The 65,213-nt window shown below is 37.2% G+C and overlaps 1 protein-coding gene and 1 pseudogene across 1 annotated transcript; one reads left to right on the top strand and one right to left on the bottom strand.

Annotated features, from left to right (window-relative positions):
• Nucleotides 1-20,428: 20,428 nt before the first annotated feature.
• On the bottom strand, nucleotides 20,429-20,800 carry LOC116888288 (uncharacterized protein C9orf85 homolog). The gene has a single exon (XM_032889564.1). The coding sequence runs from the start codon at nucleotides 20,798-20,800 to the stop codon at nucleotides 20,429-20,431; it is 372 nt and encodes a 123-aa protein (XP_032745455.1).
• Nucleotides 20,801-22,503: 1,703 nt separating this feature from the next.
• LOC116889089 lies at nucleotides 22,504-23,749 on the top strand (annotated as a pseudogene).
• Nucleotides 23,750-65,213: the final 41,464 nt, after the last annotated feature.

Genomic DNA, 65,213 nt, shown 5'->3' with positions numbered 1-65,213 from the left:
GCCACGCACGCGCCACGCACGTGCCATGCACGCTTGTAAGCAGGCACCCCGCGCCCATGTGTCCACGCGCCCACGCGCCCACGTTTGCATGCACGAATAGAGAATAGCCTTAGTTTCTGTTAAGTGCCAATAAGACAGGTCTGAGAAAAACAACCAGCTAAGAAGTTTTCTGCTGTTTCCTTCTTTTCCTCCTTCTCTACTTTCCCTCTTCTTCTTTCATAGTAAAACCATGATTTATTTGTTTTTATTTTAGACCACTTTTAAAAACTATAATTACATCATTTTGCCATTCCTTTTCCACCCTCTAACTGCTTCCATGTACCCTACCTTATGTCTCTCAAATTTGTGGTTTCTTTCACTGTTGTTATGCACATACATTTTATACTATGTATGATGTCTGTTATATAAATATTAATATATAGTACAAATTTTATATAATAATATATATGACATTTTGTGGCTATAAGCTTCATGCCACTGCAATTTATACAAAAACTCAATTCTTTATCGCTATGGTTGCTGAATGGGAAAAACTAGGAAGCAATACTCAGCATTACTGACAGATAGCTTTGGCATCTGTGGGAAAGTGCTCAGTAATTATTGTCCTCTAGGTGACAGCAAGGCACTCACCCTTTCACACCTTCAAGGAAGCCTTCAGGCATTTGGATGAGGCTTCAGCAGGCTAACTCTATGGGAGCAAGCATACTTTTGCTTTCACTTTGGCTCTACCTATTCCTCCCAGCTTTTTCTCAGCTAGGTGCCAGTGGATTCCAACTAGTCACTGAGGACTTGGTGCCTAGACTGCCTCTTGTGTCCCCTGCTGTGGCATTACCTACTGTCCCCTGCCAATCTGGCAATGGACTGGCCTACTGATTCCAGGACCCTACCAAAGCCTCTTTAAAAATCTGTTCACATGGAGAAGTTTCTTTTAACAATACATTTTAGAAAATCTACAAAGAACTAAAATGCCTATTTAAAAGTATTTTGTGTTTGGCTTTTGTTTTTAACCTTGAAAAAAAAGAATACAATAAAATATACACTTTATCTCTTTTTCCATACAATCACATTCCAAATTGTCTTGGTATATTTTCTTTTCACTTTCTGAGTAGGAAAGAGATGAGGGAAGCTAAGGTTGGCCATTTGTTTGATATTCTTCAGTTTCTTCTTACTATATTCTTACATAACTGTCTTGTTGGAAAAACTTAATAATTTATTTACAGAATCATCCACTCAGTTTGTGTTGGATTGTCTAGTTATCTTAGCTTTTTAGCATGGCACTTATCAGATTCCTCTAAACTGCTTATTAGAGTTAAACCCTGGATCTCATTATCATGATTTCAATAAGGTTGTGCATTTCCTGTTAAATCATATAAAGAGGAATTTTGTGTCCATGTTTCTCTTTTAGTGATGTGGATATTGATCACTTTTGTTCAGAATGTATAAATCTAGGCTTCCTAAAATAAACCTCCCTCATCCAACATTCACCTAATAAGTTTAACGTTTTTCAGTTGATTAATGTTGCCTGGGTCCATTTTTTTCACCAGAACTTTTCTGTATGTGATTTATTTTTTATTATTGAAAACTTATTATTTTAATATATTTTTGTTTCATTCTTTATATATGTTATATCCCATCGCAGTTTCCCCTACTTCCACTCATTCTAGTCCCCACAACCCCCCTTCCCATTCCCACCTCCACCCCATTCATTCCTATTTCGCGGGGTAGGTAGTCAGAGTCCCAGGAATATCAACTGAAAACATATAACCAAAGTTACATAGACTGGAAGTGGACTGGCATTGGGTTGAAGGAGGCAACCCAGTAGGATAGCAAGTCCCAAGAGTATTCAATGGGCTGAGACATCTTCCCATACACTTTTTAGGAGTCCTACAACCCTCACAACATATTTCCTGAGACCTAGTACAGATCTAGCAGTATCTGTGTGATTGCCACCTCAGTCTCATGGAGTTTCAGGTGTTGGTGATTTTTTTTTTTTGTTTTTTTCGACAGACTGGGAATCGTAGGGCCTGCGCCCTAGGGTAAAGTCACCACCGAGCTTAAACTCCCCAGCCCCGTGATTTTTTTTTATCAGAGCAACCTAGGTAAATCCTCTAGATTTATCTTCTTTGGTAGGTAATGACCTGATGTTTAGCACAAAATTTTTATTCCATATTAAACTCAATCTGACAAAATGTGGAGGCTTTTTAATCCCTGTTATCACAGCCAGTATAAAGAGTATTTTTACCAAATTAATACTTTTATATAATTAATAATAACAAATAAATATTGCCCAGTTCAATTTTATAAATATTTATTAAATATATCATCTACATTTATTACCAAGCTGAGTAAGTAGCATACGATTCTTCATTTTGAGGTTTTTGTTTTAATTCTGTTTTATGTACCTTCTACTAGCTAAATTCATGAACCTTAAACTCTATGGTTAAAAAATAGCTGTAAGTAGCTACTTTGGGAATAACAGCTAGACCACCAGGCCACTAGGCGGCGTACGACTACCGTAAGGGTATAGATAGGCCCTCACGAGTTCAAAGTTCACACTCTATTGTTAGTTCTCTGAGGTGAAAAGCTGGGCGCCCGATTCTTAGAATGGCTATTAATTTTAGTGATCCGACCTGTGGTTTTTACCACAGGGAAGTTGTAGCTTTTTTAAATGAACAAATAGTTAAAAATGGGCCTAGTAAGTGCTTCAATAGGATTCACTTGTGTAAGTCCTGGAGCGCTGTGGAACGGGAGCTGCTGACCATCGTGACTGACTCAGCGATGCCCAGAAGCCTGAAGAAATCTTGTGCCTGGAGTGCCCTGGCTCTGGGACTGGGCTTGGCTGAGAAGCAGGGGCAGGAGTACAGAGAAAAGGTAAAGATAATGCAGGATCAGCTGGATGAGCAGAGGCTGTTCATTAACGCCTTGTTAGGGATGGTACAAAAACAGAGGGATAAATATCAAGATGAAAAAGGCGTGGGGGAGTTCGGCCTCCCACAGGATCTCTCAGACCTTAGTAGAGTAGAAGGGGAGCGACCTTATCTCACAAGTACGCCTTTTAGTGTGGTAAGAACTCAGTATCAAAGTCAGGAAGGAATGACAGACGAGGCCCAGGGAACTGGGCCATATCCATTAGGCGGTGTTATGCCCCATGGAGATGTGGGATATGACTGGGCTGTGAGAGAGACACTGAGGGTGTCAGGCCAAAGTGCTTCAACTCCTGCTGCCACAGTTCCCTTTGATGAGGAAAGTGGGTTTCTGTAAGATCAAGTAGGAAACCAGGATTCTTATCTAAATCCAGAGGCCATCTCAGACTCTCCCCTGGCATCTCTTAGTTTGCCCTCTAGCACAGTCCAACCTCGGTTTGTTTCCCATGTGGCAACAGCAGAAGTTGAACAGGCTCCTGTAGTTCCTTCCCTGAGCTCTTCAAGAGCTAGCTGGAGAGGTAAGCAATTCAGGAAGATCCTTCCCTGGTTCAGATCTAGATTGATTCCTCCAGTACAGGAAGCTGGCAACAAATCGCAGAGCAGGGATTAGTACTGTGATGAGGTAATGTGATGAACTTTCTTGGCGAAATGTATATTTCAAGATGTAAGCAATTCCAGGAAACAAGGGTAATTGAAGGTTTTTTACACAATTGGAATTATGTGTGATTTAACGAATTTACACTCAGTTTCCTTTTAGCCGCTAAAGGGAATGAGAACATTTCTTGATTATTAGACAATGCATAAAGAGAACAAAGCAAAATAGAATAAAATATGAATAAAAGCCACCTTTTAACCTTGCCACTGAGAAATTTTGGCTTAATTGCTGTTTACTTTAAACATGACTATGGCTACAGATAGAAATTCGGGTGAATACTATTCTTGTGAAAATTGTTTTAAGTTGTTTAAAATTTAAAATGTTCATTCGCTGGTTCAAGAAAATCCAGAGAATACAGAAAAAATGCAGAGACTCAAATTCACAGAAATGTCACCAATCCGAAACAGGTTTTTGCTATCTATTTTGCTAGACTTCTTATTCTTGGTGAACCTAGACATACACATACATGAATGCAGAAACATGTCACTGTTACCTCTAGAGTGAAACTAAATTGTCTATATATCCTAGGAATCTGGTCTTTAAAGTTATTTTTGGAAAATTTCTAGAGATGCATTCATACGTAGAAAATGGAAACTCAATCACTCAGAAGCTGTTTCAGTATTTTAATGCATATATTTCCTGTTAATATGTGTTGATATGTTATTATTGAAATTCGTTCTTTTCTTATTTCTGTAGTGAAAGATTGGAAGGTAAGTAATAGCAAAGAAGCAAAAAGAAGAAAAAAATCCATGTATAATTTAATTCAAAACTATATTAATCCACATCTGTATTTTTTATAAAATGTATACTTACAATATAGGCCCAAGTTATTCACAATCTTTCTTTGATATCTTGTAATGATTTGGTTATTTTTCTGTTATTTAATTTACTTATTTCCTTTTGTGATTTAGGCTGTTAAACTCAAGGCCTAATTCATGCTAAGTATTCTACAATTGAACTGTATTACTTAGCCCTGAGGAGTTTTTTGTTTTGTTTTGTTTTATTTTTAGAGGATTTATTTTGGTTTTGTTGTTTTCCCAAACTCCTGGTTTTATTCACCATTGCTGTTACTTATTTCTCACGTAGTTTTAAATGTGCCCATTTGTCTCCCATCCTGTGTCCTTCTCTGAAGATTTGCATTATTATTGTTAGTTATTTTATACGTTCTTCATTTTCATGGCATTCACACTGTGTATGACTGTGTGTGGTGTTTAAAGGTGAGAATTTGCCATAAAGTGTGCTTTATCCTTTTGGTTCTGAGCCTAGCCTTTAATGACTGATCCATCTCCCTCCAGTCCAAGTGTGCCTTTTTTTAACCCATAAAATTGTGTTTTTATGAGTGTGTGTTAGTGTATTCACTTTTTCTCCATGCTTGGCCATATATTTGCCATTCAAAAACAAAATAGTACTAATTTGGGGAAGGCTTACTTGGTAAAAAACTTTATAAACTATGGTGTGAGTTACATTTTTGAAACTGGACTATGCTGTGATTGTGGTATCTGTTCAGTTGGCAAAGAATGTAAAATATGGAGAGCAGGCATAGTATGTTCTAATCCAAGTAAAGATTTGGGAATTTGCATTAGAAGTTTTTGTTAATACATGTCTGAATTTTTTTTTTATTTTAGCAGGGAAATATTTTTCTGATATGCAAATAAGTCCAATTATATGGCTTTTGTGGAGCATGTAATATAAGGCAAAGGAGTAAAAAGTAGAATTTATGATAATCTATGTTTCTAACACACCAAAAATTTTAAGATATGAAGCTGGGAATATGGCTCTGTGGCAGTGCACATGCTTAGCATGTGTAAAGCCCTGAGTTTCACCTCCATCACAAAGGACAGCTTGTGAAAACTTAGAATTTATAGCAGTTAACCCATAAGAATTTATTGCATAGAAAGTTTAAAGTTTGTTGGTAAAATTTCCTGTCCATTTTTGATACATATTTGTATTATGTTTTCTGATGTTTTGTGCTGCTTTGAGAGATTTCTGAAGTAATAGTGAGGCTGGCAGCAGAGCTGGTCTGTATATATCTAAGAGCCACTGAGAAATTAATGTTCACTGCTCAGTACCACCCAGGGGCAAAGTAATCAATAACAGTAGTAAAAGAGTTATGATACAAAAATACCTGCATGCAAGGGCTCAAATAAAATAATATGAGACTATTTCAGCCTATGAAAATGCAAATTATGTCCATTTGAAAAAGCCTTAGAAACCAGTGTTTTCATATTTTGCTTTCAATCCTTATCTATTAATCGATGGTCTGCCTGTGGTATTCTATGACCTGTTTTCAGATTTTTCATTATTTCTCTGGAGATAATATTTCCTGATATGGTCCAGAAAATTTGAATTTTAAATAAACAGTGGATTCTCCCTTCCCCTTTGTGTTATGCATACATTCTAAATTTCGTATTATTTTAATTTTTTATATTGGAAAACTAGAGAAGTAATAATTCTGATTTTCCTTTCTAAATCCAAATAAGAGTAGATAATTTCGTAACCAAAAACATTTGAATCTTGGTTTTTTATTACAAATTTTAATTATATGTACATGTGTGTGTTTATATATGAGTTTATGCATGTGGCTGCAGTGCCTACAGAAGCCAGAAGATGAAGCCATATCCCACGAAGCTAGAGTTACATGCATTCATGAGCCTCCTGAATTGGTTACTGGCAACTCTGTTCCTGTGGAAGCAAAGCAAGTACATTTAACTGCTGAGCCGTCTCTCAAGCCCCTCTGTTTATTTGTCCAATATGACTGTTTCCATATGTCTGAATACTTACAGTTGATTTTGATTCTGTTATTATCATCTATCGTATGCAATTTTGAAATGTAGAATACCCATTGTTTGTTGTTGTTTTGAGATGTGTGTCTCCTGGATATCCTGAAACTCACTGGCTTCAAATTCATAGAGATCCACCTGCCCCTGCCTCCTGAGTACTGAGATTAAAGGGATGTCCCATCACATAATTTTTAACCCTAGTACTTCAAAAGGAAATTCAAAGCTCTTTTGCTCTTGTCCAAGAAAATTGCTGTTTGCTCTCACCAATATTTCTCCATTTCTCCCACCCTTAGTTTGGGGTAAGCACCACCATATTCCATGTCTGTGTAATTGGCTATTTCAGGTTACATATATAAATGTGATTACACAGTATTAGACTTCCTGGGCTGGGCACATTTTAAACTTTTACAATTTAAAACAAGATTCAGGATAGTTGGGTGAGGAACCAAAATGAAGAATAAAATGGAAACTTCTAAACAAGTATCAACAGTGAAATCTGAGTGCCTAAATTGGGTATTGACAATATATGGTATAGTGCGCAATATTATGGTTGATAAAGTAGAATTTGGAAAAGTTGAGTTTTTGCCCTGGAAGTTTCTTAGCTGTGTTGCTGCAATAGCCTAAGTGGTCTCTATAGTCAACTTGACCCAAAAGCAGTTGTGTTATGAAAATCTGTTCTCTCTTCCTGGCGCCCAGATGTTGGCTTCTTAAACTACTCTCCCATGAATAGGAACCAGGGCTCCTTGGAGGGTAGCTGGTGCCAAGTCTTGGGGCTGGAGAAGGTAAGATGAGCCTGGAACATCTTGCCATTTACAGAGTGTGCCGACTGATGCTACACAGGACAAAAGGGCTTTAAGAAGACTGTCTTAGAGCAAAAGCAACAAACTAAGTATTTGAGAAATGAGACTCATACTCACTGGGCAAAGAGTGGAATCCTGGCATAATAAGAAGCAATGCTTATGACCAATGGCCTGTAGTGAAATCTACTAAATTGTACCCGTGATGATACAAAGCATGCCACAAGGCACATGAAATGCACACTAGAATTTTCAGTGTTTATTAAAATACTATATATTGTCTGACCCAATTTATGTAGTTTCTACACTCCACTTTTCTGCCATCAATGGAGTTGACACAGATAGATAACGGAACTTCAGGACTGACCAATATAAAAGAAGAATTTAGGTTAAATTGGGACTGAGAAAAATGGGAGGGAAGGCATGGGTGGGGTTTTGGTAAGATGTTAAATAAAGATGTACTACAACCTGTGAGAGAAATACTCCAGGGAAGAAGCAATGTAATGACCTGAAATTCCACGTGCTGTCGGATTAGTGCTTGGAGTAGCGTTCAAGTGCATTGTCTGTTGTGCCACAGAGAGAAAGATGTTACAAATTTGTGGCTCTAACAGAATTTTACAGTCATAAAATGTACAAAAGAACAAAGAAAGCATTGTTTCCATGTTATGTCTATATATTGAACATGCAATGCTCAAGGATTACTACTATTCTTTTTTGTGATGTCCATGTAATGGTGTTCAAAGTTAACATAAATAAACCAGTTGTGAGCTATAACATCATGTATCGTTTGCTATAACGTGTATGAAAGAAAGTTAAGAGAAAGCAAGATAGGGATCAAGATATCTCTATATTATTTCTCTTAAATGTTAAACACTACTCTGCTTCAAAAAAATGCTTCCTGATTTGGTCTGTGGTGGATAATAATTCAAAATGTCTATCATAACACATTTAAATTGGAAATAACTTTATTTTGGGTAAATGCAGACTGATTCTTAGATTATAGATTCATTGAAAGGCCCTTTTAATCATGCAAAATCATAATATTTATCTCTAGGTTTGAACCTATATTTCTGGTGTTAAGATAGGTTCCTGGTTATTAAAACATTAGATGACCTGGACATGGTAGTTCATTATTTTAATCCCAGCACTCTGGCGCAGAGGCAGGTGGATCTCTGTTAGTTTGAATTCATCCTGGTCTACATAGTAAGTTCTAGGACAGAAATGGCTACATAGCAATTCTGTCTCAAATAAACAGTAAAAAAGTAGATGGCAGATAAGCAAATGAATGAATAAATAAACATTAGACAATCCAACAGTCCTTTTGGTGCTAATATGTTGTCCTAACTAACCTCTGGTCAACTGCCACCATCTTTAAGGTTTTGGGTCTGCACAAGATCTGAGTTAGTCCTGTTGACTGTTTACTTTTCATAGAGCAAGAGGTATCCTGAGTCATGGGGCCTCAGCTGGTATCCAGCCACCCCTCCTTCAGCCTTATGCAATTCTTCCATAATTACTCATTGTGGTTTTGGGGAGTGGGGGTAGAGGATATAGATGGGAAAGGACTAGAAGGATGCTTCATCCATTGACTGTCAGAAAGTATCATCCTGCCAGGTAAGACTTGCCAGTGTGGCTTTTTGGGGGAAGAACACACACATTCCTGTACATAACCTTTCACCTATGCTCTGAAGGAAGCCAAATGAATTAATCAGTTCTCCAGAGTGAACTTTATTGAAATTTTACCTGAGGTTGTTTTGGAACCCTGCAGGAGGGTAGACACCCCCCCTCAAAGAATTTAAGCAGCAGAACATTCATTTTTCAATTTTTTAAAAATTTTACGGGGAGGGGGAAGGTTTGGTGTGGTGTGAGAGGATGTGCATGAGCCATGGAGCTCAGAAAATAATTTTTAGTGCTCAATTTTCTTATTCTACTTTGGGTTCTGAGACTCAAACTTAGGTTTTCAGGCTTGGCACCAAATGCCATTACCCTCATCAGAAAAGGTTCTTTTTATAATAGGTATATGACAGGCCTAGAGCTTTTCCAGGCTCACAGAGTTAAGAGACTGGAATGCTTAGCCCTAAATCAAACATCTATTTCACACCCCCATTCTCCTAAGGCTCAGGTATCATCATGGAAGCGGGGAAGAAAGAATGTAAAAGCCAGAAGTGGTAAGTGACTGCAATGAATCTGTTTTCTGGATGTAATAGCAAGCCTGCACATGTGAAGTAATAGTGGTTATACCATGCAAACAGCTGCCCTAACTCAAGTCAGGCAAAATCCCAGTGTAGTGGGGGGAGGGAGGCATGGAGCCCAACCCCTCTAAAATACTATTGGCAGCCGATAGATTCTGGGAGTGAGAGACTCAGGGTTTTGTTTTTAAATTTGTTTTTAAAGAGTGCAACACATAGTAGGTCCACTGTGTTCCAAAGGATTGCCACACACCCAAGAATATTTGGACAACACAGCAGACTCTACGGGTATTAAAATGAAAGAAAAAAAGTAACTTTGATGGGTATGGAGGTGGGAATGTATGTGGGAGGATTTGGGGGAGGAGGGATAACTATAATCAAAAGAGATTTTGAAAAATCCTCCAGGAATAAAATATTATTTTTCAAAGAAGTCTCATCCTCACCCTGTCTCTGACTAGTCCTTCCCCCACTGCAACCTGAAAGCCTTACAGTTAAACACATGTATTTATAGTTTCTTCCATTGTTCTTACTGAAAATACACTCACAGTTGTTTACCTTCTGTGTGATGTAAACTACTTTATTTTCATTGGTAATTGGGATACTTCCATATGACTAAGGCCATTTTTTATCATTATCCTGCAAAATATTTAAGCATTACCATTGGATTGGTTCAAAAAATTGTTTCCAGAATTTGATGATTTCACCACATAATCCTGTACATAAAACATTTCTTATCTGTACAGGTGCTTATTTAGGATAAATTCACTGAAATTGGATTCCTGGGTCAAAAGGTCAAAACATCATAATTTTGGTGGTTGCTACTAAATTCCCAATAAGGCATGGTATCCATTTGCATTTTCAAAAGTAGTGCAGTATGAGAGTACTTGTTTTTCCCAGCCTGGAAAATGCTGACAGTAGTCTGTCAGTGTTCTGAATGGAAGTCTAGATTGCAGCCTTACAGCAGCTGTCATGACCATGCTGAAGAGCTGAGGGCCACAAATTCTAACCAGATATTTTTCCTCCTGGGTCTGAGCTGAATGAGAAAATTTTAAAAATAAGATGGGGGAGATTGTTTTCACATAAAGCAAGGCAGTCTCCTAACAGGGTGGAAGCAATAGGATAAGTATGTGCCTTATCTGAAGCGTCATATATTTCTTGGGGGAAAAATGGAAATCCATTAGACTCTAAGTGTTCCATTTCCTGGTGAGCTAAGTGCTTGTTCATTTTGTGGTTTTTGTAGTGGCCTGTGATTTTAGCTTTTCAACATTTTCTTAACACTTTGGTGAGCTAGATCAGATAATTTAACTGAGCACAGTTAGAAATGGGAAATAGAATGGAATTGATCTTTCAGACTAACTGGTACCAAAAAACATGCAGTTGGTGATGTATCCATGTGTACACATCATTAGTGAATATGATATTCTTTTTATTGTGGCACAAGGTATGATTAAGAGGAGTGTGGTGGTTTGAATATGTTTGGCCCAGGGAGTGGCACTATTTGGAGGTGTGGCCTTGGAGTAGGTGTGTCACTGTGGGCTTGGGCTTTAAAACTCACCCTAGCTGCCTGGAAGTCAGTTTTCTCATAACAGGCTCAGATGAAGATGTAGAACTTTCAGTTCTTGGATGCTTGCAGGGATGTTGCCATGTTCCTGCCTTGATGATAATGTACTGAACCTTTAAACCTATAAGCCAGCCCCAATTAAATGTTGTCCTTATAAAAGTTGCCTTGGTCATGATGTCTGTTCATAGCAGTAAAACAAACTGTGACAAAAGTCACATTCGTTCTTCTCTCTTCCTATCTTTCTTTTCCAGATCCGGATCCACTCTTTTCCAGAGTCCCCTATACTCTGCCACCACATTTCAGTCACTTACTGGTGGTGGTGGTGGTGCTGGTGGTGCTGGTGGTGCTGGTGGTGTTGCTGCTGCTGCTGCTGCTGGTGCTGCTGCTTCTTCTTCTTCTTCTTCTTCTTCTTCTTCTTCTTCTTCTTCTTCTTCTTCTTCTTCTTCTTCTTCTTCCTCTTCCTCTTCCTCTTCCTCTTCCTCTTCCTCTTCCTCTTCTTCCTCTTTCTTCCTCTTCCTCTTCCTCTTCCTCTTCTTCCTCTTCCCCCTCTTCCTCCTCCTTTTCCTCCCCCCCCTCCTACTACTTCTGCTTACCATGGCCCCTTTACATCCTCCAGAGTTTTAACAACTTTTCAGATTTTACTGTTATCTTTGAAAATGGGTTTACTTTTCTTCCCCCATTTGACTTTTCTCCTAAACATGAAATTAATTTATTTAATTTAGTTGTTACTATATTTTGACCTTTTGAAATTAAAATATAGTTATATCATTTCCCCTTCCCTCTGTTCCTTCCAGCCTTTCCTATGTACTGCAGCTCTTGCTCTCAAAAATTCATGGCCTCTGGCTTCTGTTTCTTTATATTATATATATATATATATATATATATATATATATATATATATATCTAAATATATAATACAGTATTCACAATCCATATAATATTACTTGTATATATATGATTTTAGTTCTGACCTCTTTATATTGGATAATCAGTTGGAGGTCTGTTCCTTCTGGAGGATTATTTTCTTCCACTCTCAGGGGAATCTATACCAGTGAAGCCTTAACAACATGGTCCCCTAAACTAGATATAAAGATACAAGGATTTAAGTGCTTTATTTTATGTGGGTTCTTCCCATAAGTATGTCTGTGTTCCATGTGTGTACTTGCTGCCCTTGGAGATCAGAAGAAGGTACCAGATTCACTGGAACTGAAGTTACAGAAGATTTTGAGCCATGAAGTGGGTGCTGGTAATCAACCCTGGGTTCTCTACAAGAGCAGCAAATGATCTTAATCATGGAACTATGTTTTCACCCTACCTCTATTCCAGTTTCATGTGTCAGGTTTGATATATAAAGATATACCACACAGTAAATCCAGAAATCCATTTAATCTCCTTTTTAAGATTTTTATTAATTGAAATTTGGAAGTCATTTTTTTATTTTTTTTTCTGTTTCAGACAATTTTTATTAATTTATTAATTCACTTTAAATCCTGATCACAGTCCACTTCCTTCTCTCTCCAGTTCCAACCTCTAAACCCTCTCCTCATTACCCTCTCTCCTTCTCCTTGGAAAAAGGCCCCTTTGGGTACCAGCCCAACTTAGGACACCAGGTCAAAGCAAGACTAAGGGCATCCTATCTCACTGAAGCTAGACAAGGCAGTTTAGTTAGGAAAAGGGGATCCAATGGCAGATAGAGTCAGAGATAGCCTACGCTCCAATTGTTAGGGGACTCACATGAAGACCAAGCTGCACTTCTGCTACAAATATAGAAGTCCTAGGTCTAGCCCCTGCATGCTATTTGTTTGGTGGGTTAGTCTCTGGGAGCCTCCAAGGGTCAAGGTTAGTTGACTCTGTTTTGGTCTTCTTGTGACCGTAGCTGAGATTCCTAGCAGTGGTGGGATATGAAAATTGAAATAGTCACTTCCTGCAGCCAGGTGAGATTTCCAGTGGAGGAAGGGGAACATCAACCACCCATGAAACCTTCGACCCGCAATTCATTCTGCCTACAAGATGTGGAGGGAAAAAAGTGGAGCAGAGACTGAGGGAACAGCCAAGTAATTACTGGCCCAACTTGAGATCCATCCCATTCGACAAAAGCAACTCCTGACACTATTAATGATACTTTGATATGGTTGTAAACAGGAGCCTAGCATAACTGTCTCCCAAGAGCCTTCATCCATCAGCTGATGGAAAAAGATATGGAAACCAGCAGCCAAACATTAGGTAAAGCTCCTGGAGTATTGAAGAGTTGAAGATAGGATTAAGAAAGCTATTTCAGACTGTGTCTAATCAATTTCCAAGTCTTAATCATATATGTCTTATGAATTTCCTTGCTTGTTTCTCCTGCTTATACCCCAATTTGGAGCCATTTAAAAAATCCTTAGCTAGATGTAGAAAAATAGCATCCCCGGTAGAGTACAATCTAGTCTCTACTGCCACCCACAGTTATCCTCCATCAGATCATCACCCCAGCTAAAGAGCAGTAATAGATTTATAGAAAGGTCACCCATTTTGACATCTTTGGGTATCTATGCCACTCTTTTCCTGAAATATTCTTATTCATGTATACTCTACTCATTTTGTAATATTAAACTCAAACATATACTTGCTGTCAAACCCTGTCCACATACAGAATTGCTTTCTCCCAACTTAAGCCCACATATTTTCCCTTTCAAAATAGAATGCGATTTTTTTTTTTTTGGTGCTTTTCTGTAGTTGTTCTCCCAACTTCCAGCTATTTAAACCATCTGTAAGCATTTGTTTTCACCATTTTTTTGTTGATTGGAATTTATGCAATTTCATTACAGAGAAAGGGTTATGCTTTGTATTTGTTTTAACATCCTTATTATTGTTATTTTGCAATTTTATTTTCATTCATGAGATTTCTAACGTTGATTTTTAAAATTAATTTTATTTATTTACATTCCTGTCATTGTCCCTTCCCAGCCCTGCCCACAATTCATCACCCCATTCCCCTTCCCCCTCCCCTCTGAGAGAGTGTTCCCAGTCTCCCCCTCAGAGTCATGCTTTTAATAATTTTCACTTACGTGTTATTATGAGATGGAGAGCTCTGTTTCTTTAGAAGATTTTAGGTGAGGAAATCCCACAGATCTGTAGCACACAGTCCTTGTATATAGTTTTCTACTCCACAGACCCACCTCCTCACTCTGGTTGTTCCTCTATCACTTTCCTTTCTCACATGGGGTCCAGCTTTTCAAAGGACTTGTGTTACTGAATTAGGTCCACTGAGGTTATCCAAGATAATTCCTACATTTTACATTTCACACCTTGATTACATCTCCCCAGTTCACATTTTTCATAAAACATAAAAGATTCACAGATCACTGATATTAGGCTATCTGTAGTAGGTTATAGTTGTGTTTAGCATAGAAGAGGAGAGAGTGATCAATAAACAACATGATAAAACATTAGGTTCGATAGTTTATTGACTTATTATATACCCTGGGGTGGGGCACGTCTTATTTGGAAAAAAATAAAACAAGAAGAATGGTGGTATAATCCCCTAGGTCAAAATGTATCAGATTGAGCATATATGATGGATTAAGACTATAACATTATTTAACCATTTGGGCTTGATTTTTCAGAATGTAACAATGCCATTGCGAGTGTTAGAACCTAGCATTTTCCTATATTGCAACAAATTAGGAGTATATAATGCTATGGGATTATAAATTAGTCAAAAAGTTGTGCTTGAGTTTCAGAAAGTAACAATGACTTGATGTGTGTTAAAAGGTGGGATTTCTCCTTCTATATTTTCCCGGTTACTGAGTATATTAAATTGAACACAGATTACTTTTGTAGTATTCTGTATATAAAAGCAACACACAAGAAGTAAATATCACTTGCTGAAATTGAGGAGGACATTTCTTTGTGGAAAACACTAATTCATGTGCACCCAGTGTTCAAAACTTTTTGAAGAGGCATAAATATATAGGAATAGGTGAGCAAAACTTTATTTAAAATCTATCTTGTTGTTAACATATCTTCTCTTTTTTGTAATAACAGGTGCCACTTTCTTCAGTGCAATTTCAGTGCAGCCCTAAGTTGTAAAGAACCATTGGTATTTTCTTAAGGTTACCCCCTCTTTCAAGTTTTTTGTTTTGTTTTGTTGTTTGTCTTTTACTGTTTCTCTTGCTGTGATAGACAACATGACCAAAAGCAACTTGGAAAGGGTGTATTCAGCTTACACTTCCATATTGCTGTTCAGCACAAAGGGAAGTGAGGATGGAAACTCAAGCAGGGCAGGAACCTGGAGGCAGGAGCTGTTGCGGAGGCCTTGGAGGAGTGCTGCTTACTGGCTTGCTCCACATGGTTTGCTTGACCTGCTTTCTTACACTACTCAGAAACACCTGGCCAGGGGCAACACAATCCATAGTAGGCTAGACTCTACCTGGCCACCACTAACCAAGAAAATTTACCAAAGACTTGCCTGCAGGCCCATCTTCTGGAGGCATTTTCTAAATTAAGAGTCCTATGTATCAAGTTAATAGAAATCTAGCCAGCAAAGAAGTAGGGTAAAATGATTGCCACTGTTTCTCTGTCCTGGTTACCACTCTCCAGACTACTTGTTAGATAAAACTTCTGAAAATAAAAACTAGATAAATTAAGCAGGCAATTTTGTCTGCTTGATAAAAATATTTTATTTATTAAAACAGGAAATGGGTAGAAAGTAGGATAACCTGAAATTGCTCAGCAAATATACAAGACATGTTGCTTGGCTTTGCTTTCTGAAAGAATGGATTCTACCAGTTAATTGTGGATCTATATTCATATCAAAGGGTGAACTTCATATTTCAATAACTATGGGCTTTAATCTCAACAAATGATCCCTTCTAGACTTAGAAGTTTTTATGCTTTCTTGTACTAAGAAAAGGATGGGTAAATAAAAGTTCAATCACTTATTTCTAGTCTAATCAGATTCTCTATTACTTTTGACAGTACAAAAGCCATAGCTAATCGGCAGTTATACAAGTTTTATGTTGAAACTTAGCAATCTTTAAATCTGTTATCTGACTAGGAAAATCCACCCATCAGAGAGAAAAACACAGATTTGAAAATGAAATAGAGATGGAAGCTAATACGTTTCTAGCATTCAAGTTTTAGTTCCTGGGAGACTGGTTTTCTTCATTTATATGAAATTTAATTGAATACACATAAATTTCTTTTTTTACTATCTGCATGTAATGTGCATTCATATTGCATATGACTATGTGTGAATGGGGGTGGCAAGGCTGATGGCAAGAGTCTCTCTCAATTACTCTCCATGTAAGTTCAGGATATCTTAATTGAACCTAGAGCTTGGTGACACACCTTGGCTAGCTAGCCAACTTGTGTAATAGGATTGCCTGTTTTTGTCTTCTAAACTGGGATTACAGTCAGGCTGCCACATTTTTCTGGCACTGGGTTTAGACACACAAACTTGGATCCTCACACTTGCTCAGTAAACTCTTTATCCACTGAGTCATTTCCCTAACACCAAGTTTTCTTTATAAAAGATATTTTGGCACCAAAACTTCATTAGACTATTATAAAGCTTACATTGAGCTAGGATGCAGCTTGATATTGGATATATGTTTAGCACCCATAAGGCCTTGATTCGGTCCTCAACATTAAAACATTCACATTAATTAAGGTTATATGGTAATATAATAGATATGTTTAATATCATATATGAAATTCCAGTTGACCATGAAAATCAGTCATTGAATATTCCAGAGATGGGGAAAGTGAGATTCAACAAAGCTCACCACTTCATCCAGTATTTTATATGCAGCAATATATTAAATCCAAAACACAAGAGGAGGTTATCTGACTCTGGGTCCTCCTATGGATTCGATGCTTTTTGTCTGGGGTCTGGGTTTATTACTTTCCTCTCCACTCTCTGATTGTATTGCTCTTATATTTGTAACTTATAATGTAACGTTTTAGTAACCTGTTAGAAAAAAAATGTTCTTGCTCCCATAACCTGTGTTGCTGACATGAAGGTTGAAAGGTACAATGAGATAAAAAATTTGTTGCTCTGTGGCAAGAGCATGTTGAAGAGTTTACCAAATGGCACACCCATTTCTAAGGGTTCTCACTATCTGCAAAGTTAGCAACTTCTGTTACATTTCATCAATTGAATGTAGACTTTAATAATATTGTGACTTCATTACTTTAGTTTCTGATCCAATAAGAGGTTAGGTTTGTCCTGAGAAGGATCCCATCCATTTGGCTCTGAAGAGAAAATTCGGGAGCTTTGCTGGCCCAGTACTGATTCCTTTCATATAGAGAGCTTAATTTTCTTTTACTTTTTTCATTAATTAATTTATTTATTCACTTTACATCTCAGTCTCCCCTCACATAATCCCTCCAACTGTCCACCCCTTCTCCTCTGTGAGGGTATAGGTTCCCCTTGGGTACTAACCCACCATGACACTTCAAGTCACCACAGGACTAGGCATATCCTCTCCCACTGAGGTTGGACAAGGCAGCCTAGTTGGGGGAACAGGATCCACAGGCAAGCAATAAAGGCATGGGCAGCCCCACTCCAGTTGTTGAGGGACCTGCATGAAGGCCAAGCTTCACATCTTACATATGTGCAGGGAAGCCTAGGTCCAGCCCATGTTCGACTAGTGGTTCAGTCTCTGAGAGCCTCAAAGGGTGCAGGTTAGTTGACACTGTTGGTCTTCTTATGGGGTCCCTGTTGCCTCCTGATCCCTCAATCTTTCCCCTAAAATTCCACAAGATTCTCTTAGCTCCCTCCAATGTTTGGATGTGCGTCTCTACTCTCTGTCAGCTGCTGGGTGGAGCCTCTGAGAGGGCAGTTATGCTAGGCTCCTGTCTACAAGCATAACAGAGTATCATTAACAGTGTCAGGAATTGGTTCGTGCCCAAAGGATGGGTCCTAATTTGGGTCAGTCATTGGCTGACCATTCCTTCGGTCTCTGCTCCTCCACCTTTGTCCTTGCACTGCTCATAGGCAGGAAATATTTTTGGGTCAATGGGTTTGTGGGTGTGTTAATGTCTTCATTCCTCTACTGGGGGTCCTTCTTGACAGAAGAAAGGTAGAATTAAATGGCTCTGATCCTAAGTAAAGGACTAACCAGTTAGACCTCAACTCAGTTTTCCATTTGTTAACTCCGTTGACTCTAGTTCTCATGATCTGCTTACTGCATTATCTCATAGTTAATAGCATCAGTATCTGTAACTTTTCTTTTTCATTTATCTCTCACATATGTTCAATCAATCACTCAAGCCAGCTGACTTTAAAGTGTGTAGCTTTGATCTATCAGCTTTTCCTCATGACCTCTACCATCTGCTATCACCTTAGAACAAAAATGTCATATTATCTTTCTTAGATTTATGTTCCTGTCTTTCTAACTCCTCTTATACCAACTTCTTCCTCCTTCAGGCACATTTATCTCACAGCAGTCAGACATGTACTTAAAAGGTGCTTTCTACTATGTTAGTCTCTTTAAATCCTTAAGTGATCTTTTTTACATAGAGGTAGTATAAAGTTATTCTAGCATAATATATGACATTTCTCTGTGTTCTAATTCTGTACTTCACATCACGTCACAGCCATCTAGATATTTTTAGATCTTTTTATTTTAATCTCTCATATAATTTTGACTTTTATCTGTAAGCCTTCATCTGCAGCATCTTTACCTACGTGACTGTGATGTTGCTCCAAATAGCACTGAAGACACCACAAAGAATCCCTGCATAGCTGATGGTCTGAAATAAAGCTCAGTGGTGGAAAACTTGCTTAGCATGTTAAGGACCTTGAATTTGAACCTCACTAATACAAGGAACAAAATTATAATTTTAGTAGAAATATAAGAATATGTCTTCTTGAAACAATTTATTAAATTCTATCTTCATAAGTATTTCATATTGATTTTTAAGTTTATTTGCCCTAAAACATTCTTTTTAAATTTTTATTGTTATTTATTGATGTATAGTGTGTATCTGTAAGTAGTGAGGCCTTCCATTTTCCTCTATTTTTAGAGTATTTTCTTAGCTATTCTGATATTAATTGTTCTCTATGAGTTTTAGATTTAGTCTAGATCCATAAACATTTCAAAGATAATTTTATCAGAATTATCTTTTATCTGTAAATTATTTTGAATAGCACTGTCATGCTTTTGTTGCAACCCTGGATTTTAATTTCATAACTATAATGCATATTTCAATTCCACTCTTCTTTTGTACTATTTAATAATATATATAATTACATCTTTAAAGACTGTGTATAACCTTTTAGCTTTGCATGAAATGTGTAATCTTTTCTAACTACTCTAAATTAACAGTTATTCACAGTATTGTTTGATGAGATTTGGTGGGTGGCAACCGTATTAAATGTTTGCTAAGTCAGTCTAACAACCTACAAAGCTTATTATTGGGTCTAATTAATTTTGAAAATTTTAAAATCTTTGTGGAAACTGTGTGTATCTGTGTGAGTCTAAGTGCCAGCAGAGGCCATAGGAACATAGGTTCTTTGTAAGAGTGGCAAGTGCTTTTAGCTACTGAGCCAGTCTCCAGCTCTGCCCTAAGAGATAATGTTTTTCCCCCCAAACCACAGTTTCCCATTTATTTCAGTGGCTCAGAAAACATATACACACACTTGAACGTGTACATATCTATCATATATGCATTAGTAGAAAGTAAGGCACAAAGAAAACATAGTTAAACTTTAAAATTGGGAATCTAGTTAAAGAGTGTGGAAAAGTTCATTGTATCACCAGGATACTTTCTGTAGCTTTGGGGTTTTAAACACACGGGCATGCCTTTCAGTAATCACATGAAGCTAACATACAGTGATTACAAGCAAAAACACTGGCAATAAAGTTATAATTCAGGATGATAGAACTCAAGGAAGGAAAAGCTTATGTTGGAGAACTTCGTAGGAGCTTCTAATAATACAAGTAGTTCCAGTAGGAACGCTGGATGTTCCTTTCTAGATAGTAACTATATAGTCTACACATTTTTTTTCTAAATATATATTTCCAAACTAGGAAAAGGTTAAAAAAAGGGATGAAGTGTATAAGAAATATTTTGAAGGAAAATTATTACATAAGATTGTGTGTGTGTGTGTGTGTGTGTGTGTGTGTGTGTGTGTGTGTGTGTGTGTGTGTATAAACTGTTTTGCTTTGTAAGATGTAAGGGGGCTTTTGCTCAAAAAGTCATACACCCGAGGTCAGGCTACGGAAATGTACTCTGAGCTAGTCATCTTTGTTTCCATGAGATAGTTCTGATATAATCACCAATTCTCAACACTGAATAATTTGACATTAGGTAAATATGTTTTTCTAAATAATTTCTATAAGTTTTATACAACATGCCATGGTGTGCCCACACATATTCTGTATATGCAGCTTAAGCATTATTGTGAAAACCTGTAAGATTCTGATACTCTAATATTATCAATAACCAACGCTGCTCCTGAGCCAGTTCTGCCTATTGGAACAGCCTTTTCTGACTCCCTTTGCACCTAACTGGGTGCTGTCAGGTCTGAGTGTCCTAATCCTTGCCATCTGAGTCAGACTCAGCATCTAAATCCTTATCACTGTCTTCCTTCTGTTTGCAGCTTCTTCTATGGTTGGAACCTTCAGTTTCAGTATTTTCTGAGGTTTCTGGTTCTTTATTAAACAGAATAATGATCTCTTCTTCCTTTCCACATTTTGCACTAACTTCAAGTTCACAGACGCATGGTCTACACATTATGTGGTAAGAGTCTTTTACTGTCTTTTGTAAACATTTAACACATTTCTTAGGCTTTGACGGTCGTTTGTATTTACTGTATTTTACAAGCCATTCAAGAACTTCTTTGCAATGTTGACATACTCCATCATGAAGTTTTGCATTGATTTTCTCGGTCTTACCAAAGGTCATTTTTGAAGGTGAACATATTCTGTGGCTTCTGAGGCCAGGACCAAGTCACGTTGCCTTTGTGGGAACTCATCACCAAATCACAACCACAATAAGTCGGTGCAACCCTCCTAATACTGACTTGTTAACATTTCTTAGTTAAGATCTTACTATGTGGTTCTGCTTGACCTTGAACTCATTATGTAGCACACTGTGGCCTGAAACTTGTGATCTTCCTGCCTTATTCTCCAGTGGTTGAGGTTGGTGAGATTTAAAAATGTGTGTTGACAAGTCCAGCACCCGTTTTCTATTTTCAAAATAAATATTTAAATAGCCATGGTAATGGTGGCTGTCATCATTGTTGTTGTGGTGGTGGTGGTGCTGTAAATCAAACTCATGCCTTTGCATATGGTGTTATGTCACCATATTAGAACCTCAGCCCTTCAGCATTATTTCTAATATCAAGCAAACAACAGTATTATCTAGCATTTACTCAAAAGTTTACCCATCAAAACATTATATTCAGAAATCTAATGGCCATCATCTAGGGCAGTGATTCTCAACCTGTGTGTCATGAGCCCTTTGGCAAACCTCTGTTTCCAAAACTATTTACATTATGATTGATAACAGTAGCAAAATTACAGATATGAAGTAGCACCGAAAATAATAATATGGTTGGGGGCTGCCACAACATGAAGAGCTATATTAAAGGGTCTCAATATTATGAAGATCGAGAACTATAAATCTAGAGAATTAATTCATTTGCATATATTTATAAACTAGTACATCAGGTAAAAGTAAGTTTATACCTGTCAACCTGGATGAGCATCATGAATAAAAGAGTAAGAAAAACAAGTTTCAGAACTTCATTTACAGAATAGAATAATTATTTGTATATTTAGTAATTATCACGTGTATCCATTTTTTGTTGTTTTTAAAGCATGAATTGCAACAAAAGCAAATTCACTGCTATGATTGCTTCTGGGAACTGAAGAATGGATCAGGTAACTCTACTTCATAATGATTTCTTAATGAAAATCCAAGTTAATAGGAATATTCATTTAAAAGAAGTACTTTACCTTTTATCAAAATTATGAATGGCCAGTGAGATGACTCAGTGAGTAAAAGTGCTTGCCACCAAACCTGACCACATGAGTCCATTCCCCAAAATCCACACAGTAGAAGAATTAACTTCTGCAAGTTGCCTTCTGCATGCCACATGTATTCATGCTAACACTCACTTACATACACAAAAGTAAGTAAATGCATCCAGCATGAGCAGAATGCAATATGAAGGATAGATTATGATACAGGGTTGTTTTCGAGCTAAAAACCCACCAATTCATGCAAGGCAATAACAAATTATTCCTTATACATCAATTTCTCCATTCATAAAAGAGTTGTTTGGAGCATGTAATGTGGTTTGATATCATTTTGCATGTAGCACACCTTCTTTCAAAATTGAAGTCAGTTTTTTCACACCTTCACACTGATCTGCCATTAAGTTTATACAGATTGTTATTTCAACAATGGACGGATTTTAATTTGTGAAACCACTTTTACTCCTGGTTCCAGTGGAAGTCAGGAGCCAGGCAGCACAGCGGGGCAGGGGACGACGGGGGTGGGGGTGGGGGCGGGGATAGTTGGCCACCACTGCCTCTGCTGCTGCCACCACTGCTAGTATAGTTCCTGGCTTGAGGAAGGCACAAACGGTTGGCAGCATGGTGATGGTGGATACCGATAAACTCAACACTGACAGCATCATAAAATGGCTGCTGAAAGTGAGAGGGTCCAAACCAGGCAAGAAAGTCCAGCTCCAGGAGAACCAAACCCGACGACTCTGCCTGAAGTCTCGGGAGATCTTCCTCAGTCAGCCTATCCTCTTAGAACGTGAAGCACCACTCAAGATACGTGGTAACATCTAAGGACAGAACTATGACTTGCTGTGGCTGTTTGAATACAGTGGTTTCCCTCCAGAAAGCAACTATCTATTTTTCAGGGACTATGTGGATAGGGTCAATCAGACACTGGAGACATTTTTTTCCTCTTGCTGGTCTACAAAAATTAAGTATCTGGAGAACCTTTTCAGAGGGAACCATGAGTGTGCTAGCTTCAGTGGAATCTACAGACTTTATGTTGAGCTGTGGAAAACGTTAACAGACTGGTTTTTGTTTGTTTGTTTGTTTGTTTTTAATGTATTCTTTTATTGATTTTTTAAATTTTTTATTGGATTTTTTATTTCCATTTCAAATATTATTTCCTTTCCTAGTTTCCCGTCCATAAGCCCCCTATGCCCTGCCTCTACCCCATAAGGGTATCCCCCCAATCTACCCTCTCTTACCACCACCCCCAACATTCCCCTGCACTGGGAGTTCAACCTTGGCAGGACCAACGGCTTCTCCTTCTACTGGTGCCCAACAAGGCCTTCCTCTGCTACATAGTTAACAGACAGTTTTAACTGTTTACTGATAACCACCATCGTCGAGAAGAAGATAATCTGCTGCCATGGAGGTTTATCACCAGATATTCAATCTGTGGAGCAGATTCGGCAAATTATGAGATCAATTTTGTGGTCTGACATCGATAAAGATGTCTTAGGCTGGGGTGAAAATGACAGAGGAGCGTCGTTCACATTTGGTGCAGAAGGGTTGTAAAATTTCTCCATAAGCATGATTAGGATCTTATATAGAGATCCCATCAGGTGGCTGAAGATGGATATGAGGCTTTGGTTCATTTTTCTTTTGTTTTGTTTTGTTTTTGTTTTTGTTTTTTTTGCAAAGAGGCAATCACTCTGCTTTCTGCACCCAACCACCATGGAGAGTTTGACAATGCAGGAGCCATGATGAGAATGAATGAATGAAACCCTCATGTGTTCTTTCCAGATTTTAAAGCCTGCATTGAAAAGGAAGCCCAATGGCACAAGACCTGTCACACCTGGCCAAGGGTATGATCACTAAGCAAGCAAAGAAATAGATGTCACTGGACACTGCCTAGTTGGGACTTGTAACATAGCATACATAACCTTCCTTTTTAAACTGATGTGTGCTGGTCAGCTTGCCCAGGTAGACCTGTCAGGCTCTCCTCCAATTTGATTACTACTGGTACTTGCTGGTTATAGCAGCAAGAGAAAAAGGCACCTCATTCTCAAGAAAGTGTTTTGGTTTTAACCACCCTTCCCTTGGTGGACAACTCTGATGATGGTGCTAAGTTTTATACCTTACACATTTATCCTAAGAGGAAAGTGTACAGTTGATTTTTTTAATTTAGTATAAATCATGAATAACATAAATGCTTGTTTTCTTTAGGATATAAAGAGAGCTCCAGGGTGTGTGTGTCTGGAGATATAATTGCCATAAATGCATTCTGTTGATACAAACCACTGTGAACAGTTTTTTTTGTTAAGTTTGAAAGAGACTGTTTTCCCTCATTGTCTCACCTTGTACAAACTAGTGTCTGCAGCTGTGGCAGCAAGAGTAACCTGCCACCCATATTGCCCAGGCTGTCTGAAGCACACTCCCTCCCACTGCACACTTATTGACAATTAAAACCTTTCTTTTCAATGCACTTGATTCCTTCCTAAAGCCAAAGTTTCTGTTGGACTGCATTGTTATGCTCTGGACATGAGGTGGCTGGGGCATGAAGGCTGTGTGCCCAGGCCACCTCCGTGGGGACTCAGAAGCAGGTTATTTTAACTAGCAATAGTAGCGATCTAGTGCTGGGTAAGCTATTAACGATAGAAGTTAATGAGCCTTTGTACAGTTCCCATATAGGCTATGCAGTTAGTAATCTTTACAGTTGGATCAGACCTCAACCTGTCCATTTGGAAAGCTTCAAATTATAGAAATTACACTGTCCTATAGAAGTGACCAATAATGCTTCCTTTGGCTACATTCTTTATTATATGGCGAGACTGAGGCTTTTAAATCCAAAGGAACTAACAACCTTGCTACCCACTGGTTTATACAGAATTCACAGTATCTATGACTTTTAAAACTATGACCTGTTAAAAATAAATCTGTTTCTATAGATGCCCATGTACGATGCCATGGACTGGGAGTGATTTCAGATTTACTAAATGTGAGCTTGTAACAAAAACAAACAAACAAATAAATAAAAGTAAAAAAACCCTAAAAAATCCATTTTTCTTTGTTCATTCGTAAGCAGGCAAGTGCTCATGGTTAAATTTTTATGGTGAACTTTTCAGCAGGTCTGTCCCAGCTCCAGGCTATATACTCTATTCCCAGTTCTCTTGCTACTCCCACCGACTCTGCTGCTTCTTCCTCCATGGGAATGTGGAGTTCACACCCTTCCACCCTCCATGTCATACATGAAGATAGGAATGACCTTCCCAATTCTTGCTAATATTTATATCGTGACATTCTTTCAGGAATCACAGATATTTTTAATGACATCCAGATGGGTGAATCCTTTCTGACTTGGTTCAATTTAATTTGCCTGGATCCATCAGAGGAACTACTATCTGTGGTATGCCTTTAGAGATATATTTCTTTTTTTTTTTAATCTTTATTAACTTGAGTATTTCTTATTTACATTTCGATTGTTATTTAGAGATATATTTCTTAAATAATAAGACTTGAAAGTCAAATGACTCCTTGATATATATATATATATATATATATATATATATATATATATCTTTTCCTCAGGAGTAGTTCGCAGCGGCATTACAATTTCCAGTAAACATTGTAAACACACATAACATCATCCAATTTCTGTGCTTGCACTTATAAAGAAAGACAGATTTACCATAAATTTCCTTTTACTCTGTCTTGTTTTTCTTCCACCACTTTCACCAAAGTCACATTGCCTTAAAAATCTTCATTCACATATGCCTGTCCCATAACAATGAGTGAGCCCATTCTTAGAAGCACTGTAGACCAGCATTAACTTAAAAAAATAATTTTCTTATTTTGATGTACAATAAAATTACCTTTCCCCCCTCTCTTTTCTTCTCCCCAAGCAATCCCATGACCCCTTCCCCATTTTGTTCTTTCAAATTCATAGAGAATATTAACTGTCCCTCTCTAGTTACAAAATTACACAATGGAATCTTCTTTCAACAGAAGGCTCACTTATCTGTGTTACAAATCTGCTTAAGTTTAGTGACCATTGCCAATCATCTAGCTATTGTGGCAACTGGTTCCTGATTATCTCACAGTTCTGCTTGCTTTATCTTGCACAGTTATGATGATGGCTTCTTTCTCTAAGACTCTGCTAGCTTCAAACTACTGACACAATTTCCTCACCTCACTGAGCCTTTGTAGAATCCAAGGCAGTTCTTACCTAAGTCTGGTGTGGCTTTGGCTTAGATATTTTAAGTGATTTGGGCTTTGGTTCATATAGTAAAAATTTCTCCATATGAGTAACAAGGCAATTTTACTTTCTAATCATTTGTTCTTAACTGGGATAACCCTCGAAATTTCTTGCAAGAATTTTTTTTCTGAGTTCACAGAAAGCCTGCGATGAACACTCAGCTGTTTACATTGGAGAAGGGGAACCTCAACTACAGAAAAGTCTCCATCACACTGGCCTTCGTACGTAGCTGTGAGGCATTTTTTGATTCATAATTGCTTGAGGAAGATCCATTAGATATGGGCTCTGCTATTCCTGGGCAGATGTAACTCAGCCGTATTAAAAAGCTAAATAAATGTGAACCTCTTAGCGAGTCCCTAAGCAGCATTCCTCCATGGTCTGTTTCAGTGCATGTCTCCAGGGTCCCGTCTCTCAGTGATGGGTCGTGACCTGACATTTCTAGAGAGAATAAATCCTTTATTCTTCAAGTTTATTTTGGCTGTAGTGTTATCAAATTAACAGAATACAAACTAGTACACAGCGTGAGTTATGAAAGACCTTGTCTCCAAAAAATAATATTCTTCAGATAACTAATGGTTGCATAGGTGAGGCAGAACTTGAGCTTTGACACTGGCAATCTATCTATAATAACCTTTACATATTCCTCGCTTTTGATTAAAACTATTTCACTTGAACCCTTTATGTCAGTTGGTTTCAATATCATCACATCTCAACAGAGACCGAAGAAGATTGAGAGAAATGCGATTATAATACCAATTTATAGAATAGTCAGAAAATACATTATATCTATTGAGTAAGTTTATTATTTTATATCAACATGATTCATAGTTCCTGAAAGCAATTATAATACTAACATCAATGATCAATGCTTATAAATCAAAGTAACAAGATTGGTAATAATGATAAAGTTTGAAATATTCTGATACTCTGCAAGTGTAGCAGAGATGAATACATACTAATATGAGTGCATACTACCTGAAAATGACTCCACTATGTAAAAGTTCCATAAATTCTCAAATGTTAAAAAAATAACAATGATATACAATAAAGCAGAACACAAAGTGTATGGTTAGTATCAGAAACTAGTAGATAGTCTACCTACAATATAAGAGAAGGGGGCTTTCTTTTATTCCTTTCATAGTTCCCTGAATGCTACCATTCTGAAGATCAATAACAGAAAGCTCTGAATAGAAATACTTTTCAGTTGTATTACCGTTCAAAATGAAGAATCTAGTGAAATTAAGAAGTAGTATGGATAAACATAAAAATTACATAGGTTTAAGAATCAAACACCCATGGTTCAGAATCCAAGATTTCTTGTCTACTATCAAATGACTTTGTACAAATTAACACATATAAAAAATAGCCCAAATGGATTAACAGCTTAAATTTACGACCTGTACCCCATGAAATTGTTATAACTAAATGTATAAGATAAACCTTGTGATCTAAAAACTCTATTTTTCATCTTAACAGCATAAGGAATACACAACCAAAATATGGGCTTACACCGAGCTGAAAAGCTTTTACAGATTCAAGGAAAAAATGAAGCTCCAGCTGCAGAATAGAGAAATACTGGCAACCTAATACACAATTTGTGTCAAAATATGTAATTAGCTCCTTTACATCTTAAAACAAAAACAAGGCCCATAAAGTGAGCCAAAGGCCTGAGTAAATGTCTCCCATACACAACATATATATGTAGACAAAGGAAATGCTCTGGGTCACCAGTCACCATGGAAATACAAATAGTAAGCACAGCAGCTATCACTTCAAAAAGGAGAAAGAGGGATCAAAGGATGTAAATTTGTAGTTAAATGATGAATTTTGAGAAGCTAATGTCCATCATGGCTCTGTGGTTAGTGCTGTATTCTGTGCTTAGAAGAAGATCAGACCTTATGTAACCTCATCATTCAATAAATACAACTATGTTAGATGGTGGATATTTTCACTGTTTATCTTGATAATCTTTTCCCACTAACATTTTGCAGTGACTATCTTAAATCCATATAATGGTATCTGTAAGTATATCTTAACGAGGTTGGATAAAATAACATTTTAAAATGTTTGTCTTTTCCAGTGTGGAAAGCTCTAAGATGGTTAATCTTTGTTATATAACAAAAACATTACACAGCACTTGGCATTGTCTAGATAGATGAATGGATTGATCTACATTAGAAAGTGTTATCTTGTATTTTTGGCAATGGGATTTGTGTCGAAGAGGTGATATATTCTTAATGATGCTACCAAAATTCAAAATGCTAACACTAGTATGTAGTCATTTGTGTAGTCTTGAGTTTCCTGCTATAGAAAGGATGTCTTAGATTTCAGAGAAAGCAAATTATTGTCTCAGTAGCCTTTAAGCACATCTGCCCTGGGTAACTCAGCCAATAATCTCTATAAAGTCCAAATAGCTACATAATCTCTTTCAATAACAACTCACTATAGGCTTTGTATCTCATCAAAGTTATTTTCTGACAGCTGTACACCCACTGCCACATCTGTTCATATAGTTGTTTGCAAGTAAATTTGAAACAAGACCACTGACAGTTTATAAGCTGCTACTTAACTACACTCTTCAAAAAAAAAACTTGTTGTATTCTCCAACTTTGATATAAAATAGCTCCTAATGTTTTCTGCTTGGATAGAGATCATAACGATCAGATGAAAGAGTTATAGCTGGCCATAACATTTCTACAGAGCTGGCCTGAAGTTCCAGTCTAATGAGATTCACTTAATTTGAGACCCATGTACTATGTGAATGTATGTTTGACTTTGAGAAAATGTAATGATAATACCACATAAATACTACTGAAATTGGTTACCCCTAAAAGAGTGGAGCTACAAATATTTAGGAGGAGAAAAGAAGACAGTCAAAGATTATAAATTGGGCAGATATTTATTGAGTGATATGGAGATCATTATTTTTAAAGTGATGAATGCATATGATACCTGTGATTAAACCTTTGCTAGCAGAATTTTAGTATTATTTGGCCTCAAAATGTGTTATTTCTAATTCATTTCCCCAAACTATAATATTTAGCATGTTTTTGTGGGAGTGGTAACTACAAGGTATGAGACATAATTTGCTTCATGTGACAGATGGAATAACAGCTTAGACCTTGGCAGCTATGTCCAGGAAGAAGGCTTAGAAGATAAGCATCCTTGCCACATAAGCACTGTTGAGTTTATTCTTAATCTCTGGAACCTACATAAGGTTAGAAGCAGAGAACTGACTCCACAAAAGTTGTCCTCTGACTTCCACACATATTTGTTCATATACCCACACATGAAATAAAAAATCCAAGGAATGTTGCATAAAACCTACATTAATTTACTTTGTCATTATCTATTCAACTAAAGATTATGATATAGTCTATGCAATATATTGATGACAATATTATAGTGCGAGATACATAATCCCTTCTTTTGGGGTGTTTATTTTCTAAACAATAAAATATTTACAAAACATATGTAAAACAAGGTAGACTGTTTTAAAAAGAGCTAATTTTTAGAAACAGAAAGAAAGCTGAAGAGATTGCTCAGAGGTTAAGAACAATGTGTACTGATGGAGAGGTTCTGGGATCAAGTGTCATGAGAATTCTGGATTTTCTTTAACACAGATATACTATATGACTATGCTTTAATTTTAATTCCAGACATGTGGATGTGGGAGCTGCTTATGACTGTCCATAGCAGCTGAATATGATTTGCCTTGTGCTCTAGCAGAGGCATGGTTTTGCCAGCTGCATATAGTTTCTGTGCTTCTGTGACATTCGCAATTCTGAGAACTTTTCAGAGGATATATAAATGTTAGGATATATAAATGGGGCGGGTGGTTGTTGGTTATTTGGGGGTGGTGGTGATGATGGTTGTGGTTTGTTAGTAGTCATGCTGAAAGCAGAAACAGGAGCAAAGTAGATTCAGACATCTCTAGCTCTCTCTACCCCCTGTTCCTTTTCCATCACCTATTTAGTGATAGTGGGTGGAAACCACTGGGATGAATATTAAGAAGAAGAGCCCACAAAGTAGCAAAGTAGCTACAAGCAAAGAAGAAACAAGAAAAAATTAAATTCAATGATCTCTACCTCTGTCTCTCCCAGCTGTATCTTTCTTTGTCTCCTATCTAATAATAGGGGGCAAAACTGGAGGAAAAAAATGGATAGGAAAAAGAAAAATTCAAAGTAGCAAAGACCAGCTACATTCAAGTTCTATCCTCCACAGGACAACTCACAAGCATCTGTAGCTCCAGTTCTAGGGGATCTGATACCCACTGCTGGTCTCCACAGGCACAAAGCATGCATGTGGAACACAGTTATACAAGAAAACAAAACACCCTTACACATAAACCAAAACAATCAATTTCTAATCAAAAATAAATAAAATTAAAGGGAACATGGATAGTTTTTATATAAGTAACATTGACCAAGGACCTGGTTGATGAGTACATATGGATTCCCTTTAGGCAAAGACAAGAAGGGGAAATTGTATATTTGGAAATGGAAAATAAGATTATTTCAAGAGTGGATTTTGGATAAGAACTTGGTGATGTAGTAGATGAGTCATTTAATTTTAGAAAAGTGAGCATTAGGTACAATGCAACATTGAGCAGAAATCTCTCTAGTACACAATAACAGTAATGTATTTCATTCATCTCAAAGCATATTCAAATGAAAGAAAGTTGAAAATTTTTAAGGTTCACCTATAAAAATTAAGTGGAGCTAGGTTTCCTTGTATAGCCAATGACTACAACACTTTAAACTATATCATCAACGCTTTATATATTTTATCCATTTAAAAGTACTTTAAAGCTGGGATCCACACGTAACCATTACATTTATTTGTCAGCTAAAGAATGCTGCATTTTTAGAGGAATTTTAATCCAGCAACATGACTGCTCTGGCAAGGGATTCCATACAAAAAAACCTTCTAGGTCTATATGATCTAGCCAAAATCCAGATATAACTGGTTTATGGTATAATCTGTTTGGAATACAGACACATCTTTAGTATGCACCTTTAATCCATTAACAATAAAGTTAAGGCTAATTTGTAGAAGGAAGCAGCCATGTTTGAAATTTATGTTTAATTGAGGAACAGAGTGACAAATCAGGGAAAGATTTGACAGAATGAGTCAAAGATGGGATGTGCTCAACTCACTTAAGAACATCACATAAAAGAGAAGCTCCTTAAGGAGCCAGAGAGGGGGGGGATGGGAGGGGGTTGCATATTGCAGGTTTTTTTTTTTTTTTTTCGGAGCTGAGGACCGAACCCAGGGCCTTGTGCTTGCTAGGTAAGCGCTCCACCACTGAGCTAAATCCCCAACCCCTCACAGTTTTACCAGAAAGTTTTACAGAGACAGATTACAGAAAGAAGACGCTAGATACGGTTGAACTCAGACTGAGTCAGAAGATTAAAACATATTGCCAAAGTTATTATAGTCCAAGAACAGCAATTCACTCAGAAGTCAACAGAAGGCAGATTGAATCAGTCAGGTTGTTTGAAGGCTAGAAGCTTCCAGGCTTATGTTTAGGGATAGGTAAAACAGAGAAAGAAATGCACTAGTCTCGGGCCAATCCATGTTATACATGCAACTTGAATACAGCTCTCAATTCATCCTATCACCTGAGGACATAACAGCCACATATAATGCATTTATTAATGTATATACTGTAGAACATCATAGCAGTTGTTATCACTATCACCTTAAACATGTATCACTTTGTTTTTTATTATTATCTTTAATCATTTTTAAAGTTCAGTCATTATCCCCCTGCCATTCTGCCCTCCAACAATTCTTCATCCTATTTCTCCCTCCACCCCCATCACGAAGAATAAGTCCCTACACCTCGACACCCCGACTGGCCTCCCCATTCCCTGGTGCCTCAAGTTTCGCAAGGGTCAGGTGCATCTTCTCTCTTTGAGGCCAGGCCAGGCAGTCCTCTGCTGTGTATGTGTTGGGGGCCTCAGACCAGCTTGTGTATGTTGCCTGATTGGAGGCTCAGTGTCTGAGAGATCTTAGGTGTCCTGGTTGTTTGAGACTGCTGGTCTTCCTATGGGTTTGCCCTTTTCCTTAGCCTCTTCCAGTCTTTCCCTAATTCAACCACAGTGGTCCATTGGTTGGGTGTCGGTATCTGTTTCTGACTCAGTCACCTGCTTGATGGGCCTCTCAGAAGGTAGCCATGCTAGGCTCCAGTCTGTAAGCACACCAGGGCAATAGTAATAGTGTCAGGTCTTAGAGCCTCCCCTTGAGATGGATCCCAAGTTGGTCCGTCACTTGACCTCCTTTCCCTCAGGCTCTTCTCCGTTTTTGTCCCTGCAGGAACATTCTGGGTCAGAATGCTTGACTGTGGACTGAAACCTCTTCCCTCCACTCGATGCCCTGTCTTTCTACCGGAGGTGGATTCTATAAGTTCCTTCTCCCCACTTACTGCTCTACAGAATGAAAGAAATTATTCTCCCAAACTAGATACTTGCCTTTCCTGTACACTAACTATTTTTAAACTGAGGTTCTCAGCTCATATTATTCCATTTCCTATTCTGAAACTAAGTGTTCACCTTAGAGTCCTTTATTGTTTCTCTTTTTGTGTCATTATTCATGTGATTTTTTTGAGATCTCTGGGGTAAACTCCAAACCCTTAATACATGCTAGCCCACTCTTGACTAGCACTCTATAGCCACAGCTCACATAATTACTTTATCCATTTTAAAGTAACTTGAATCCCTTTCTTGCTCATTATTGTTCTTAATCTTCATTTGTACTGCTAGTCCAGAATACATTCTCATCATTTGGTGACCTGTAATGGCAGCCAAATCTTTCACAATCGATGTTACATCTTCCAAATGAATCACCACGTTGCCATCATTATCTTCCTGTACCATAAATCTTATCATAATTTGAATAGAGTCAGTGATATAGGATCAACCTCTATGTGTTCATGCAAAAAATAAAAATTCTTCCTGTTTTCACCTTATAGGTTCTTTGTATTAGGACCCCCACAGACTTACCAGTTTCCCTTAATTATAAAACATGCAGGGATATTTGGGATTATCAGATTTATAAAGATAAGAAAATATAAATTTAATTTTATAATTAAAAATTATAAATCAATGCCAGAATATTTTTAGCTAGAAGGAAAATACATCCACCTCCCATAGTCAAGATCAAGATCCATATTCATTGTAGTTTTCCAAAGTCCATTTTGTCCCTGTATGCTATTTCCTATTCTGCTTCTCATCCTTAAAGCAAATACTGAATAGCCGCGTGGAGACTCCCTTATTTTCTGCACACCCATGTCTTTGCTCACCATATTGCCATTATCTATAATGTACTTCTGTCACTTTCATAATTAAACCCATTTTCTTTTCTGTACTCCACAAGACCTGAACATGCACACACACACACACACACACACACACACACACACACACAGAGAGAGAGAGAGACAGAGAGAGAGAGAGAGAGAGAGAGAGAGAGAGAGAGAGAGAGAGAGAGAAACGGTGGACTAATTGAAAAAGAAGAAACCTGTCAGCAGGAATGGAAGGGAATAAAATAGTGTAATGGAATGGATATAACCACAATATAGTTCACACACATACCGTCTTAGGGCTACTATTGCTGTGAAGAAACACCATGACCAAAGCAACTTGGGGAGGAAAGGGTTTATTTGGTTTACACTCCCATGTAACTGTTCATCACTGAAGAAAGACAGTAATGAAGCAGGGGAGGAACCTGGAAGCAGGAACTGGTGCAAAGGGCATGGATGGGGGCTGCTTACCAGCTTGTTCCTCATGAGTTACAGCCCACTTTCTTATAGCCTAGGGATGACCCCACTGACAGTGGGCTGAGCCGCACCCCATCAATCACTAATTATCAAAGCTGACATGAAACAATCCAGAGCACACATGAAATTTTAGAGTGTAAACAATAATTTTAAAAGCACATGGCTTATTTGCAAATGAACCCAGAGGAAGGTTGTGTGAATTTAGGCCATGAGAGGGATAGACTTTTATCAATAGTTACCTGTGGAAACCATTTATTTTGGTTATCCAGCAATTTTTCATGTATGCCACCAAAGTTCTTATGGATTGAGTTAGTTCTAGAAGAAGTACTCTGAAAAGTTGACTTGATCACTTGATCCCAAATGGTTCTAACACACTGCACATAGTGAAGGTTCCTTCTCCAACAATATTTTTGAATTCATGGACACGTAATACCTTAGGATGATTTTTTTTCCTGGTTTAGTGTTTTGTCATGACAAAGGTTATCTTTCATCCAGCAAAATGCAATGCTGTGGTTAGGGAAGAGTACATTTTTGTTTTGTTCATGTTTTCATTTTATTTTTTGGAAAGATCTACATATTTTAATACTGAAAAATCCAATTAGCTCATTTGAAAGAGACAAAAGCAAGTCATACTCTCACCCATCCAATTTAAACCTTTAAAGGTTAAAAAGCATTCAGCTCCATTTGGTAAGATAGATTACCATAATTTAACATAAACCATGGGTCACACCATTGTCGTGAATCCTTGTACACCCAACTTTAGTTCTCCTCCAGGGTCCTCCTTGGAACTGTACCTGATTTTTTGTTTCCAGTTTTTTATCCATTCAGTTTTCTTTCATCTTACAACACATAGGAAGAACAACAGTATCAACCAACCAGACCCCCCAGAGCTCCTAGGGACTACACCACCAACCAAAGAGAACACATGAGGGACCCATGACTCCAGCCTCATATGTAGCAGAGGATGGCATTTTTGGACATCAAGGGGAAGTGGCCTTTGGTTCTGGGAAGTGGCCTTTGGTTCTGGGAAGACTCGATGCCCCAGTGTAGGAGAATGGAGAATGCAAGGGTAGGGAGGGAGGAGTAGGTGGGTGGGTGGGGGAGCACCCTTATAGACCCAGGTAGAGGGAGGATGGGACAGAGGGTTTCCAGAGGGTAAACCTGGAAAGGGAATAACAGTTGAAATGTAAATAAATAAAATAACTAATAAAAAAGGTACATTCAATTTAATGTACTGCTGGGAAGCTTAACAATGTCTTCCATTTTCCTCATTTCCACACCATTCACCAAACATTTAGTTAGTGTTTACTGTGTGCCAGGAGCTGCATTCTAAAATTTGAGTGAGTCAGATTGAGTATTTTAATAGTGTGTCTTTATGACTTTATACCTTTGTCATTACCATTCTGACACATGTTAGTTGAAAGCCGGTGGCATCTAACAAGCAAACAATTTTAAAAAGCAGCTGTGTAATTAAAACAGCTTTTGAATTTATCAACAGCGCCATGGGGAATGCTTTTCACACCAGCATGGATGCCAGAGATGGATCTCCTAGTTCTGTGCTTCTCTACTTCAGAAATAGTTGAATACTAGAATTTCTGTCTTAAGCTATAGAGTCAACTTTACTATCGAATAAATTATATTTCATTTTCATATGAGTATTTATGTGGATATGCCACAACTAAAAAAAATTAGATGCAGGATAACACATTATTCGTTTGATACCCCTTAGGTGTTTGCAACCTTTTAGCTTCTGAATAATTAATGTCCTGTGCATTCCTAATATTTATTGATGTTACCATGTCCTGTGTCCCTATCTGCTGTATTTTGTTTTTTCAATTTGAGACTTTCTTCACTTAATAACCTTATGATATGCCTTTCAGCATTCTCACTGAACTTTCTAAACAGCTTCCTTTAGATATTAACTGTTGTTTAAAATACCTTTCAATTTTTTTTCCTTTTTTTAATTAATTTTTTTTATTAACTTAAGTATTTCTTATTTACATTTCGAGTGTTATTCCCTTTCCCGGTTTCCGGGCCAACATCCCCCTAACCCCTCCCCCTCCCCTTCTTTATGGCTGTTTCCCTCCCCACCCTCCCCCCATTACCCCCCTTCCCCCAACAATCACGTTCACTGGGGGTTCAGTCTTGGCAGGACCAAGGGCTTCCCCTTCCACTGGTGCTCTTACTAGGATATTCATTGCTACCTATGAGGTCAGAGTCCAGGGTCAGTCCATGTATAGTCTTTAGGCAGTGGCTTAGTCCCTGGAAGCTCTGGTTGGTTGGCATTGTTGTACATATGGGGTCTCGAGCCCCTTCAAGCTCTTCCAGTTCTTTCTCTGATTCCTTCAATGGGGGTCCTGTTCTCAGTTCAGTGGTTTGCTGTTGGCATTCGCCTCTGTATTTGCTGTATTCTGGTTTCAATTTTTGTAGTAAAAATGATGACGTTCACACGGTTGTTGGTGTTTCCTTCACATGCCTTTGTTTTTTCCATCATTTCATGTCTTCCTTCATGCTCAGATACCTTATCTAGTGAACCTAGTGGGAGAAGCAAAATACAGTTTTCTTCCCCCTCCAGTAATAGCACCATGTATGGGTAACTCTTAGGCAAGTTTCCATTTTGAATAAACTGTAGGAATTTTAAAATCCTCTTTTATTTTCATAGTTACTCAATCAGTAACTCTCCTTAGAGATAAAGGAGATTTGACATTGATTTTGCTTTAGCTAAACATGTAAAATAACTCGTCATTGCCCTGAGAATATGGACTTCATTGGAATAATAGGGCATGTCCTGTTTTCTTTTCTATGTGTGTGTTTCATGAGGTTGTTTTTTAAAGATTAATTGTTTTATTTATTTATATCCCAAATGCTGTTGCCTCCCCATCCTCCCTGAAAGAGTTCTTCCCCCATCTCCCTCCCCTTCACCTCTGAGTGGTGCCCCCCACCAGGATATCCCCCTTCCATGGGGCATCAATTATCTACTGGATTAGGCTCATCCTCTCCCACTAAGGCAAGACAATGCAATCCTCTGCTAAAATACACAGTTCCCCCTTTTTTTCTTTTGTATTAAAAATAGATTATACCCCCAAGTAGACAATAAAAACAGTATGCTGGAAAAATAGAAAATATAAAATTAATTTTAGGTCAGAATAGTATTATGATTTGATTAAAAAGGTTTTTATTCTACTTAATCTTCATTTTATGAATAAAATAACTGACTTGATGAAAAAATAATGGAAAATAGACTCTTCTCTGATATAATACATCTCACCAACAATTTCCCTTCCCTCCACTTCTCTCAGCTCCTGACCCTACTCCTTACCCAGATCTTCTCTTTTTCCATTTCTTCCTCAGAAAGGAGCAGGCCTCCAAGAGACAACACTCAAGCATGACAAAACAAAGTACACCCAGACAAAGCAAGAGCCCTCATACCATGACTGGACAAGGGAACCCAACAGGAGGAAAAACCTTCCAAGAGCAGGCTATTTCTTCTATCACATCTTCAATGCCTGAGCTTCTCTCTCTTGGAGTTCCTAAATTTGTCATTTCCAGAATCCCCTCCATGTTTGTGTTCTTTATTAATTTTATTTTCATTTGCAGATCTTTACGAGTTTTTTTTTTGAGATTGTATTTTAAGTACAATATTTCTCCTTCCCCTGAGTTTTATTTGTTTCCTTCTACAGTTTGCTTTTCTGATTTCTTTAAGCAATTTATTCATATTCTCCATTTGTTTTGTTTGTGTTTTCCTGGATTTCTTCAAGGAATTTCTTCATTTTTCTCTTCACGGACTTCTGTGACCTTCGTATATTTTATTTTAACACATTTCCTCTTCTGCTTCAGCTATGTTGGAATATTCAGGGCCTGCTGTAGAAGGATAGCTGGGCTCTGGTGGAGACATAATGTCCTGGCTATTATTGTATTCTTAAGTTAGCACCTAAGCATCTGAGTTTGGGGTAACTGTAGGTCTAGGTGGTGATGTCTGGGTTTGTCATTTCTGAGTGGATATTTTCTTCCTTGGTTTGTTGCATGCCTGGATTTTCAGAGAAGGTGATGACTGTGTGTCACTTCTTTTCCTGATCTGCTCAGCTGGTGTGTTCACAGGGAATGCCTGCAAGTGTGAGAAGCTGGGCTGCAATGAGTATTGGATGCCTGGGATCCACAGGAGATGTTGGCAGGGGGAAGGGAGTCCATGGCTGGTGGTCTGTTGCAATGCTAGAGAGGAGACTAAGGCATTGCGTCTAAGGGAAGAGAGTGGGAGTGAAGTCTGCCAGTAGTCCACCTGACTGTCTGATAGGTGTGATCACTGGTTGAGCAGTGGGAGTTCACCTGAGTTGGGCATAAGGGGATACAGCAATGATAGTTAGGATGCCAGGAGTGGGTGGTCTATGGGATCCACAGGAGATGTGCATAGGGGCAAAGGGAGGTTATATCGCCTGTTCTGTTGCAGCGCTTGGTAGGAACCTGAGGGTTGGGTTCTAAAAGAACAGAGAGGGTAGAAAATGGAACTGATGAACTAGACTGTCGGGGGGAGGGCAGCAATGGGGGGAGGGTGGGGAGGGGAACACCCATAAGGAAGGGGGGGAGGGAAGGGGATGTTTGCCCGGAAACCGGGAAAGGGAATAACACTCGAAATGTATATAAGAAATATTCAAGTTAATAAAAAAAAAAAAAGAAAGAAAATGGAACCCCTTTTTCTTCTTCCTCCCTCCCTCCTTCCTCCCTCTCTCTCCTTATTTCTGGTTGTCATTTGACAATTACACACATGTTCAGAATGAACTGTGGTCATAAGCACTCTCCTCTTACTCTCCTTTATTCCCCTTCCACTCTTGCTGACTCCTTCTTCTCAGTTAGTCCTCCTTCCAGCCTCCATATTTTTTGCGCTGTTCTTTGTGTGGGTAGCCACAGCTGCTGTGATGGCCCTGCAACATCCAGAAGTCATGTTGTCATAGCACTCATTGCTATCTTCTGCCTCTCTGAGGGTGATAAAATATATTTGTTTTTAATTAGCACACCAACTCCTAGGTTCTATGTCATTTCCAAACAAAGTTTTTGGTTTTTTTTTTTTTTTAATTTTCTTTTCCAACTCACCTCTCCCATATGCCTCTCTAGTCTGCTGCCTCTCTACCAGAATCTCCTTTCTGTTTTCAGGTATCAACAGTTAGATTGCCCTCCCCTCAAATCCTTATCCCCTCTTCCCACTCCCTTTTCTTGGGGTCTTATTTCTACTGTTCTTTAAACCTATTTATATACATATATTTAAAAATCAAAAGCTAAGATCTGTATATGAGAAATATACAATATTGTCTTTCTGAATCTGGGTTACTTTGTTTAATAAAATATTGTTCAGAGTCTTCCATTTTCCTACAAATTTTATAATTTCCATTTCCTTATCATTTAATGTATTGTATACATATTACTCTGTAGATAGTTACTTAACAGGCCTGGTTCCATTTTTGTAACTGTGAATAATGCAGCAATAAATATACATAAGCAAGTATCTATGTGGTACAATAGAAAGCATGTTGGATATATAACTGGGTCAACAGGAAACTGCAATACCCAGTCATCTAGATGTCTAAGTTCTATATTTACCATATAAGAAATGTGCATGTTCATTTTCAGTGACTGTATCAGTTTATATTCCCATCAGAAGTGAATCATAATTCTTTTCCCAACATCCTTGTAAGTATTTTCTGGTGTTTATTTTCTTGATGACAGGTTCTGATTGGAGTGAAATGGAATCTCAGCGTACTTTTAATTTGCATAGAAAATACACATTTAATAGGATAATTTTACCATCAAGAGATGAGCTAATTATCAATAGGCATGTCATTCAAACACTTCATCCTCATACTACAATTCTTCAGTAGCATTTAGAGCAAGGACAAAATGCAAGGACACCCCAGGTAAGAAAGCACTACTAGACCACAACTCTGTCCAGGCCATGGTCTCGGTCAGTAAACTTCTGATATTCATAGAGAAGAGACCTATCTATTGTATTATTTTCAGGAATATTTTAACTTCTTATTTTGTTACAAAATATAGCATGTATATTTTAAGTAATAGATATAAAATAAGTATTTATATAAACAATATTATTAAGCATTAAAGCATTATCAATTTCTTTGAAGTTCTCTCTATGTTGCAACTTAATATTTTTCTTTCTGCCCACAAAGAAATCTAATATCTTGGATTACAAATTTACCTTGCCATGTTCTTTCATATTTTTATAATATACAAATATATTCCTTAAATTTATAGTTGAATATTTTATATCTTAGACTTTTATAATGAGAATTATCCTTGATATTCCTTCTATGGTATTTTTGAAATTTTTAAAAAAAATTTGAGATTATAATATAACTTATGACAAGACTTTGGATTTTGTCAAATGCATCTAATGATGTGATCATATGCTTTCTGTCCTTGAGTCTATGTAGTAGATTACATTATTGATTTATGTACCCTGAACCATTCCTCCATCTCTGGGATGAAGCTCATGTGATCAGAATGGGTAATCCTTATAATGTGTTCTAACACTCAATTTGCAAATATTTTATTGAGAATTTATGCAGCTATATTCATCGAAGAGTTTGGCCTACAGTTTTCTTTGTTGTTGTTGTTGTTGTTGAGATTTTGTCTTGTGTTGGTATCATGATAATATTGGCATTATAAAAGTAATTAGAAAAACTTTCTTTACTGATTTGTGGAATAATTTTAAGAGTATTACAGTTACTTTTTCTTTCAAGGTTTGGTAAAATTCTGTCCTGAATCCATCTGTCCTTGAACTGTTGAAATTTAAAAAATTGAGAAATGAAAATAAAACAAAAAATACTTGGTCATTATCTTAATAATGTTGAAAGGTTTGGCCTACTGAATATTAAGGCCCAAAGGTAAAGACTGTGGATTAAATAGATGGTTCATAAACAGGCTTTCCAGAGGAAGTTTGACATTTTGTCTTTCTACCTTCTGCTACATGAGAAAACAACATTACTCACCCCTGGAGGATAAAACAAAAGTGTCATCTTGGAAGCAGATGACACCTTTAACCGGACAACCAGACCTGCTGGGACATTGATCACATACCCTCCAGTCTCCAGATGTGTAGTGTATAAATTTGTGTTTTTTAGAGTCAAATGAATTTACAGTAGCACAACATGTGACTAATACAGTTTATTCATTCTCCTGTGTTTGCTCATAATTGCATATCAGATAATTTCTTGGTTAAGTTATTCAGGTCGCTTTGGGCTATATTTCTGGGTGCATATTTCTACATATTTTTTCACATTATGTGAAACTCTAATTTGTTGGGAAGACTAAGCACAAATGCTACTCCATTAATACTTCAGTGCTACACTACACTTGCTAATGCAAGTGGTTTTCCACAGCGTTTTATCAATATGTAGCCCATTATGTTCTAAAACAGTAAGTTCAGTACAGATCTTGTGGGAAATAAAATCAAGCAGTTTTAATTATCTTACTCCCAATCCAGATTCAACAACAGAGCAAAAACTACAACACCCAATTGAATCAATCCCTATACTCAAAAATTGCATAGCTTCACATCACACGGTTAGAGTATTGGCTTATGTTTCTTCATTCAGGAAATCTCACACAATAAATACTCATGGAAAGGAATTATTTATTTTCTGTCCTAACCTTTAACAGGTAGGAAAAATAAAGGCAAAAGTGTAAAGAAGCATAGCATGAATATCTTGGCTTTTAGTTTCTGTGTTTTTATCTCGGACCAACATTTTATGTGTATGAATTATTTTAACGAAAAGTTTCAAAAAATTTCAACTACAAAAAGGTTGTGTTTGTAATTCTGTCATTTGAATGTGTACCATAGAAGTCATATAGCCACCAACATATAGTGTTAAGAGTGGGAATGCTGAGGAAGTAATTAATCATGAGGATATAGTCTTTATGAAGAAGATTAGGTGCAAATATAAAGTCTGAATGAAAGTATCATTAGTCCCCCTTTGCCAATGTGTCCCTTTTGTCATGCAAAGATACAATGTTCCTCTTTTCCAGGGGATAAGACAGCAAGGTAGTATCATGGAAACAGAGACCAGACCTTTACCAGGTGCCAAACCTGAAAGAACCTTGATCACAGATATTCTGCCATCAGAGCTGTGATAAATATATTTCTGTCATTTATATTAATAAATTATCCTAAATTATCAAATCAGGTAGCAAATGCACAAGTATTTAGCCTGTTGGTTCTTGCAATCAAATTAATTGCAATTTTTCATTAAAAACTCTCATTTACACATTTAAGATTTTGTCAGAAAATAATGCACAAATAAAATCCAATGTATTATACATATGAATTGTTTATATAACAGATATAGATTAATAATAATGGTAAAAATTGAATCCCTTTGTCCTTAAGTAAGGTCTCATTTTCCTCTCTAAAAGAAATTTCTATTTCAAATGTGTGTCAATCCTACCTTTGTATGTATTGGCATATATTTAAGTGCCCATACATAGTAAACAGTACTTTCATTGATTTTAAAATTTTACATATGACATCATATTCTAGTTTCCATTTGATAACATTTTTTCTATTTGCAAATCATTTATTAGTTGACAATTTCATATGATGAGTTTTGGTCATAGTCACCCTATTTCCCGAACAGCTTCTAGAACCATCCATCCTTTCTTAACCACCTTATGTTGTGTTCTTTTAAAAAACAAAACAATCAATCAATCAAACAAAAACATAGTGTCCAGTTAGTACTTCCCATCTACTCTTGGGTGGATGGCTTTTCACTGGAATGTGGTCAGCATAACTAAGGCCATACTCTTAAACAAACCTTTCTTTTTGGTAGCTATTAATTGTAATTAACTCCTCAGCTAGGAGTCAGGTATTGTGCCCACTTCTATATAGGTGGGATTTGGGCTGGATTGACCTTGACCAGGTCTTGTGCACATTGCTACAACTTCTGTAAATTTATATGTACAAATACTCTGCTGTGTCTTAGTTATGGTTTTATTTCTGTAAGGAGACCACATTACCATGGCTACTGCTATAAAGGAAAATATTTAACTGGTGCTGATTTATAGGTTCAGACATTTAGTCCATTTCTGTCATGGGATAAACCATGGCAGTGCAAAGACAGTCAGGGGACAGGAGCAGGAGCAGAGACTTCTACATTTGGATTGGCAGACAGCAGAAAGAGTGATCACTGAGCCTGTCTTGAGCTTCTGAAACCTCAAAGCCCAACCGACCATGATACACTTCTTCCAACAAAGCCACATTTCCTAATAGTGCCACCTCTATGGAAATATGGGGGCCATTATCTTCCAAAAAAACCATAGAATAAAATCACTGGTTTCTTGTTATGCACTGATTCTGGGACTTTGAATCTTCCTACATCCTTTTCTGCAATGCTTACTAAGCTTGAGAGATAGGGCCCTAATATAGATGTTCCATTTAGTGCTTAATGCTCTTCAGTATTTCATTTTCTATTTCTTGACCTCCTGTGAATCTCTAGATTAATTGCTATCTACTGCAAAAATAAGAATCTCTAATAGTTTCTCTTATTGTTATTATTTATTCTCGTCTTATATCCTGGCCACAGTTTCCCCTCCCTTCTCTCCGTCCAGTCTCTCACTCCCACATCCCCCACCCTATCTACTCTTCCTTTTCCCTTCAGAAAAGGGCATGTCCCCAAGGCATATCAAGTTGCAATATAACCATGTAATTCTCCTCATATTAGCTAGATGTGGCAAGCCAATGGGACAAAAAGGGTCCTAAAAGTGGGTAGGGCACAAAAGAGTCCTATAGATATAGCCCCAACTTCTACTGTTAGGAGTCCCATAAGAACACCACACTACACAACCATAACATATATGTAGAGTGCCTAGGTCAGACCCATGGGGGCTCCCTGATAGTTGGTCTCTGTGAGTCCCTATGAGCTCATGCTAGTTCATACCACCCTGAATGTACCCAATCATGTCTGGTCTTGGAAATTAACCACCGTCAGTCCTGGTTAGTATTAGCAAGGAATATTCTTAATTCAACATTTGTGTTTGTTCATTTCTCCATATAGCATAACTCTTTGTCATTTCCTGTTTTTCTCATTATGTAGATAAACTGTAATTTAGGTTTAACCCTATAGTATAGGTCATCAGAGGATAAATAACTAAAGAAAGTTAGGAATTAAGCAGGTTTTGATAATAAGATGATTCATAACATGTAGAAACTTAGAAGAATATATTGAAGGATTTTCATCAAGAGAATATCCTAACCAAATTTATGATTAGAAAGATCATAGATTTCAGTATGAAAGATGGATTATGGGAAGGAAATACTGTATGAAATGTAAGGATTACTAACCACTCAAATTTTATTCACTTCTTTAAAATTCTCTCTTTCCTCTCCCTCTCCCTCTTGCCTCTCCCCTTCCCTCCCTTCCCCTCCTCCCTCCCTCCCTCCCTCTAGAATTCACCTGCCTGGATTAATTGATTGTTTTTTCCTGTGGCACTTCAAGGTCATGCAGCTCTATGCTAAAGAGAGAGGACAGATTTTACATCCATTGTTTGGCAGTTTTAAAAAGGACAACATACTGTGCAGATGAGATGTACAGCCTCTGTCAATCACACAAACCAATAAACACACCTTTATTGCTAATTACCATTTTCTTTTTGTGCTACTGTTTGCCAAATGGCATTGAAAGCTGAAGCACAGATGCTCATTAACATCATTCTTGATTTACTGATAATTCAGCACTGACAGTTTAATAAGTTTAGGATGCTACCCAAAGATTATTTGTCAACACATTTTGTGGATATGTTTTTCTCACCTCTTTAACTGAATAGTTTGTTCATTTGTGATAATTGTACTAAGAATTGAATACTTTAAATTTACATTTAATTTTTTTGTTTGTTTTCCAAGACAGGGTTTCTCTGTGTGGCTGTACTGGACACCCCCCCTCCCCCCGCCTCTCTCTGTATATCAGGTTGGCCTTGAACTCAGAGATATGCCTGATTCTACCTCCCAAGTGCTGGGATTAACAAATTATGCCACTACCACTGGCTTACATTTATATTTTAATAAATGCTTCAAGGTGTGTCTCACCTATTCTTAATGTTTCATAGCCCAGACTCTTATGATAGTAAGGAGGAACTAGAGAATAGTTCTCAATGGAGTTTATCTTATCTGTCTGTAATGGCATATAGAGACAGTAATAAATATGGCTTTATAAGCATGTAGATATTTTCAGTGGAGAAATACCAAATGTGCTATTAAGAACTTCTTGGTCTCATTATATGGCTGGCATTTTGTGAGAATTTTACATTTATTCAGTAGAGGCTCTATCCCATGGCAGGGTTAAGCTTCATGACCATGAAGTGCTGCTAGAGGAATTACAAGTTATTTTAGAACATAGACATCTGTCCAACTATTACCCTTACTATGTGCTACTATGTCCATTTTATTAGAGATAGGTGACAGTTTCATATAGATCATTATGTAAATATACTGACACTCAAAATCACTCCAAAGTTGCATACATTAAAAGTCTTTGTTTTCACTACATGTCTTTCACACATATTTTTCAACATATGGCTAATCCCTTCAGGGTTTGAACAAACTGGAGTTGTTAAACATATTTCTCTAGGACAGGATATGCTAAGGAATGCTATTACTTCCTAGTTGGTGGTATTATCCAAGACTTAAAAACAACTGATATAGGCACTTATGTGTACCCAGGTAGGATTACAGTGATATCAAGGGGTAGCAGACTTTCAACACATGATTTCCTATAATTAAATCCTGTGGGTATGACTCTGATTTAGACAATATCTTTTAACAAATTTGGCTGCAGGGAATGGTAAAAAATAAAAAGATACATTATAAAAAGCACTGTACATATATGAAGAAATTTTTTTATTATTAACTTGAGTATTTCTTATATACATTTCGGTATTATTCCCTTTCGGTTTCTGGACAAACATCCCCCTAACCCCTCCCCCTCCCCCTCTTTATGGTTGTTCCCCTCCCCATCTTCCCCCCATTGCTGCCCTCCCCCCTAACAATCTAGTTCACTGGGGGTTCAGTCTTAGCAGGACCCAGGGCTACCCCTTCCACTGGTGCTCTTACTAGGATATTCATTGCTACCTATGAGGTCAGAGTCCAGGGTCAGTCCATGTATAGTCTTTAGGTAGTGGCTTAGTCCCTGGAAGCTCTGGTTGCTTGGCATTGTTGTTCATATGGTGTCTCGAGCCCCTTCAAGCTCGTCCAGTTCTTTCTCTGATTCCTTCAACGGGGGTCCTATTCTCAGTTCAGGGTTTGCTGCTGGCATTCGCATCTGTGTTTGCTGTATTGTGGCTGTGTCTCTCAGGAGAGATCTACATCCGGTTCCTGAAGAAAATTTTAAGAATGAAAGGGTATGAGATTCTTGATGACATTGGTTGTCCCTCAATACTGTTTACACATTACTTGCACTGAGCAAATAGATAAAAGGAAGAATTGTTCTGAGCCCTGAAAATTAATCACTCAGAAACTAGTATTAGACAAATCTTCCTCAAAAAAGAAAGGAAAACAGCATGAATGAAACTGAAATTCAGAGCCAAATTTGAATTTATCATTGTTCATACTGTGTAAGTTAATTTATCAGAAAAAAAAACAAATAAAATCTGTAAAACCACTAATATTGATTAAGTAGGCATTATATCATGTGGGAGACTTGATTTATTGGATTCCCAAATTACATGGGAATTCCCATGTTTGCTTGTAAGACACTACAGGTTCCTAACCCCAATTGATTTTGATTGGGAAATAAAGATGCCAACAGCCAATGGCTGGGCAAGTAAACTGAGGCAGGACCTTTGTTCATGGGCTAAGAATTGGGAGGAAGCAGAGATCACTATGACTGGGAAGAAGGAGGACCAGACCTAAAGGCCCGCCAACATGTAACAATCAGGGAAAGTGACCACACAGGCCACTTTCTCAATTGTATTTGGGGAAGCAAAGATGAAATAAAGATTTTAAAAGAAGTTAACTCAAGAGTACTGGAGGGAGGTGTTTGCTAACATCAGGAAGGATTAAAAACACTCAGCCACTAAGCTAGTCATATTAAAATGAACAAGTGTGTGTGTGTGTGTGTGTGTGTGTGTGTGTGTGTGTGTGTGTGTGTGTCTGTGTGTGGGTCTTTCATTCAGGGATCCAGATAGCTCTTGGGCAGGTGAGTACCTGCGACCTGTCAGGAGGAGCACAGAGCAGTTAAATAACTACCACTACAATATTACATATTTTAACTTAAGAAAACTACAATCTACTTACATTTCCTCATTTCCTCCTATATTTTCCAACCTGAACACCTTTCATATAACCTCTGTCCACCAAGACCTGATCACTTTGCATCAGATAGTCAATTAAGGAGCTCACTCCTGAAAAAGATAATTTTTCTGACTCTGCATATTACTTAGTTACTTGTAATTCTTGGTCTAGGGTTGGGGCTAGGTGAGACTTTTACCCCTCCATGTTAGCATGTCTACTTTAGTTGAACTTCGTCATGTCTTATTTAGGCAGCTGTGCTGTGATATCATGGGTGAAACTTCCCTATCAGTTCTAGAATACACAGTCTTACAGTAAATTTGACCCTGGTCCTCTGGCTGTTACAACTGTTTTACTTCCTCCTCTGGGGTGCTCCCTGAGCCTCAGGTATAGGAGTTGTGTTGCAGAAATATCATACTTGGTATTGGAAACCTAGCCCTTTAACCTTTGCTGGTGAGGTCATGGATCTTAGAAGAGGGCAATCAACAAGTACTTTCTTGGGAAGGTATATTTATTAATTGTGTGCATGGGAGTTTTGTCTACATTCTGTCTGTGTACTATGTGAATGTTTGGTGACTGCAGAGGCGAGAAGAGGACATTGGATGCCCCAAATCTGGAGTTATAGGTAGTTGTGAGCCACTACTTTGTGCTGGAAACTGATCCTGTTCACCACAAAAGCAATATGTTCTTCATCACAAGGACATTGCTCCAGTTCCCATTAATTTTATAACATCATATACCTAGTAAATAATAGAGCTGAAATTAGAACCCAGAGATGCTAGGCTTTAGAGATATTGGCATAACTGAATCTTCACTTCCCTATCAAAAATGATTAAACTCTCTTGCCAAATCAAAGGGCATTGTGAAGCATCAGAATTTGTGTGTGAATGTCTGTATGTGCATTCTTTGTAAATTTTATAAGTGATGTGTTATGCAAATTAAGGCAGTTTCCCTTCTATCTCTACCCAGCATATCTAACTGTAATGTATTCATTTCTGTCAATCACCATTTTTCTATGATTGAGTTAAGCATTAAAATATTTGTCAGGACATTGATAAAAAAAACAATTCATTATTGAACTCGAGTACCTTTTCTTTTAGCTAAGATATAACAACATAATGATATCATGGCACATGCCATTAATCCAAACACATACAAGGATGCATGCAGATCTCTGTGAGCTTGACATCAGCTTGGCCTATAAAGCAAATTCTAGGACAGTTAGTCCTACATAGAGAAACCTTGTCTCAAAAACCATCCCAAAATAATTAACATAAACTGTAATAGATCATGCTCCTAATAAAAGAAAATCATGAAAATATATCCAATGAAAGTTCTCTTCTCAGAGTAAATTTTACAATGTTTTCCAAAGAAGTGATCAATATGAGTTAATAGAACCATCAAAAGTCTCCATGAATCAAGTGTATATATGTGTATGTGTTAGACGTCTTTACGTCTGTTACTTTATTCACTATGATGTTTTACTTATCAAAAAACTCAGATCTGAGCATCAAATAATCATTGCAAGAAATACCTGGGGAAGTGACTTGTGGACACCGATACAGTGGGTCTACACTAGAAACATGGCTTTGACCAGTCTAGTGGGTATTTGCAGAAGAGCCTCAGCGCTCCTGAAGGTTTCTTGTTCCGTAGTAAACCCCAAGGTCTCTGCTCACTCCAGGTGCAGGTCTTCTCTATGTTTGTTGCATAAGAACACACCACATGTAACATCTCTTCTCCAGTGTAAATTACTTTACACCACATTATCAAGGAAAGGACTAGAAGAATTTTTTGATGACCCAAATAAATCAGGGAGAAGAAAAAGTCAAATCTGGAGCTTCATGGACCTGCCAGCATCTGAAGAACAAAAGTAATGAAGATTTACACAAACTTTGGCACAAATTCAAGTGGTGGCTTATACCTTGGTACCTAAATAAAAGATACAACAGGAAGCAGTTCTTCATAATGCCTTATGTGGACCACTTTATCAGACTGGGAATTGAGACATATGCCTGCATTGAGTCAAGAAGGAGAAGTTTATAAAAGAAAGAAAGAGAAGAGAGAGAAAGAAGAAAAGAAAAAAAGAAAAAAATTCTCAGGCAAATTTTACATTTCTCAAGAACAAATCAAGTACTGTATCTAAGATGAGATCCAGAATCAGAGAAAGGACTGGAAGAGCATGAAGGGGCTCGAGACCCCATATGAACAACAATGACAACCAACCAGAGCTTCCAGGGACTAAGCCACTACCCAAAGACTATACATGGACTGACCCTGGGCTCCAACCTCATAGGTAGCAATGAATATCCTAGTAAGAGCACCAGTGTAAGGGAAGCCCTGGGTCCTGCTAAGACTGAACCCCCAGTGAACGTGATTGTTGGGGAAGGGGGCAGTAATGGGGAAGGATGGGGAGGGATGTTGGCCCGGAATCTGGGAAGGGGAATAACAATCGAAAATGTAAATAAGAAATACTCAAGATGTAAAAGATGGAAAAAAAAAATCTCATCATGTGGAACCAAAAAAAAAAAAAAAAAAAAAAGAGATCCAGAATCTAGTTCCATTGTTCTAAAGCCTGTATACTGATGTAAATATCTCTTAAGCAGTTTATAAAGAAATGCTCTTGTCCAAAATAGATGAATAGATAGATAGGTAGGTAGATAGATAGATAGATAGATAGATAGATAGATAGATATCTGGTACCTAAGGAGAGTTATTGAAGTGAAAAAGAAAGGGGCCTGTCCCTCATGAGGAGATAAATGTAAACAGTGGGACCAGGCTTAGGTGAATAAAAAGATACTGTGCTCAAATAGTAGCGATTTTTTTTTCCTTGGGTGCAGCTAAGTTTTGTGATATCCCCGCTAAAACTTAAAAGATGCCTTAAAACAACAACAAACGTGATCTTTGTAATGAAATGTATGCATTTCTGTCACCCAAACATATATCTCAAATATTGAATGAAAGTCATGCTTTGTGCGTTAATCCAACAATAGATAGAGTGAGGTTAATTTTATCTTAAAATATGCAATATTCATTTGCCTTATACAGGCTTTGTTATAATTTGTCAACAATCATAAAAATAAACTAGACTCTGTTTTGTTTTGTTTCATAGTATGTTTTCCGTACATGGCTCTCAACTTTCTGAGTACAAGAATTACAAGCATGCACCACTACACCTTGATTAAATGGGTTTGATCTGTTATATGTGAAAATATGTAGGTGTGCTTTTCTTCATTCCTCTCATTAAGCACTTCTGGAAGTCTATGAATCAAATGAAAATCAAACATAAGAAAAACTTAAAAGATGGATATAGCAACAACTATCTAGAAAACTCAAAAACTGAGGGAAAGCACAACAGACAATCTCTTGGGTTTCTGTTTTCTCACCCTGGGTGGCAGAGAAACTGATAATGCGAAATGACAGTAAGTGTGGTCATCAAAAGCCCCCAAAGCCAAGTCTCAGGAAGAGTGGAACCTAGGAAGAAGTAAAACCAATTCAACAACAAACACCCCAAACTGATGTCACGAGAAGGCCTTCCTTTTATCTTCACCAGCAAACTTTGAGTAGGGAATCTAAGTTCCCGCCTTCATTTCCTATAGCATAGGTTCCCGCCTTCATTTCCTACAGCAGAGATGCCTTTTCTGTTCTCCACAGGAATGGTATCAGAAGAAAATGGGAATGCATTGAAGACTTTACTTTCTAGCATCTATGAAGCCATCCCTTCCTACTATGTCAGTGGAGGTCATGTTCAGGGACCAGAAGTTAGATCCCATCCAGCAATAGCAGACATTATTTCACTCCAGGGAACAAATGGAAGATGGTTATGCAATCTGAATTCAACTATCTGAAGTGGAGCAGTACATTTTCATGGGAATCCTTAACAGAAAAGTAAGTTCTAGGATCCCAAAACCTAAAACACAAAGAATATTGTGTTCTGTCTTTATCTATCTTTATCTCAAGAAGCAAAAAAAGCCCCTCAACTTGAGTAAGAGGAGATCAATCAAACAGAAAACTGATATGGATTAAACTAAAATGTTTTGAGAGAATTTTCAAAAGGCATTATATAAATGAATAATATTATTAATTAATTTTCTATAAGCAATCAAAATGATATAAAAATTAAGGAAATCATAACAAGAAAATATAAGATGTACAATTATTCATCTTTGCTGGGTGCTACTGGATGTGTATACTTTATTTTATTTTTTAAAGTTAGTCAATATATATCTATGTATATATATATATTTATCAATGGTATTATAAAACTTTGAGTTATGTGTACAAGTCACACTCCTTTTTACATGTTTTGCATACCTCCATGTATAATAGCCACTATTGACATAATTTCTTTTCTTTTTCTATTATTTGCATTTAAATATGTAATTACCATGATTTAAAATACAACATCAGAACAGAGGGAAGAGAATAAAGATTAATGAACTTGGTGATAGTGAAGAAATTCTATATCTGGACCTTGGTGATACTTGCATGTGATAAAATTAAATGATATCAATATCAATTTTGGATTTGACATTATAATATGCTTACCTAAAATGTAATTATAGTCAGAGTTATGATAAAGATGTATGAGATTTCTGTCTACTGTCTTTGCAGATTTTGTAAATATAATTATTTTTAAATGCCTGTATTTACAAATACCAACCAGAAATTAATGTTAAAGAGTTAGACTCTTAAAAAGGCAAAGCATTTTAAGTGAAGTATTGTTTGTCAAACTTCTGTTTTAATTGGATACATGGGGTATTTAAATGCCACTGTAATTTCACATAGAAAAGATTTTATTAATATTATTCATTCCTGAATTAATCCACTGACCGCACTTAAAAATACTGTGTCTGCTGATATGAGGCTCTCAACACATATACAGCAGAAGACCGCCTGATTTGGCCTCAGTGAGAGAAGGTGCACCTACCCTGGAGAGACTTGCGGCCAATGGGAGTGGGGAGGCCAGATGGGTTGGGGGTGTGGGGTGTGGGGATATCCTCTTGGAGACAGGAGTGGTGTGGGGGGCGTGGGGCAGAGAGGAGGTATGGGATGGGGAGTGGTCAGGGGCAGACCAGGAAGAGGATGAAGTCTGGACTTTAAAAAAGAAATGAAGAATAAAAATAAGTCAATTAAAAAATATTGTGTCTGTTCCTTTTGCTGTAGTGCATTATGGGATTTCAGTGGTTTTCTTTTTAACTTACAATCAGTGGCATGCAGAACAGTTCCTTTGATTCAAGAATGTATAAACGTGGATATTGATTCCATCGTTCATTCAAACTCACAAATCCTACATGGTCAAACGGAGGGGATTAAATCTTACGTTTACTTTGAGTGGTCAATATAATGTCACCAGGTGGCAGTAGAGTATAACAACCGCCAATATAACTGTAGTAGACCTGTAGTACTCACAGGACTAGATTTCAACTCAACTATGGCCCTCATATTTTTAATAACACTGTCTCACATTATATCATATTACCAATTGTAGTTGAAGGCATGGATGGAAAATTTCAGTCTTAAGATATATGAACCTGGGAGTTGGCTTTCGTCAGTTATAATGTAGTTGATGCAATTTTACATTTGAACCCTGCAGGGTATGTATGCTTCACATAAACCTCATACCTAAATTCAATCATTGACTCTCACATGCCATTATCTTTTGTGTCTTCTGCGGAAAATTAAAATATAAGCATTAATATTTAAACACCATAGATTAAACATAAGTCTGTACACAAGCATTTGACTAAGCCATGGGATTTTCTTATGCTTCAAGTATGTAAAATGCAATTCTGTTTCAATGGCTAAATAAATGATTTTAATTTGTAGATCATTTGTTTTTAGAACAAATATTTGACAAATCAACAAGCCTACATAGTTTTAAAATGCAAACAGAATAATAAATTGCATTATTGATACCTAAGAAAAAAGGATCCCAATGATCCAAATGATTGCCATTTTTCATATCTAGATTGTATTTAAAAAATATTTGTAAATGATGGCAAGAAGACATGAAATGAAGATAAAGAAAATGAGTCCTTTGTTTTCCAAACAAAATAAACACATGGGCATATATAGAAGATTTTACCTTTGCACAAAAGTATTTGTCACATAATTTTCAAAAAGAATTGAGATAGAAGATGGTGCCCCGAGTAGATTACAATTTATATGAAGAGAAAAGCTTCCAATGACTACTAATGGGACACCTTTTGTCTGATCACAGAAGAGTCTGTCTGAGGAAGTGGCAAAGGCCCTCTTTTGTGGGAATGTTCACACAAAGATTCAAATTCAAGCTTCTGTGAGCAATAGTCTAAAATACTAAAAATAGTTTAATAGCTGTGTTTTATTACACTTTTCCAAACATACTTCATAATAAAAAGCCGATAACGATGATCGCTTTCTTTCTTTGTTTTTCCTTTGTTTCTTTCTTTCCTTCTTTTGTGGTCAGGGCATAGAAAGGTAACTTTGGTTCCTGATTAAGTTATTACCTTAACATGCACACTCAAGTTTTAATACTTCAGCCATCCTTGGAAGATGATGATAATTTTGAAGAAGAACTGGAAGGTCTGAAAACAACCCCACCATGCTTGGGAGGCTCTGTTAATAGCTCTGTATTGCAGTGCACCCCTGTCTGATAAACCTCTCCTGGAAAAATAGGTCTCAAATCATGTCCATTTAAAGGATTTTACATTTGATGCTCGAAATTACAGCCTATGATTTTCAGCTATTTTCTGAAATAAGACGTGCGTTTCACCAGTATTGATGGGGTATCATTTTCTCGAATACATCTGAGATTTTCAGAGGCTAAGTAGTTGAGTTGTGTCTTCTCTTCCTTTCTCCTGAAGTCATTATGTGCACCCTTTCTATGCATCAGATACCTCCAAATCATGCTAGTCAGAATGGTTTCCCATCTACTTCAATTCATGTAGATATTTTCCACCATCTGGTTTGGTGATCAGGTGTGTATCTAGAGGTTAATATTTCCACATTTCTGGTAAGTAGTGGTAATTAAAAATTTGCTGCTTTTATTATCCTGCAATGACCGAAAGGAGATGTGGGCAAATGAAGTTTTTCCCTCTCATTTCAATGCAGCTGCCTATCAGTTTGATTCTCAGCTATTTGTAGATTTCTTATTTGGCTAAGTCTATGAATAGATTGTATTTTACACTAAATGGAATATATAATCATCTATAAGTCACAATGCCAGTGTGAACTTGTTAGTTCTAATGCTGTCTTGCACTGGGTATATTGTTCTTATGAGAAGTTATTCTCTATCAGGAAACCAAGGAGAAAGGTATAATTTATATTATCAGTGTCATAGAATTGATAAAATAAATTATATAAAGCACAGTGTAGCAGGACTCATCTTAGAGACTAAGAAAAAGGATCATTTCAGCCTAATACTTTGAATATAAAGCAAGGCCCTAGCTCACCAACTCCATATACATAGATGAAACATGTATAACATTTATATTATACATTATAAGTATGACATCTATCTCATTTATGTAAGATACATATGGCAAACTCCCTGTATATGTATATGAATTACAATGAACATAGTTCATATAGTCTTAATAATTACTTCAACAGTAATTATGATTCAAGATTGTTAACCAACATAAACAAATGCATTTCATTATGTGAGAGTAGAGACTATGTAATTCAAGCCACATTAAGTTCCTCAGCAACATTAGCAAAATTTGGTATTTAGTAAAGCCACAGAAGAAGTCATATTGAGCTTTTTAAATTACTTCAACATCAACTTTACAGCATGAACAACAAATACCTTTATAGTTGTTCAATAATAGGTAAAGGAAGGGCTAGTTTTGGTAGATGTTTATATTCAGCTCCAATCTACGTAATTCACAGAAGAAATCCTATAAAAGAACCCTTTTCCTTTAATCCTGTGGTTTAATCTATTTTTATAATGTATGCTCAGCTGTGGGAAGAAACATTATAAAGCTCACCAACCTATCACTCTAACACTGGGATGAGTTTATCATTTCTTAATATTTCAATTAGAACTACTGAAGAATACAGTGAAAAATATAAAAGAGAGTTTGAGTAACCCTAAAATAGGCGATCCTAGAAGATAAAATTTTTGATTGGGGTCTCTCTCTCTCTCTCTCTCTCTCTCTCTCTCTCTCTCTCTCTCTGTGTGTGTGTGTGTGTGTGTGTGTGTGTGTGTGTGTGTGTGTGTGTGTGTGTTGTTCAGGCCTGAAGTTACTTTAAACAAGGCAAAAAAGATGTGGATCATACAGTTAAATATCCTGTTTTGATTAAAGATGTCTGGAATGAATATTTTTTCACTCAGTTGAGGATATGCACTAATTGAAGCCATGGGGAATATTACAGAATGGGAAGCTGGTGGAGTTTATGAACAAACATTGATTAAGTCTGACATGTAATAGCTGGGAAGAGGAAGATGAGCCTCAAGGGAAGAGAGATGGAAAAAATGATTGGGTTGTAGAAGTTAAACGAAAATAATGTTTCAAGTTTTGCAGTGAGTCTCACAGATGAGAGGTCAAATAGTGAATTCAATGTCTCTTTTAGTTGATGACAGTAGTGATATTAACCAGATCTGTTATACTGGAGGAAAGGAGCAGAAATCTGAACTGAAGGAGGTAAGTGGGTGAACAAAGACATGAAGACCATGGGTACAGATAATGTGGCAGGATTAGCCTGAGTTCTTTTTCCTTGTTGGAAAGCAGAATAATTCAGTCTTTGGGGATTGAAATAAACATGTAGCTTTTGTACTGAGAATGAGACAATTTTCTTTTAAATGTTTCTTTTTGTCTTCTAATCTGAGATTTCTTACCATAATTAATTTCTGCATGCGCATTTGTTCAAAAACCTCATTGTCATCTCATTCTATAGTCATTCTCATGGCTTCAATTAACATATACTCAACTGAGTATCACATTACATATTCAAACCAAACGCCTGCAATCCAATGTAGTACATTCAACTACTTGTTCAACATTTTGTCTGAGTTGTTTTCAATGTATTTCAAATTGAGAGAGAGTAGCTCAAGAATTTAAGGTTTAGGAGGGAAGATTTGAAATGGTGATCTGAATCAAAATAAAGTGAGGTTTCTGAGTAGTATCATTTATACTTGGAATAATACGTTTCAAATTATTGAAATGATGATCCATGGAATCGATGCTGTATAAGAAGACAGGTAACAAAAAGGAACAGGTAAATGAATGGGGGAAGATAGAGAACAATTGATGATTAATCTCTATGATTATAAGGAGTATGGTTCAACTATCAAGCTGAGTGGATTTGAGACTGAAGTAAGGAAAAGAAAAACATGAATGAAAGGTGTACTGTACTGTTTCTGAGTGATACGGAAGTGCTGATGATAATTCTTGGAATGATTGACTCATATAGACAGGAGAAAAATTATTTGTATTAGTCACAGTTCTAATGTTATTAAATACATGACTCAAGTAATCATAAGAGTCAGCCAGTATGAAAGCAGAGCTTCTGATATTACAAAAATTTAAAAAACAACTACAAACATGAGGATGAAAACATAGGTCAGTCAGTCATGTGCTAAGCATCTATGAAACCCTGTATTTGATCCTCAGCACCACATATGCTCTTGTGTAGAGAGAACGATGTTTCAGTCATGGTAGACCAAGTCTATAATCTCAGGGAGGATACAAGAGGATCAGAAGTTCCAGGGCATCCTCAGCGACATTAAAAGTTTGAAGCCTACCTGGTATCCAGGAGATTATCTCAAAATTTGGAAGTTCTGAACTCAATGGCTGTGTTTACAAATTGAAGCATCTTGGCACAGAGACCTTAAGTGATGTAGATGGAGGTGACTAAAAGGAAAAAAATTCTATAATGGTTTGACACTATGAAGGTTGTTAATAAAAGGTTGAAAGTCACAACTGAAAGCTGAATGAAGTGCAAAGATAATGTCCTTGTTGACTGTGTTTTGTGGTCACATGAGTAAACAGCAGCCACATTTTAGAGAAATACAATTGTGATTTCAAATGAAAGCCAGGATTCAGTTGCGATTAAAAAAAAAATGGTTGTAAGGCTCTCTCTCATTCTGCATATTGTCTGCAGAGTAGTTTGATAATATGAGCCAAGAATTTAAAGAATACTTAGTAAACACTTCTTAGAAGAGGAACTAGCTCCATTCAGAGCAAAGACATATATACAACTTACCCTGACATTATGGGTGATGAGTTGTGAAAATGGGGCCATGACTGGATGCTTGGCATTATAATTTTGTAATTAGTAATTTTTGACATTGGATAGGTGTATAAGAGACACATTTTTTTTCTTTTTTTTTCTTTTTTTTTTTTTTTTTTTTTATTTTATTTTTATTATTATTAACTTGAGTATTTCTTATATACATTTCGAGTGTTATTCCCTTTCCGGTTTCCAGGCAAACATCCCCTCCCCCTCCCCTTCCTTATGGGTGTTCCTCCCAACCCCCCCCATTGCTGCCCCTCCCCAACAGTCTAGTTCACTAGGGGTTCAGTCTTAGCAGGACCCAGGGCTTCCCCTTCCACTGGTGCTCTTACTAGGATATTCATTGCTACCTATGAGGTCAGAGTCCAGGGTCAGTCCATGTATAGTCCTTGGGTAGTGGCTTAGTCCCTGGAAGCTCTGGTTGGTTGGCATTGCTGTACATATGGGGTCTCGAGCTCCTTCAAGCTCTTCCAGTTCTTTCTCTGATACACATTTAAGAAACATTGCTTGAATATTTTTTCTGCCTTTATTGTTATCTGCAAGAATATATCCACAGATGAGACTACAAACTTCAATCTCTGTTATATGAAGATTTATTTGGAAATAATTCATGAGTGTGCAGTCTACCTTTATTTATTTGCTTTTTATCCCGTTTTTCTTTTTTTCCATTCTTTTCTTCTTGCTTTCTTTTCTTTGATCCAGGTTTCTCTTTGAGACCCGTATTGTTCTCAAATGCATTGGAATTAAAGGTCTGAGCTACAATGCCCAACTGGGGTCCCCCTGTATGTAAAGGCCTAATGGGCTAAAGAGATGACTCAGCATGTAAAGGCTCTTGCCACCAGTTACAGGATCTGAATTCAGTTTCTTGAACCCACATAGTGGAAGGAAAAAAACTGACTCCTACAAGTACAATTCGTCCTGTGACCTCCATAAGTCACTGCAACACACGCGCGCGTGTGCACACACACACACATACATACACACACACACACACACACACACACGTATGCCTGAAATGCACACATAAATAACTAAAGAAATAAACATAATTAAAACATTTTTGAAAAATTAAGATGCTTCAGAGAGATTTGTTTACATCTGCCACCACATGAGGGTGAAACGAGAGTGACTCTACACCCCTTAGTCCACGTGAAAAAACATTGCGAAGTCAATATCTATGAGTCAGAAAGCAAGGCCTCACTAAAGACCAAATCTCACGTGATCTTGGACTTCTCAGTAAGCAGTAAGAAAATTTTTGATTTATTAACTACCCAGTTTATCATGTTGTTTATCAGTCCAAAGAGACTAATAATAAAAGTAGAACTCTCATCAATACATTGTAAAGGACATGGAATACTTTGTTCCATTCAGAATTTAATTTCTCTTCTGGAAATGCCTACGCAATCATAAGCACAAGGTAAGCCATCATTTTCTTCATTATTTAGGAATCCAGTTCTGTCTAGTTCTCCGGTCTTAACTACGTAGTAAGATCCAATATGTGAAGAGAGTACAGAGTTGGGCTGCTTGATGAAGGGAAATTAATCTCAAACAGATTTTAAAAATTCCACACAGCTAACAAGCATTCAGAGTCAGAGTGTCAGAGGGTGATATTCAGGTTGCTGGAGGTGATGTCAATGGTCTCACCCAACACTAGATCCAGTATGCACAATACTGACTAGCCAGGCAATGTTTGTCCACATGAATGAAAAGGGGCAAACAACTATTTTCTGATTGGATTTGTGGCCTGATCCACAGGAGGGAATTTGTTTTTGTTACTCTAAATTTGGTTAAAAACTTATGGCCACTCTGTACCCAAATCCCGTGAGGGAGAGAGCTGGACTCTCAGAACTGTGGACACTCCTGAAAGCTCAGGGGAGACTGCCCCTTCTGCTCACATTCCTGGCCCAAGAAGAACCTGCCTAGTGCCTTCTGGATGTAGAAACATAGGAACGGTCAGGTCAGGAACCTTCTGGTTTCTGCCTGAGCCCAAAGCTGAAAGCCAATCGCCTGTAGCACTGACACACCTGAGGGCAGAAGTAAAACCAACTCTTCTGCTCCAAATGAACCACTTGGAGGCTTCAGGACACACAAACCCAGGAGCAGCTCTCTGTTCCCAGATCTAGCTGAAAGAACAGGTCTACAGGAGTGCTGACACACAGGCTTACAGGAGGGTCACCCACTGTCAGAGACAGCAAGACAAGCTAACACCAGAGACAACCTGGCAAGAGGCAAGCACAGGAACCCAAGCAACACACATCAAGACTACTTGGCATAATCAGAACCCAGTTCTCCCTGCAAAGCAAATACTGGATGTCCAAACACACCAGAAAAACAAGATTTGGATTTAAAACCACATCTCCTGATGATTATAGAGGACTTTAGGAAGGACATAAATAACTCCCTTAAATACAGGACAACACAGGTAAACAAGTAGAGGCCCTTAAAGAGGAAACACAAAAATCCCTTAAAGAATTACAGGAAAACTCCACCAAACAGGTGAAGGAATTGAACAAAGCCATCCAGGTTTTAAAAATGGAAATTCAAACGATAAAGAAATCACCAAGGGAGACAACCCTGGAGATAGAAAATCTAGGAAAGAGATCAGGAGTCATAGACGCAAGCATCACCAACAGAATACAAGAGATAGAAGAGAGAATCTCAGGGGCAGAAGATACCATAGAAAACATTGACACAATCATCAAAGATAATGTAAAATGCAAAAAGCTCCTAAACCAAAACATCCAGGAAATCCAGGAAACAATGAGAAGATCAAACCTAGGAAAATAGGTATAAAAGAGTGCAAAGACTCCTAACTTAAAGGGCCAGTAAATATCTTCAACAAAATTATAGAAGAAAACGTCCTTAACCTAAAGAAAGAGATGCCCATAAGCATACAAGAAGCCTATAGAAACTCCAAACAGATTGGACCAGAAAAGAAATTCCTCGAGTCACATAATAGTCAAAACAACAAATGTACAAAACAAAGAAAGAATATTAAAAGCAGTAAGGGATAAAGGAAATAACATTTTAAATGTAAATAAAATATCCAAAAAAAAATCCCTTATGGCCAAGGAAGTAAGAGACCCTGTGGTAGAACACATGACTATTCCTTTCCTAAATTCCCATCTTGTCAATCTGCCTTCTAAATATTGGTGCTTATGTTCATATATTAGTGCTGCTCTTGACCTTGCTTCTTTTTGTAATGGGCACTCAACTTTTATCTGTGGCTTCCATAAAAATTCATGTTAGTGCATATGAATATACCACATAAACACACATAGATACAAATATATATAAAATAAAACAATGAATAAAATTTAGAAAGTTATAAATATATAATTTCTTAGTAGCTCAATTTATATGCTGAGACTATACAAAGATGCAGTTAGGATTATAAAAGAAGCTGATGTTGCTTCTTTACTAGTGTAAATATTACACTCAGTAACTTTACAGTATCTTCTTTAATCATCCTAATAACCCTGTTAATGTTCAAGAACACACGGTTAATGAACTCACAGTGTCCCAGGGAAGAATGTACTGCTCTTCTGCTAGATGACATCATATTAAGCTGCCTTCTAATTTGTATCTCTATACCTATACATTAATGCAGCTCTCAGTCCACATTAGAGAAGATTTTGTGCAGTGGATGACAGTTCAAGCACAAACCCATAATTAATTGGTCCAAGTACTGAGAATAGGTATTAGTGGAGTCCTGATTACCCCCATACATGCTCAGGCTGAGGGACCACACAGGAAAAGGGGAGTAGAAAGAATGTGAGAGCTAGAGGTTGAGGAAGACTGAAGCAAACCAGTGTCTTCTGGACATGACAGGACCAATGCACTCATAGTTGTCTGCACAAAACTTGCACAAAGTGAAGCCAGTCAACATTACAAATGAGGTGGAGAGGGGGTCACAAGCCCCTATTTTAGCTTAATATCTATGAACAATAAATAAATGGTTTCTGGGAGAAAGAGTCAGTTTTCTTTAAGGGTCTGGCTTCCTTGCACCCAGAAAGATATAGGTAGCACAAAGTAGGATCAAAAGTCTCTTAAAAATTAAGAGACCATAAAGTTAGAAGGTTATGAATATGGGAATGGATATGGGAGAACTTAAGGGAAGGAACTGAGTTAAATATGTTCAAAATCTAGTATATAACATTTCAAAGTATTAGTAAGATATTTTTAAATAACCCCTGTGGTCATGTAAATGAGAATATACTCCATAGGTTGTATATTTGAGTGTTTGGTAAGACTTGTTGGAGGAGTTGTGTTACTTGGGGTGAATTTTGAGATTTCAAAATCCCAAGCCAGGATGAGTTAGAGCCTCTCTGTCTCTGTCTGTCTCTGTGCCCCTCTGCCTCTCTCTGTATGTGTTATGGATGTTGTCTCAACATGTAAACTTTCAGCTGCTGCTTTGCAACACCCCCACCTGTCAGCTGCCTTGTTTCTTATCATGACGGTCATGGAGTAACGCTGTTAATTGTAAGCACCCCAACCCCCATTAAATCCTTTCTATTATGACTTTATTGTTTATGGCATCTCTTTATGGCAGTAGAAAAGTAGCTAAAACAACCCTGTTTAATTTAACTATTTATTGTCATTCACTTTAGAGATGAAAAAAATGAGACTTAAGAAGAAAAGTAATTTTCTCTAGTTACTATATCCAGCAAATTGTGACAATGAGTCTAGCTCTGGCAAGTATAATTAACTATGACATTGCACTATTTCACTAGCATGCTTGACTGTCTTTATTCACCACTCAGATTCTCTTAAATGATTGTCACCATTATATCTTCCTTTCCATAAACCGAATCTCCCACCAAGTTTAACATTTTTGTGTTTCTGCATTTTCTCATCAGTCTTAGTCTTCAGTTAGTTGTGTTACTTTTTAAGTTATGGTATTATTTTGTGTCATGGACTTATCTACTGTTCTGTATGTAAAATTATGTGTCATCTTTTTATTTTCCTTTATTCATTTGTCTCAATTGTCCTTTTGCTCAACATACTATATTTTAAAAATATCTGCCATTTGGGATTAAAAAACTGGAAATGGTCAGCATGCAGATGTATGTATATGTATATGCACACATACATACTTGTTTATATTTCTGGGCCCTAAATCTATGGGGTTATATGTTTTGTACAACTGCTCTGCTACAAAACTACACCCATTGCTGGAAATTCTTATTAGAAAATGAAGGATAGGGGTTGGGGATTTAGCTCAGCGGTAGAGCACTTGCCTAGCAAGCGCAAGGCCCTGGGTTCGGTCCCCAGCTCCGAAAAAAAGAAAAAAGAAGAAAGAAAAAAAAAGAAAATGAAGGATATTATTCTCTCATCCATGTTGTCATGTTTAGTGTTTTTTTTTTTTTTTTTAGATCCTATTTAGTCAACCACATAGTTGAGGTGGCTTGCACAAAAAGAATTCTTTAGACTTGAATATTTGGCTGTCCAATGTGACAAAGGCATAATTTATCAAGAAATTAGACCTAAAATTCCTTTTTCCTGTGGAGAACTGAGAGATTTTGAGCCTAAGTTTATCTGTCCTTCTAGATAGGTCATCAGAAGAAATTGGATTTCTATGTTTTACCTCAAGTTTGTCCCCAAGAAAAATTGCCTTCCTTATTTTAGCCAATGAGTTTCTCCCACAAATGTTAACTACAGTATTGCCAGTCTTACTTGTGTTACTTAGGAAAACAAAAAAGAGGAATCAATGTCATTTTGTACCATGTCTGAATACCTTGCATGTAATTTTTTATTTTATATATTTAAGTTGTTTTCAAAGGAAGAGTTAATTAGGCAATGTATTCTACTCCATTTCCAGAAATTGAAGTTATATTTCCTTAAACATCCAAGCATGCTAAATTACCCCCAGTTTTGTCCTATTGTTCATGTATTTTTCATACACTTAATTTTTATATCACAATCTATGTTTAAACCAAACCAATTTTCATAATTTATTTCACTTATGCTTTTGAACCACCATACCTTTATTAATGTCACAACTGTCTGGAATGCTCTGTTTCCTAGTTTATATCAGTTTGATTAGTGGCTGGATAGAGGTCTCAGCAGTTAAGAATTGCTGTTCAAAGTAACCAAGTTCATTGCCCAGGAGTTACTTGGTGACTCACAACTACTTGTAACTGCAGGAGATCTAATACCCAGTTCTGGTCACCAAAGGGAACAGACATGTTGCCCCTTGTTTATAGAATGAACATATATATGAATATATATATATATATATATATACACACACACACATATTCGCTCTACACATAAAATACAGTTAACTTGAAACTTAAGAAAAAATTAAATTGTCAATCATCATGAAATTCTCCTTCATTAAAGTAATCTTTGCCTAATTACTAGCATCTCCACAAACTCTGTTAACATTTCTTTAGCACTAACCATGCAGCATTACTTCTCACGTATTTTGTCCTCCTTATAACTTACTTGCTCTATATTCACAATACCTGGAACACTGAGTATAAAGCTTTGATTCAGAATAATAGGGCAATGATTTTAATTATATTGGTGAAAGACTCTCCACGTTTTATGCTTTATAGTTATAAATGCTTTTTATATTTCTAGATTGTACTCAGGGTTTTCAACAAACAAAAGAAGCATTACAGCTAGCAAGCCAGAAAATGAGTAGCACAGAAATGGACAAATCACAAAATAGGCCCAAAAGGAGAAAAAGGGAAGAAAAGCAGTGGAATAGAAAGATGACAGACTTAACCCTAACCATTCTAATGAAAATATTGAGTGTCAATGGCCAAACGAATGCCTTAGTGACATAGCAGAGACTATTAGATTCAATAAAATGCAAAGCCTTATTCCATGTAGCCTTCAAGGAAAGACTTTATAAAAGTATGAGTATGTTAAATCAAAAAATAACAATAGAAAGCTAACATAAAATAAAACTTGAGTGGCTAAAGTACTATACAATACCGATTTTTAACTAAAGAATACTTACTGCAAGGCAAGAGAGGTTTCTTTCATACTGTGAAGATTGTAATGCAACCAGAGGACATAATAGCACTATACATTTGTGTATCTAATAACTATGCCTCTAAATACACGAAGCAGAGACGGAGAAAATCTTTCAACCATGTCAAGATGTCCTTGGCTATAAAAGTTTTCTTAATTGAATATAAAAGCAAAGTTTTAAAGTGGTGCATTCCAAATTTATGAGGTCAATCAGAGCCTAGAGCAAGGCCATGTTTTTATAACTCCTTGGTTTCAGCTTTCACTTCTGAAATAAGGAAGCAAAAAAAAAAAATCCTGTTACTTAGGGAAACGTGGGCAATTTATTTAACACTTAAACCTCTAATTTGTTGGGGTTTTTTTCCCTCCCATCTTTATTAACTTGGGTATTTCTTATTTACATTTAGATTGTTATTCCTGTTTCCGGTTTCCCGGCCAACATCTCCCTAACCCCTACCCCTCCCCTTCTCGATGGGTGTTCCCCTCCCCATCCTCCCCCCATTGCCGCCCTCCCCCCAACAATCACGTTCACTGGGGGTTCAGTCTTAGCAGGACCAAGGGCTTCCCCTTCCACTGGTGCTCTTACTAGGCTATTCATTGCTACCTATGAGATCAGAGTCCAGGGTCAGTCCATGTATAGTCTTTGGGTAGTGGCTTAGTCCCTGGAAGCTCTGGTTGCTTGGCATTGTTGTTCATATTGATTTGTTGGTTTTAAAGTGTGGCCACTGTGTCTACTCAGTGCCTTTTGGAGTGAGGGGATATTTTTATTGGTTATTTTATTTATTTACATTTCAAATGTTATCCCCCTTCCCAGTTTCCCCTCCACAAAGCCCCTATCC

Source organism: Rattus rattus, chromosome X (genome assembly GCF_011064425.1).
Source record: "Rattus rattus isolate New Zealand chromosome X, Rrattus_CSIRO_v1, whole genome shotgun sequence".
NCBI lineage: Eukaryota > Metazoa > Chordata > Mammalia > Rodentia > Muridae > Rattus > Rattus rattus.
Note: the sequence above shows the minus strand (reverse complement) of the source record. Positions and strands in the feature narration are given on the sequence as shown.

Excerpts from the sequence above, each read along its gene's own strand:
- LOC116888288 (XM_032889564.1), bottom strand. The coding sequence starts at position 20,800 with ATGACCTTTGGTAAGACCGAGAAAATCAATGCAAAACTTCATGATGGA.